We start from the raw sequence: 52,776 nt of genomic DNA on the forward strand, positions 1-52,776 counted from the left end.
TTATATCCTTCAAGAAATTCAAGAAATTTACTGCCTACCTTGTCCTCCATCATCATCTAGGATGTGTGCACCACATGAGCTAGGACAAAGAAGAAGAAAGGAGGCTGCAGTTTTGTGCGGGCGCACACGGGGAGTGTGCGGCCGTACATATGTCGTGTGCGGCCGCACATGGAGTGTGTGCGGGCGCACCTTTCTGGGTGTGTCCCGTGCGCACTTCTCTCTCTCCTCCGAGCGCCCGCACCTGCGTGGGTCTATTCTTGGGCGTCAAAACCGACCTTCTCCTTTGTATATATAGTTATTTCCTTCTATTTTTGTAGGAAGAAGTTTCATAATAGAATTAGATCATATTCTTAGCTTAGTTGAGAGCTTATCTCTCTAGATTTAGGGGTTAGTTTTAGGAGTAGATTTTAGAGAGAGAAAGTGAAGAATTTCAATGGTGATTGAGAGATTGAAGATCCAATGGTGACAATTGTATTGGAGATCTACTCTATTATCAATGAGCATTTCTAAACTCTATCTCATTTATTGTTTTGTTTAGTATTCATGTTTAGATTGTTTGATTTTGATATTTGATGGTTGATGTTTGATTAGAGTTATTGTTCTTCTTTGATTGTTGATTCTTTGATTGTAGATCGTTGATTACTTTAGTTGTTTGTTGAATTGATGATGTTGCTAGAGTAGTTGTTGGGTTAGGGATTTGGTGAAGCTTGTATTATGTAATGGATTGATGTAGATTGGGGATTTTGATGGAGTTGATGATGTGATTAAATTGGTTAATTGATTATGTGCATGTGTGTGTTTGATTTAGGCTTGATCACCCTAGTTATTCACACTAGATTGCATTGTAAGTTCACATTGATACGGACCATTGATTTGTGGCTTGCATTTACACGATTGAGGTGTCTTGTGATGTTTCCTAGCTAGAGTTTATCGTAGTTGACGCTAGTTAGACCTCTAGGAGAATAGCTTGATATGCTCTTTTGGTTGCATAATTGATTTTCCCTCGCATTGCTTGACTTAGTCAACTTCCTAAACCAATTTGCATTGTTCATTGCTATTATAAGTGAATCCTAATCCCTAACATTTTATTTGTTTGATTTCTTTGTCTTAGTAGTTGTTAGTGTCCTCTTTCACCCTTAGTCTTCGACCTAGCTTAGGCACATAATTGGAAGCACTTAGACATTACCGTTCCTTTGGGTTCGACCCTTGACTTACCTCTATACTTGTATTTAGGTTTGTTGAGTGTTTAGAAATTTTGTTTGGCTTAGGAGGATTAGTCCAACGACCTAATTTTCCCACGTCAAAATGGCGCCGTTGCCGGGGAACGGTGTCTATGTTTGAGTGTTTTTGATTGTTTCAGTCTAGGTCTTTGTTTATAGTTTTCTTTTATTTGATTTCTTTTGTTTGCTTTATATAAAATGGCATGTCTCTCATTTCCTCAATTTGACAATGAGCCTTTTTGTGAATATTTTAATAGACTAGAGGGATTTCTTGATTGTAATTGTAGTAGCCTTTGGGAGGCTTGTGAGATTTGTTATTTTGGTTTGAATGAGCAAACTAGGGATGAAGTTGAATGCATGCACAATGGTGAATTTAGAGCATTGTCAATTGATGATGCTTGGGATTTTTATGTTTGGTTTGCTAGGGATACCTGTAATAGGGATAATCATGTTCCTAATATTGATGTGCAATGTCTTGATTCTTCTAATGTTAGCATGATTTCCCATGATTTGTCACATAATCCCATTAGTGAACCTAGAACACATGATTTCAACTCTATTTCCCCTTTTGATCATGATGATGGAGTACATGCTCAAGTTGATGCTAATGGTGTATTTCAATATTCTTCATTATTTTATTTACCATGCCTTCTTGTGATGTGCTTCGTTCCCTTGATAATGAATCTCATGTTCTTGATTTTACCCCCACCCCCCAATGTGATGTACATGCTCATGATTTCAATGTTGATTCTTCCAATCTTGGTTGTACTTCTTCTTCTTTTGTTGAGCCTCAATCTCCTACATCCTTTGAATCTCTTATTGCTACCTTGGAAACTCGAATTAGGCATGTTGAGCTTAGTGATGATCTTGGGCCTAAAATGGAGTCTACTCTTAATTGTTTGAGAAGTCAATTGGAGATGATGAAAAAGAGTGAGGAGAGTTTTGAGGAAGGAAGAAGGAGAAATGAAGAGCTAGAAAGCCAATTGTCATCTTTGATGCTTGTGTGTGAAAATAACAAATCCAATGTGTGTGTTGAGGATGATGATGGTGATTTTGAGCAACCAAGAGTGTGTGAGGTTACTTTTGGTGAGCATATGAGTGATGGTGAAGGAGTTGAGAGAGAAGAGAGTGTTGAATTTGAAAATCCCAACCCTCCCACCCATTGTAATGAGTCTCAAGTGTATGAATGTGACTCTTCTAACCATGAGTATTTGGACTCGTTTGAGGTTATGTCAAATGTGTTTATTGAGTGCATAAGAAATAGCCATAGCCTTTTAAGCAAGTTGATTGAGAAAGCTTCATGGGAGAGAGATGATTTTGAAGTGAATTTGCCTCCATTCATGCATGGTTTTGAGACTCTAGGCTTTAAGGAAGTTGAGGGAGCTTTTGTTCATGAAGGTAGTGGAGGAGATTATGTGGTTCCTCTTGGGAGTTGGATGTTTGAGGGAGATGGTGATCATGAGTGTTCTTCTTTTGAGGATTCTATGATTGATTTTCATGCCCTCATTGGCGATGAGAGACCTTGTGTTGAGGGAGTCGCGAACCCTTTACCTATTTCTCATACCCCTTTCTCTCAAAAGTTTGACCACATCCCCTATTGCCCTATTTTTCTCCCTTCCTTTGTTGGTAAGCCTATTGGGGACCCTATTGTCTATGAGGATTTGCATGTGGCTCATTTGTCTCTAATTGAGGAAGAGGGTGATGTTGCCACCCAAAAATATCCTAGTGAGGAGGATTTGCCTTTTTCTTTTTCTTCTCCCCCTTCTTCTTCTTATTTCTTTGTTTCTCCTTTTGATCCTTCTTTTTCTTTCTTTTGGCACCTCCCTTCTCACTTGCGTGCAATGATCTTGTTGCACATTTTTCTTCCGTCATTTGCCTACATTCTATCTTATGAAATGTGTAGTAGTGCATTTGACAAGCTCTTGCGATCGTTGCAATATTATTTTACTAGAGCGGTCAAGCTTGGACCTTAAGCAAGCCTTTCTCGGGAAGTAACCCGTGTTTTAGATTAGATTTTCCTTTTCTTTTTAGAATAGATTTTTCTCTCATGGAAATTTTTGTGTGCCTTTTGCTAGGTACATGACTTGATATACTTCGGTGCTTCGATTTGGATCAAGAATCAAGGAAGGTTGACTCCTATCTTTGCGAGCATATGAAGACAAGGTTCAATTCTTGAGAAATTTGCTTTGAAAGGTTTAAATTGGGTCATTTGCGGGTATTTACACCCACCTAGTATCCGGTAATATCTTTCCTTGCTCTTTCTCTAGTGGATGATGACTTGTTGGACATATGTTGGTTTGTTGGATTAATCTCCTTGTTTTCCCCTCCCATGGATTATATGATTTATGTTTGAGTGTATTGTCTCATTCAAGCTTGGGGGAGGGTATTTTATTATGTTTGGTAGAATGTTGATTCTTATATGCTATGCACCTTTGTATATGCTTTTCCATGTTTCTTATATTTTGAAAAACTTCAAAAAGATTTTTGTTTCTATCAAGGCAAATTTGCAACGTGTTTTGTTTTGTTCTTGCTTTGGACATAATAACATTTGGACTTGTATAATTGAATGCTTTTCTTCCTAAATGGTAACGGTGTGCACAGTTTGAGAGTACGCTTGGTTGATTCTAGGATAAAGCATGCTAAGGTAGTTGGTTAGAACTAGTGGGAACATGAAGCCGGATTCTACTTGTTTGTGGCATGTTTGGTAGTTGCTTCCTATAGTCGATTTGACACCAATAGTGAGTTTTTGCTACAACCATGTGAGTTCTATGTTTTTCAAGCCTTCTACCTTACTTGTATGAGCGGCATGGATCCTTGACTTCTTGCAAACCTAATCTTGAAACTTGACTCATAGATCTTGAATCCGAGACCGAACCATTTAGGGAGGACAAAGGCACCTTTTTCGGGGTGGTATTTTTCTTTTTTAGGATAGTTTTATTCATTTTTGTTATTTTTGGGTTTACATTTGCCTTCTTGCAACCATTTGAGCCTTATACCTTCTTTTCAAGCCACATCTTTAGATCTTTGGCCTTTTGTTTCATTCTCTTTCTTTTCTTGGTTTTTGTGAAGCAATTGATCATTCTTGATGGAGTTTGTGGTGGAGAAGTTGAAATGTTTGGTTCTTATGAAAGCAAGATTGTGTTATATCTTCTTTGTGAATAATGGCAAATGAGTATGAGTAAAAGCCGTCCTACATTATAAAAGGCATGGACAAATAAGTGCAAAATCGAAAAAGCCGTCCAAAGTAGAATGAGGCGAGGACAAAGCATTATTGAAAAAAAAAGAAGAAAAAAAAAGTGAAAAATGAAAAATTCAAAAATATTTTGATGTGAGTTTTCTCCCTTTTTGAGCATTGAGGACAATGCTCCATTTAAGCTTGGGGGGAAGCGTTCTCACGCTTTTTGTGTATATGTTTGTGGTTTATAGCTTTGAATAAGCTTGGGGGTGTTGTTGTTTTTGTTTGGTGATTACTTGGTTTTGATGTAAAGAAATGCGCAATCTTTGCTTCACTATTAGGAAAACCACCAAATTTTAAATTTTTAGCCTACCCTCACCCTTTTGCCTTAACGTTACAACCTTGGGGAAAGACCTTTTGACCTAAATGGTTGAGTCATTCATCGGTGGAGAGGGATGTGAGTTTTAGGAATAGGGAGAGGGGATGCAAAAGTCAAGATGTCGAGTAGCCTAAAAATTCTCCTTTTCCGGTTCCTTCGTGGAATCATTGGGATGCTCATTAGAGGTCGATTTGAAGCTATTAGGAAGAACGCGGTAAGATCGTTTGGGATGAAAGTGTATTGTGAAAGCTAGTTCCTATGCTTAGCATATTTATGTTTCAATCAACCTTGGGTATCTTGGAACGTGCACTCCCTTACTTGTTTAGAAAGATTTGCATCCACTTGTACTTGTACATTTGCAAAAGTCCTTTCATGAACATTTGTTTGCTTTTCTTGTATTTTGTTTTCTTGTTCATGCTTTGCCTTGTTTGTATTATTATGAGAGTTATGGGTCAAACTCTTAGGATACCCTTACGAGACCTCACTCGTCCTCATAGGCGACTTTGGGGTCTAAAGGGCTTGTTGTAGCTAAAAACAACCGTGATTCCTACGACAGTGAGTCTTAGTGTATATTCTTATCTTGAGTCTTTCTTTTTCATTTTCAATAAATCTTTCATCCTTGATCTTTCTTGCTTTGTTTTGCTCGAGGACGAGCAAAAGTTTAGCTTGGGGGAATTTGATGAGTGACATTTATGGCACTCATTTGGTCCCTTTTTGGATGAATTTCATTTCATTTTATTACTCTTTTCTTTAGTTTTCCTTAGTTTTATTCTAGTTTTCTTCATTTTATGCGTTTTGTAATTAGTTTCTCTATTTTATGCATTTTCTAATTTACTTGCTATTTTTCCCTTTTACTTGCTTTTTATCCTTTGTTTGTAGGTTGTGATTGATTGTCCAAGGATTCCCGAGCTTCCTCTCCATGGTCTGTCATTGATTTTCATGCCTAAAGCTTGTGCAAGAAGTTTCAAGTCAAAGGGGGATCCAAGGAGCATGCTTCAAGGTCTTGTATATGCCTTACTCATGGCTTATATCCTTCAAGAAATTCAAGAAAGTTACTGCCTACCTTGTCCTCCATCACCATCATCTAGGATGTGTGCACCACATGAGCTAGGACGAAGAAGAAGAAAGGAGGCTGCAGTTTTGTGCGGGCGCACACGGGGAGTGTGCAGCCGCACATATGTCGTGTGCGGCCGCACATGGAGTGTGTGCGGGCGCACCTTTATGGGTGTGTCCCGTGCGCACTTCTCTCTCTCCTCCGAGCGCCCGCACCTGCGTGGGTCTATTCTTGGGCGTCAAAACCGACCTTCTCCTTTGTATATATAGTTATTTCCTTCTATTTTTGTAGGAAGAAGTTTCATAATAGAATTAGATCATATTCTTAGCTTAGTTGAGAGCTTCTCTCTCTAGATTTAGGGGTTAGTTTTAGGAGTAGATTTTAGAGAGTGAAAGTGAAGAATTTCAATGGTGATTGAGAGATTGAAGATCCAATGGTGACAATTGTATTGGAGATCTACTCTATTATCAATGAGTATTTCTAAACTCTATCTCATTTATTGTTTTGTTTAGTATTCATGTTTAGATTGTTTGATTTTGATATTTGATGGTTGATGTTTGATTAGAGTTATTGTTCTTCTTTGATTGTTGATTCTTTGATTGTAGATTGTTGATTACTTTAGTTGTTTGTTGAATTGATGATGTTGCTAGAGTAGTTGTTGGGTTAGGGATTTGGTGAAGCTTGTATTATGTAATGGATTGATGTAGATTGGGGATTTTGATGGAGTTGATGATGTGATTAAATTGGTTAATTGATTATGTGCATGTGTGTGTTTGATTTAGGCTTGATCACCCTAGTTATTCACACTAGATTGCATTGTAAGTTCACATTGATACGGACCATTGATTTGTGGCTTGCATTTACACGATTGAGGTGTCTTGTGATGTTTCCTAGCTAGAGTTTATCGTAGTTGACGCTAGTTAGACCTCTAGGAGAATAGCTTGATATGCTCTTTTGGTTGCATAATTGATTTTCCCTCGCATTGCTTGACTTAGTCAACTTCCTAAACCAATTTGCATTGTTCATTGCTATTATAAGTGAATCCTAATCCCTAGCATTTATTTGTTTGATTTCTTTGTCTTAGTAGTTGTTAGTGTCCTCTTTCACCCTTAGTCTTCGACCTAGCTTAGGCACATAATTGGAAGCACTTAGACATTACTGTTCCTTTGGGTTCGACCCTTGACTTACCTCTATACTTATATTTAGGTTTGTTGAGTGTTTATAAATTTTGTTTGGCATAGGAGGATTAGTCCAACGACCTAATTTTCCCACGTCATTTGTAAGGAAATACTTTAATTCAATCTTTAGCTTTTTATTTCAATTGTTTTGTTTATTGTTTAAGTTTATTGATTGTTTGATTGATTTAGTTTGATTGAAAAGATGATGATGAATTTGTTGATTAGTGTAGTTTTAATCTTGATTTTCTTGATGGATTGTGAGTAGTTTACTTGCTAGGGTGATGATGAAACTTGTATAAGTAATGGATCAATGCTAATTGGGGGGAATTGATTGATTTAATATTGTGATTAAATTGGTTGATTAATTATGTGCGTGTGTGTGTTTAATTTAGGAGTGGTCAACCTTATTACTCGCACTAGATTGCATTGTGAATTCACTTTGATACATACAATTGATTTGTGGCTCGCTTTTGTCGATTGAGTAGGTTTGTAAATTTCCTAGTTAGAGTCTCTCGTAGTTGGCGCTAGTTAGACCTTTAGGAGAATAGCTTATCATACTCTTTTGATTGCATCGTCGATTTTCCCTCGCAATACTTGACTTAATCAATCCCAATCCCGATTAGTTTGTGTTCATTGCAAGTATATGGGGATCCTAATCCCTAGTATTTGATATATTTGATTAATTGATTGTTAGTTGATCCTAGATTACTTACCTTACTTTCCCTTGATATTTTGAAGTAGCTTGACCTAAACCTTAGCAATCACTCCCATTCCTAGTGGTTCGACCCTACACTTGCCTTATATTTGTATTGGGTTTGAGAAGCTCCAAGGGTGACATTGAAGGAGTTGGGCACTCCGGGTGCATATAAGTATGAGAGCGGGATTGCTCCATCTATAATTCCGGAAAGAGACTTGAAATCAAGTCGGCAATGATAACCTTGATTGAGAGGCGACAATATAGTGGTGCAACAAATGAAAGTCCCCTCAATCATCTTAAGGAATTCGAGAAATCTTGCAACACGATTAAGGTGAGCGGGGTCACACAAGAGTTTATAAGGCTTAAGCTGTTTCCCTTTTCTCTAATCGGAAGAGCTCAAGAGTGGCTAGACAAGGAAGTGAAGCATAATTCCTTGAGAGCTTGGGACGAAGTTACAAAAGAATTTCTTTCCTGTTTCTTCCCTCAAAAGAAAATGGCGGAGATAAGAGCTTTAATTCAAAGCTTCAAGCAAATGTCTAGTGAGAGCTTCTATGAAGCATGGGAGAGGTACAAGGAATATCAAAGAGAGTGTCCTCACCATGGAATTCTGACTTACCAAATCATTCAAATCTTGTATGGTGGCTTGAGTCCTCAAGGGAGGTCAAGTCTTAATGCTAGAGTCGGAGGCCCAATCATGAACAAGACGGTGAAGAGATTGTGGATGTGATAGATGATGTAGTGAGGCACTACATAAATTTTCAAGAAGTTGAGAAAGAGTCGACAAGCAAAAGTGGCTTGATTGATCAACTCAATGCCATCAACAATTAGTCCACGATAATTTCCGACTTAGGGAAATAGGTAGTTTCTATCAAGGTTAAGCTTGAGAATGCTTCTTCACAAGCACAAACTCTTCCCTTTCAATTTAAGGGGAGATGTACATCTTCTTACTCTAACCCTCTTTTCGCTTCTTGTTGTATGATTAGAGAATGTTTGGTTTTGTGATTTATGTGGAAAGAATGATCATGATGCTTCTAATTGTTCTAATGTTTCTTGTGATGGATGTGATGAATATGATGGAAATGAGAATGAGCATGTGAATTATGTTGATAATAATGATTTTGGACCTAGATTTAATGTTCAAAAGAATGTTGGGAATAATAATTATCACAACCAAGGGAGTTACGATAATTATAACCAAAATAGTGGTTATAGGAACGAAGAAACCCAAGGGTTTCGTGGTAACCATAACAACTATGGTTATAATGATCAAAGTCATGGTCAAAGATATGGGGATCATAAACAAGGTTATGGTAACCATAATCAAAATTTCGGCCAAAATCATGGTAGGGGTAATTGGAGTAACCAAAGTAGGGGAAATTTTCTAAACACTGCTCAAAGAGGTTCCCCACCCGAATTTACTCCAAAGACCCAAGGGCAAGGTGATAATTTCTATGATCAACTATTTCAATCTATGAGTAGGTTAGAATATGTCATGGAAGATCAAGCCAAGAAGTTGAACGATCACATACTAGTGACAAAATGTTTTATGACATTATGACTCATGGAAAGATGTTGGAGACCCAAATTTCTCGATTGACCAATGTTTTGATGGAGTATGCTACCTTGGCTTGTTCACGGATCGGATATCCGATCCGAAATGTGATTTCGGATCGGATATCCGAATCTTCGGATATCAAAAATTGATATCCAAATCCGATCCAAAAATTTCGGATATCCGATATCCGAAATCGTTCGGATCGGATGTTTCGGATATCCATTATCCAATATTAATGAAAATTGATTAAGACAAGTTTATAAATCTCGTTAATATTATTGCTTTTTTGCTTTTTTATTGTTAAGCAGCACAATGTATGTACTTCAAATTTAACAAAGTAGTAGTCTTTTAAAAGACCATTTCATTTCATTTGTTAAAAAAAAGACTATTTAATTAATATAAATAATAAACTAATAAATTATATTCATCATTTAATTGTCACTACTACAAAAAATTATAACTGTAGTAGACTAGCAGCACAACTCAACTAAGAAGATTGAAAATAAAAAAAAAAATTAGGCCAGCAATTGAACGAAGAACAAGATCGGAGCGACGGAGCAGCCGCGAGAGTGAAAGAGATGAGGGAAGGCAGTAAGCCACGACCGTGAGATTGAATGAAGAAGAAGATCGGAGCAGCCGCGAGAATGAGAGAGATGAGGGAAGGCAGGAAGCAACCGTGAGAACACCGAGAAGGAGAAGGAAGCCATGACCATGAGATGACAGAGATCTGAGAGGCAGTCAGGAGGAGATAAAGGAGAGAGGAGAGATATTGGGCGGTGAAGCCATGAAGGCTGAAGGGAGGTCAGAGACTTTGAGAGGAGAGAGAAGTAGAGAGAATATAGAGGCGGTGAGGCTTAGGAGATGGTTTTAGGGTTTGGGTTTGTGGGAGAATTGAATGAGTTAAATACCAAAGAGTAAATGAAAGTTTGAACCGTAAGATAAAAATGAAATAATAATGCAAGTAATTTCACCGGATATCGGATCGGATACTTTTTTCGGATATCCAAAAAATTGAAATTCATTATCCGAATCCGTATCCGATATCCGATTTTTCGTATCTGAAATGAAAAATCGGACCGGATATCCTAAAATTCGGATCGGTTGCGGATCGGATTTTTGGATTTTCGGATTATCAGATAGTTTTGTATAGGCCTAATGCTACCCCTTCCTCTTTACCATCACAAGGAATTGATCCTAAGGAACTGGTCTATTCAATCACCATTAGGAGTGGTAAGGTCCTTGAAGAGAGTGTTTCTAGGAAGAATAAGGAGGGTGAAAAGGAGAATGATTCGAGCGAGCGAGGGGAATAAGCATGAAGAGTCTAGCAAGATGTGTGAGAGTTCTAATGAGGAGACTAAGAAGAAAGAGAGGAAGCAAGATGAGGTTTACAAACCCAAACTTCCTTACCCCAAAAGTTCAATAGGCACAAATTGGATGAACAATTTGGGAAATTCATCGAGATGCTTAAGCAAATTCATCTTTCTATTCCTTTCACCGAAGTTTGGAACAAATGCCGAACTATTCTAAGTTTCTTAAGGAAATTTTGAGTGGTAAGATAGATTGTAATATGGTTGAATCGGTGAGTTTGGGGGAATGTTGTAGTGCCTTTATCCATAATGACTTACCCCAAAAGTTGAAAGATCCCGGGAATTTCTCCATCCCTTGTAGTATTAATGGTAAATTGTTCCAAAATGCCCTTTGTGATCTTGGTGCTAGTGTTAGCATCATGCCTCATTCCGTCTTTAAGAAACTTAAGTTAGTTGAGCTCCTTCCAACCAACATGACCCTTCAATTGGCCGATAGATCTATTAAGTTCCCAAAGGGTAGAGTTGAGGATGTCCCCCTAAAGATAGAAGAGTTTACAATCCCGTTGACTTCATTATGTTAGAGATTGCGGAAGATGACCATGTTCCTATCAATTTAGGGAGACCTTTCTTAGCTACTTCGAAAGCTTTGATAGATGTTAAGGGAGGTTGTATTACCTTGAGAGTTGGTAACAATGAGGAAAGTTTTAAGCTAAAACCGATACATGAGTCTTTGTCTTTTGTGAAATATATCATGTGTGTTAATTCCCCTTGCTCCATCGATAATGTTTGCATGATTGATTCTTCAACTAACGATGTTCTTGAGAATTGTGATAATGTGCTTTTGAGTTTTGATTGCAAGAAGGTTAGTGAAGAGAAAACGAAGTTTCCCAAGCTCATGGACGAGGAGGAGATTGACATTCCTCATTGGTCTGAGCTCTACCCTCAAGAGGAGGAAGATGATCCTAAGAGTGTGGATGGTGTGAAATCGTCTACAAGAAAGAACAATGCAAATAAAAAAGTGAGAGCTTCTAGGAAAAAGAGAATGAGAATGAAGTCAAAGAAAGAGAGGCTTGCTTTTGAGGATTCATCGAGTGAAGTTTCATCTAGCAAGAATGAGAGGTTGCTAAAAATTGAAAATGAATTTGCTCCTTCCGCCACTTTGAACAAAGTGGTTTTCTTTGACTCTCCATGATTTGGAGGAAAGGGTCGAGCTAAGGACCTTAAGCAAGCGCTTGCCGGGAGGCAACCCGGTTTTCTAACCTTATTCTTTTGATTTCTATTTTTTCTAGTTTTCTTTTATTTTCCTTTCTTTCACTTGTTTTCTTTTGGATTGATAAGTTGTATTCATGGAATTTAGATTATTTCAAGTGAGCATGAGCAATGGAAAGGTGTTTTGCGGTTTTTGATGAGATTATGTTTGATTTTAGAATTTTGAGGTAAGAGGGTAAGGAATTTTAGTGAGGTAAGTTAGGGAAAGTTGTTATAAAATTTGAAGTAAGTTTGAACTTGGTGGGTTCATTGTGGTGCACTCATTATTTTGGGATGTTGAACCCATTGTCAACATATTTTGAAGCTGCCATATTTGGTGGGTTCAATAGCCCCGGGATGATATATTGAACGAAGAGCCCACAAGTGAACGCACCAAGGAAATCAAGAAAAGAAGGATGCCGAGTGGCCCAGGCGCGCCAAGCTCGGGAGCGGCCGCGCGCGACACTGGCGCGGGCGCGCTGCTAGGCCGTGCGGCCACGCACCCCTGAAGCCGTGCTCTTTTCTTCTCATTTCTCCTTCTTTTTCTTCATTTCCTCTTCCCTATCATCCTCAAGCGCACGTTTATTCCCTTTCTCACTCTACCGCGCCAAACCCTAACACTCTTCATCAAAATTTATCTTTAAATAATCCAAATTCTATCCAAAATCATCAAAATCTTTCTCCAAATTCATCATTTTCAACAAAATTCATACTACTTTCCTCCATTTCAATCTCCAATCTCCCTCCTCCTTTGAAGAACAAATTTAGGAATTTTTGTTCTTGTGAGAATTGGTGGCCAAATATTGTTAAATCTTGCTTCTTGTATTGTATAATCATATTCCTTTACTCTTAATTGCATTATTATATCAAATTGTTGCAAGAATTTGATTTTCATGGTTGTGAATAGTTGTAGTATGTATTTTGATGATTTTGTTGATTGATATTCATTTTTGGTTGATTGTTTGTGTTGTTTGTTGATTGTTATTGCCTTACATTGTGTTGTTTGATGTTTTTATAGCAAATTTGTGCATATTTGTTGTGAATTGTGGAAGTTGGTTTTTGGTAGTTTGGTTGTGATTGAAGTAGGTCGGTTGAACCAAGGTGTGATTGAGTTGTGATTGGTGGCTTCAAGTGTTTGTGAAGTTGAATTTGTGATATTGGTTGTGATAATTTGGTGAAAGCAAGTATGTCTCGAATTGTGAAAGCCGTCACTTTCAAAACCAAAAAGAGAAAAACAAACATCTTCATAGAAGAACCATCACCTTCAAACACCTATTTCCCACAAACACAAAGCCAAGAACCTCTTCCCCTTCCCAAAACTCATTTCGACAGCCACTACAAGAAAAAGGGGAATTACCAACTAATATTTGCTACTATCCTAATATTCAGTCACAAAAAGTACTTTTGCGACTGAAAAAGACGGGCAGTCGCAAAATTTGCAACTAATTTTGTAGTAGTTGCTATGCGGTTGCTGATTTGCGACTGATATTTGCGACAACCATAATATTCATTCGTAAAAAAAAAAATTGCGACTGAAAGAGACGAGTAGTCGCAAATTTTGCAACTGATTTTGCAGTACTTACTATGTGATCGCTAATTTGAGACGCTATAATAATTTTTGCAACTAAATTGTAGTTGTTAGGGTTAATTTAATTTGAAACTTTTTTTTTTAAAAAAATTTGTGAGTAATATTGAAACTAGTTGGTACTTGGTAGTCTCTACCCCTGTTTTTAAAATTTACTCGTATTAAAAACTTGACTTAGGCCCTATTATTTTGAGCTTCTGGGTAGAAAAGAGCATATTTCAGCAGAGCAGAGCAGAACAGATTGAAGCAGAGCAGAGCAGATTTTATTATTATTACTATTATTATTACTATTATTATTACTATAACTATAACTATTACTATTACTATTACTATTACTATTACTATTACTATTACTATTATTAATATCTGTTTCGGGGTTTTTTTGTGTCCCTCAGGAGAGTTACAACACTAAGACTGGATTCAGCAAAGAAGCCTGTACCTGCAAAACAACGGAGCACCGAATTGTCGGTGGTCCGCCTCTGAAGATTAAGTTAGTAAGGGTTCCGAGTAAAAATGTGCGGAAAGTAGGTTATCTGCTCGGATTCCAAGCTCAGGCCTTCTGTTTCTTGAGAGTGACAGATCAGACAATAATTGGTAATCAATCAGTGTTAGGTCATAAAGTTGTAAAAATAGCTCTCCATAAATGAGGTGAATGTTCCCTATTTATAGGGATCTTGGGAAGTGTGCCCTTCTTAGGGTTTGATGACCTAGGGAAGGGCACACTGTTTATTGCAGAGGCCCCTTGGGATTTGGCCGCCATTCCAAGGGGGCTAGTGACAGGCTAAAGTTGTATCACCTAATCAAAAGTAAATCCTAAAACCACTAAATAAATATATATAGGGAAGTAGGGTCGAATTCACAAAGAAATAATCCTAATTAAGTAATATAATCTAAATTATCAAGGTAATCAATATTGTTGTTGTAAAAAGGAATTAAACTACAAGTTTAGGGAGAAAATCAGTAATAAGAAGGCCTAGGGTCACAGGTTCACCAAAAATTAATATCCCGGGATAAAGCATAACAACTAATAATTAAAATTGCACAAATAACATGATTAAGAAGCTCTCGCAATTTATTAATCAACATAGATCTAACAGGCTCTCGCAATTTACTAGATCTAAGTTCCTATTAAAAAAAGCCTTAAATATCAAATTACAATCTGCTCGATTCATCAATTCAATATTGTTATACTTTTACAATTAAATCACATCTGCTCGATTCATAATTCAACTGTAAAGAATTGGAACAATTCAATAACAAATTATCATGCAATATCAATAATCAATAATAACAAATTATCCCTTCATATTAATTATGGATCCCCATAAACCCTAGAATTAAACTACTCAGGCATAATTAAATCTAAACTAAACAAAGTGATTAAGCAAGTCATGATAGAGTAAGGAAATAAAATTACTGAAATCAATAAAGAAGAAATCGTTATCTAAGTTAACGGAATTCATGAGTTGATCAAGAACAAGGGTAAAGTTGTAGAGAGTAATCTAGAGAGAGAAATAAACTAAGTAGAGAGAGAAAGTCTAAGAAAGAAACTAAGTAAAAATAATAGTACTAAAACGTACTTAAACAAAACTCTAAAACACTCCTAATTAGAAACTAAGTGCTTGTCAAATTGGCCGCTCTAGATACACGCGCTCGATCGGGCGAAGGGCCGCCCGATCGGGCGCGCCTTTTTCTTCGCACTCCCTTCTCAGCAGCTGCTCCCGATAGAGCTAATTGCTCACCCGATCGGGCGCGCTGTGGCCTTGCTAGCAGCACATCTTGTTGTGCATCTTGCCCGATCGAGCCAACACTTGCCCGATCAGGCCTGATTATTCCTCCTAGAGGCTTGGACTTCGATTGGGCTCCAATTCTTCGGCCCAATCCGAATTTCCTCTTCGGGTCTTGAATACTTGGTCCAAATGCCTTGGTATCACATATGTCGAACCCTTAATAACCGGATTGATGACTTTAACCGGCCTTGGGCTTCAAAGACGGTCGTGCTCCTCTAATGTCCGTAGTTGCTCCATGAAAACCCGGGAAACTGCTCCAAAAGTGCAATTTCCTACAAAATTCAACTAAAACTACGAAAACACTAGAAAACACCAATTAGTAATAAAAGTGGCTCTAAAGAGCCTAAAACACTACTACTTATGATCAAGGGACGGGGGTAAAATACTATATAAATTAGACACATCAAACTCCCCCAAGCCAAACCTTTGCTTGTCCCTAAGCAAAGAGCTCATCAATGAACATATAAAACATGCCTCACCCCAAGTAATCAAATCAAGCAAAAACGATTCAAGGCAAATCTAATAAACATGCTTCAATATCAATCAATCTCATTCATCCAATCACTCATCCTCCCCAACAATTGTCAAATAGAGCAAACCACAAGAGCATATAGAATTCAAGACTAGTGCTCACACACTCAACTCTCATTTATATGGCAAGTAAAAAATGTGCTCGATCGCTCTCCATACCAACCCCTTTATGTGAACAATGCCCTCCCAAACTCACTACACTAGTGTGTTTAAAAAGACATACACTTAACCTAATAGTCGACTCGGAATATGTCAAGTCATAACTTGCATTGATAAGCAACACTTTCACATCCACACAACTCTATGCACAAGGTCGGAAGGTCTTTAAAGCTTGTAATTAAGGCTAGGGTAAAGGGTAGGATATATTTGGGGATAAGTGAGAGAAAAACTATGCTTAAAGGGAGCCAAATCCTAATAAACCCATGATCAAAATAGATAATGATCAAACATCTCCAACATACTCAACTCCAACAAAAATCCGCCAAATACAACTCCAAACATGTCAAACAATCCCAACCCTTACAATTTCACTCATAAAAAAATTTGATAATATAGAACTAGAGTGAATTTTTTCCTTCTTTTCTTTTGATCAACCTTTACTTAGAACATTTGAACATATGACAATTTTTTTCTTTTTTGCTCTTTTTTTTCTTTTCTTTTTATTTTTGTTTTGAAGTTCACTCTTTTTTTTCATTTTTTTTCCGAACTTCTTTTTTTTTTTTTTTTTTTCCTATCATCATACTTTACTTTTCAAGATAATTAAACTTTCAAACTCATCAAAAATAAACTATGATCAAGAACAAAATAACTTCTCAAAACCCACCCAAATTGTGCAAATAGTAAGCACACTACAAACTCCCTCACCTCACTCACTAATAGCTCCCCCAAGCCAAGCTTGGGACTAGTAACCAATGGGGCAATTATGGCTTGTAATGCGCCTAATAAACAACAAAACGTCAAGGCAACAACATGGTAGGAAGAAGGGAACAAATGTATCTAAATCATCTGAAGGCTACCTAAAAGAATGAACGCCTTCGTCCTCCACATGTGCATAATAGTGAGCCATGAAACATTACTCATAGTTGCAAACCAGTACTCAAATTCATTAACATACTTGGAACTAACACACATTCCTAATCAAATCAACTAGTCAAGCACTATATTCACAAGCAGTTGGACAAAATTGACGCAAGTTTAGGCATCCAAGCAATCAAACTTCAAATCATGATCAACAAATCCACAATGCTCATCATCATATACCAAGAATCAAAATAATATTTTCAAGTATAAGGCACAGGGAAGCATGATTTACAATTCATTGGAATATATTTTTGTATTTTTTTAATTTTTCAATTTTTTGTATTTTTCATATAAGAAAGCAATAAAAGCTACACTATAAAGCAAATAAATCTATACTAGAAAGCAATAAATAGAGAAAAGAGAGAGAGTTACCATATGTACAAGATCATCTCCCCCAAGCCAAATCAAGCAATGTCCTCATTGACTTGGGAGAGTACCTCGGAGTAGCTACTCCTCATCATCATTCTCATCCATCCTCGAATAGCCACCTCCATGGCCAGAGCCGACACCTCCATGGCTCGAACCAGCACCTCCAAACCCAAACCACCTGCGAAATAGTTAGGGTCCACATTCCCCACAAGCCCACCAAAAGGAGCATCGGCCCCATATCCATGGACCGAAAAAAGTCCACATAACTACCAAAAGCACCGGGGGTCGAAGAATATCCTCCTTGAGAATATTGAAACCAATCAGGAACAAGAGCTTCGGGGGGAATAGCCCCTCGGCGTGCATAGTCATCATACATGGGGTATAAACCCCTTTCTAGGTTTCTCACCACATACCCAACCCTTCTACCTAGTAGTGTCAAGGTTTTGCACTAAACCCTCTACTCTTCCTTGTCCCCTCTCAATCCTATCTAGTTGGCTCCTAAAAGCCGAGAAGTCATAAGGGGCATTGGGATCGTTGCTATAGTCAACAAAAGAGGTGGGGATGTCATGTGTGTAGGGTTGGGGTGGTGGTTGTGGTTGGAATTGAGGTTGTGGGTGGGGTGGTGATTGGTGAGCCTCTTGAGCTTCCCCTTGGTTGCCTAACTCGAATATATAAGAAGGCTTGCTTACCCTTCTCAAACTTAGTCAAGGCGGGGTTAGGTAACGTAAAGGCATTGTCCTTCCTACCCGACTCTCGGTGAATAACCCACCACGTCTCGCCACCAATGACATTGATCCAATTAAGGCCACCTAAGTATGGAAGGTTCATAAGGGTAGGGCCTCCTACTTTCCTAAAGTCGGTAGGGACAAAGTTTAGGTGCTTGACCGCGATGTGGGTGACTAAACCACCAAAATAGATAGGTTGCCTAGACCTACCACCCTCGGCCGCATTGGCCGCCCGTTGGAAGTGTTGAGCTATCCTATGCGGGATGTTTAGTTTTTCACTCCTAGGGATCATATAGGAGCTTAACAACTCTAGCTCATCCCTCCTCACATTAGCCGGTTCGTGCCTCCCAAAAATGGTAAGGCCAACAAACCGTTGCCAAAATTTTGGCACGGGATGTTGTATCCAAGTACCCTTGGCATGTTGGAGGTTAAGGTTTCCATCCCCCGTGAAGGCTTGATAGACAACGACAATGTTATCTTGGGATTGTTCAATAGGCTTATCCGATTTCAACTTAAACAATTTACCAAATTCTTTCAAAGTCATTCTCACATCAGTATTAAGCAAACGGAACTGAACATGAGTGCTAATTGCATTTGATTTGATAACATTAAAACTAGAAATAAATTCCACAGTGTAGGGAATATCTCAAGCATTATATTTCCAAGCTTGAACCCCACTGTGATCATACACTTAAGCATGGTGGCGTCCAAAGGGAAATAAAAGAGAGAAAAAAAGTCGCCAACAAGTTGAGAAAAAGAGTCCTAAACATGAAACTAGAAAGAAATAAATAACATCCTAACATGATACTAGGAATTAAACAAATCTAAGCATGCTTTCTACATTGAAATAAATAGGGAGTAAGCTAATAACTTACTTTGAAGCCTCGTACCTCTTTCTAATAACAAAATACACGTGTTAGTAAACTTTAATAAAAAATATTAAAATCAAAGAATTAAATTAAATAATGACAAAACCCTCAGAAGGTATCAACCTTTCACGTCTAGGGCGAAGGCAACTTCGAACTTGGCTAAGTGTTTCCAGATCTTGCGAATGCGGTATGGTGTTTGTAAAAGGTTAGGCTAGCATAGAAAGAGAGAGTGAAAATCAAGTAATTCTTGATGAGAGTTGATGATTTAAAAAAGGGGAGATATGACCTCTATTTATAGGAAAAAAGAGGGTCGAAGAATAAAAAAACAATCAGATTTCGAATTGAATAAAACTCGTAGACAACAGTTTTTACGAATTTTGTTTTTATCATATCTTTTGATCCAGAAGTCCAAATAAGGCATATAATATGTCGTTGGAAAGATCTTGAAGTCTACTTTCTAACCCAATTAGAATCAGATTAAAATATTTTGTATATAAAAAGATATGGCCGAAATAGTAGGACGGTGTCAGTTTTGGATAGAGTTTCTATTCCTTTCATATCTTTTTCGTTATAGCTCGGAAATAATATTATAATATATCATTGGAAAGATAATTTCAAGATCTATCCAGCCATATAAAATTTGGATAAATATATTGAGGCACGAAAATAATATCTGACTGTCTTTGAACATATTTAAATTCGAATAGAATTAGGATTTTAAAAAGGAAAGTTTTAAAAAAGGAAAGTTTATATTTAATTCAAATTCCTTAATCTTATCATTTCAAAAAGGATAATTAAGATCTTTTAAAAACTTATAGAAGCTTCTAATTAATCCTAATTGGTTTATGAACGGGATTAAACCTTTGGACCCTCCACATGATCATTGGGCCGTAGGTAAAATCCGGTTTGGGCCCAGTTTAGTATTCTGGCCATAACTTCCTCATTATTCATCGGAATCAGGCTTATAATATATCATTGGAAATGTCTTTTAAAGCTCCATCCAACTACACTATTATTGGACCCTTATCATGGACTAAATTAATTTGTATTGGACATTTTCATAAATAGAGTAGATTTTTAAAAACAGAAAGAAGGTATTTTAATAAAAAAAACACCCCATCACTAGATTTTTCACGCTTTTACTTTGTTCGATTATGGTTCACGCGAAAGGTATTCATCACTGGGTTTGGTTTTGGGGAGACACAAATGGGTGTCTACACATAGTTAAATAGTCATATGTATCACGATGCATTTGAAAAAAACCGCTCATGCCAATACCCTTAAATAATTTTTCTACAGGTTTATCAATTCCTAATCTAGATAATGTAGGATGATGAACAAATCGGGTAAGAAGTACTTGCCTCGAGATGAGGTTGAGCATCTGTGCCTTTTTTTCGGTTAAGGTGATCATCACCTCGCTCCATCCCGGAATTCGGAGTTCCGGGTCAACCGTTAGTGGTTGTTGTTGCCTTGAACCTTCACCCCTTTGCGTCCTAGACCTTTTGGAAGCCATTTGTGTGACGCCCCGTATTTTTGAACCACTATTTTATGTGCATTTAAACCTAGTAAACCTAATTTCTAATTTAAATAACAATTTCTAAGTTGAAATGTTGTTTCGGTATTTTGATATAAGGGTCATCCCAAGCTTTTGAAACCTTAATTATAATATTTTGACAAAACGTTTGAAAGGTAGTATTTAAATTGACTTCTATATTTGAGTTTTAATCATTTCAAACTGTATTTGACTTGTCTAAATTGATATTAGATTTATCGGGTGATTCCTTAAGTTTAAGTGTCAATTTAGATATTTAACCTATTACAATTGATACAGGTCATCATGGGTGATTCCTTGACTAGAGTGTCAATTCTATATGTATAAATGATTTTAGAGTTTTTAAGACGTTTTACGTTCAATTGTATCAATATCGATAAATAAAGTAGTATTAGGTGATTCCGTCAACTCGTTTATCGAATTGATATTATTTTTAAACTATTCTTTAATTTATATTTATAAAACTCATTATAATGTCCTTTTTATTAATTAGGTCATTATAAATAAATAATATTATTAGTTCGCATATTGCCTTTTTATATTGCTTTTCCATAAAATACAAACTTTATTATATACATTTTTGTTTCGTGATTTAAATTATTGTTTTCATTATTATTATTGTAATTACTATTTATATTATTAGTGAGTTATCAATAAAATAATCCATATTATTGTTTTTAAACATACTATCTATTAAAAGGCGTTCCTTTTAAAAGAACGGTGCCACGTGGCACTCTTCAACATATATGACAACATGTCACAATGCCACGTCAGCGACATGTAAGCTTGCGACTTTATTTAACAAAATTAATAAAATATGATTTTATCTAGATTCGAACCCTCAACCTCAAACAAATAAATGTTACAAACTTACCATCTCAACCAACTTTTAATAGTGTTTTAAATTTCACATAATTAACATTATATAAGCAGAGGTTATTTAATTAATTTATTTTTCACAAGATTGGAAATCCAATACATATGAAGTAAAAAAAAAACCGTAACATCTGAGACAACGCCCAAATCTCACACTAGCTATACAATAGTTGAACATAATTATCAAATTAAATAAGTACAAACTAGCAATCCAGGACATCGTCCGGGACACACACTAGTTAATCATTCAATCAAGCCAAGGGGAAGCCTTGAACCTAGATTACATGGGGCTTGTTTATGAGCTTCTTATGGCCCATCTTTGCTTCATGTGCACGGATGCACAAGGGGGAGAATGTGGATTGATTCTCTAACCTAAGTAACATCCTCTAATTATGGCTGCCCAACTCCTCCTCTTCTTCTTCTCTTTTTACGTGCAAAACAAGGCTAGCTTTCATCAGTTTTCTTCATCAAAGAAACGTAACACATACTCTCTCCATCTTTTTCGTGAGTTTCTAAGGCAAATAAAGGGGGAAATTGTAATGGGTAAAAATTTATAGATGTAAGTCAACGTCGGTCAAGAAAAGTCAAGTGACGATGACCCTTCGTCATTGACGGAAGACGAAGTCAGCTAACAAGTTCCCTATTTTTCCGCAAAAAGATAAGCTAGAAGACTCAGTCCAGCCCAGCCTTCTTCAGTCGGTTAGGGATCAAAATAGAGAGGATATTTCGCCAACTGCATTCCGAGAATCAAGGGATCAAAACTCTATCTCCAAGCAACGACTATAATTCAACTTAGAGCATTTGTATATAAGGGGAAGGCACCTACGAACACTAACACACTGCAACCTAGTTACTTACGAACTAAAGATACATATTGTACGCACTTTACTACATTTTTTGCCATAGTGAAAGTTTGGTAGATCCTCATTCTACCCGCGGTTTTTACCTTCATTGGGTTTTCCGCGTCAACAATTCCTTGTGTCGTTTTATCGCTTTCATTTTTATTCTCCTTTGATTTTATTTAGTTGATCCGTAGCCTAGATTTTGATATTCAATCCCGCTCAACAAAAATTAGCATAAACAATTTGGCACCCACCGTGGGGCTACAACTAGATAAGATCCAGAAAAACCCTATTCCACTCCAAAAATGTCATCCAGCGAAATGACCCTAGAGCAACTTAGGGAGGCCTATGAGAAGGCCCAAGCGGACCTCGAAGCAGCCAGGGAATCCAACGAGCGTCTCAGCAAAGAAAAGGAAGCATCAGAAACCGACGCAGCCAAACTCCGTCAGCAGTTGGATTCAGTTAACAGCACCCGTCGCCACCAGCCAAGGCAGTTGGATATGGTCCCCAGGATGCCGCCGTTGGACATCCTTGAGTCTCCGCACGATACCGATACCGAGTCCAGCGACGGAGAGGTAGATAGAAACCCTCCGATCAGGAACGTCGGGCAAGGAAGCCTTCAGACTCCAGGGAATGATCAAGGCAACCCGCCGCCAAATCAATCAGAGATCCTGCTCCAGAGGTTGATCGCGTTGGAGAAGCAGAATTCCAGGGTGCTGTTGATGATGAAGAGGATGCCAGGTGTCCCGATCCCCGTCCAGAGAGAAGCCCCGGATGGATTCGCTGCAACGCCATTCTGTGACGAGCTGGCCATGGCCCGGATTCCCAGAAGAGTGTTGCTCCCAACGTTTACGTCGCTTTATGATGGAACGACGTGCCCAGAGCAGCATGTGGAGTATTACAAGCAGCGGTTGTGGCAGGCCTCGATCCCGTTTGATTGCTGGGAGGCATGCATGTGCAAATCATTCGGCGCGACGTTGACCGGCCCCGCCCTCAAATGGCTCGGCAAGCTCGAACCAGGTAGTATAATCAGTTTTGCTATGTTAGTTAACAAGTTTTATTCCCATTTTGAAAGCAGCAGGCAGTTTGACAAGCAAACCAGTGATCTGTACCAGATCGTCCAAGGGCCCAGAGAAAGCGTCAGAACCTATTGGTCCCGATTCAACAAAGAGAAGGTGTCGATCAAGAACGTCGACAACAGGACTACCATCGAAGCCTTCCTTCGTGGACTGCATACAGATTCAGATCTGTACAAAGACATGGTCAAGTATCCCTGCTCAACATTTGAAGAAGTCAGGACAAGAGCCGTGGCCCAGATGCGCTTCGACGAAGATATCGCCAACCGCAACTCCTATCCAAATGCCAGAGGCCAGTCCGACCGCAAAGCTCCAAGCAATCAGAGAGGATTATGGCGACACCAACCTTACGAGGCATCAGGTAGATCACGTTCTGTTAATGTTGTGAAGGTAGAACAGGTCCTCGACGCCCCGCAGTACCCCGAGATATCAGAGTATGGATTCGACATTAACATCGTAGCGGTGGTCAAAGAGTTGGAACCCCTAGGCAACAAAGTGCGCTGGCCGATGAAAAGCAACAAGCCCGAGTCGGAGAAAGATATGAGCAAGTGGTGTGAGTTCCACAGTGATCATGGCCACAAGACGGAGGATTGCTACGCCCTGCGTAGGGAGGTCGCCTTTGTAATACCCCATATTTTTAACGTATTTTATATTTTATTTATTTATTTATTTATGAAGTATATTTTGGGTCAAACCATTTTAATTATTTAATTACTAATAAAGCAAGTGTTTATATTTTGGGTCAACAAGTATTTAATCCAAATATAACCCATACCCAACTATCCTATTTTTATAATTTGGGCCAACTATTTTATTATCCAACTCCATAATTTTTATGAAGCCCAAAATCTACCCTAACCTACTCCACACTATAAATACTCCATTTATCCCCAAAAATTTCCCACACAAAAAGGTTAGTCTTATTTTCTTCCCTTTTTCTCTCCTCATTTCATTCTAGCTATTTTGATGATTTTATTTATGGGTTTTGGTTTTAATTATTCAAAGTATGTTTGATTAGTATCATAATTATGTTTTGATGATTAAATATTGTAAATTTTAGAGTATAAAGTATTTTAATTTCAGATTTTATAAAGTATTATAAGTTAGGGTTTTAAAATTATTAAAGACTTGATTTTTAGGGTTTTTATGAACAATTGATTTAGGGCTTTTATAGTAATGATATTTTGGAAATTTTGGTGATTATAACTACTAATTAGTTTAACTTAATTCCAGATTATTTTGAACGCATAAATTCGTGTTTTAATTTATAGATTGCCGTTCGTTAATATTAATCCCGTTTTAATCCCGATCAGGTTCTAAACTCATCCGGTTTTGACAAAAAAGTAGTGTTTTCCATGTGGAAACAACGTTTTAAGAACGACTCACTACCTATGGTAGTGGGCACCACCCTCTCGTGGCCAAATTCAGCATCTAAATATGATTTTCGGGCAGTTTTTGATTTTTAACGAAGTTTTTTTTAAATTTTATCCTTGAGTTTAAAGGTTAAGATATAATCTTATTTTTCGATGGATAATTTAAGTATGAAAATATATTTTGATGAGGTTTTGAAGTGGTTTTTGATTAGTTTAAAATGCTGGAATTTTATTTAAAGTAGTATAATTGTGATTTTAATAAAAGGGTGCGATAACCTATTAAAAAGGAGTTTAATTAGGGGTTTTTAAATAATTTTCAGATTATTCTAAATAGTTTAAAGTGAGTTTAAGTTGCTGGAAATTGTGTATACAAGAGTAATTAATTTAGTATTATTGTCCCTTTATGTAGGAGACTTGATTCAGGAATTGTTGTAGTGTTTTCGGCCACTTTATGGGCTTAATTGAGGTACGTTCGCGTACTTAGCATATTTGATGATGTAGAATCATGTTAGGTTTGGTTTCAATCAATTACAAGTAGTATCATGCTAAGGTTCTTGTGTTGAATTGTGAACTATTGGTGTTGGTGATTGAATTGTGAAGCATGAATTATTTGTGATGATCTATGGATTGGAAAAATTATATTTTGGCATGATTATATGGACTACATATTTATTTAAGGCATGATAGGGAGCATGTTTAATCAAACTAATTGTTTAATCATGTTTGGATTATTGAAAAGGAATTTTATTATGGTTCATATAATTTTTATTGATGCTTTAAGCATGAGGAAGGAGCTATATAAGTGTCTATGTACACAAGGAATAAACTGTATGTTGGTGTCTTTGTGCACTTAAGGTGTTTTGAACACCGAGGGATAGGATTGTTGGCGCTTTATGCGTTTAAGGTGTCTTTGACACTGAGGTAGAATTAAAAAGGATTCAACATTAAATATTATGTGGTCACTAAATATTCAAGAATTAAATTGGTATGTTTGAATGGTTGAATTATTATTGATGATTGAATTGTTAAGCTTTGAGAGTCATCACCAAGTTTAATAATATGTAAATAACGTAAAGTGAAAGAGATTACGCACCAAAACTCTTGGAACGTATATACCTTGAGTATGAACATATGGGGGGAGTTATGTGACTTTATATTTGATCATAACTTCTAATGGAGTACAGGACGCTGTACATTCCTTTTATTATTATTATTATTATTATTATTATTATTATTATTATTATTATTATTATTATTATTATTATTATTATTATTATTATTATGCGCTGGAATTCCGCCACCAATGGATGTGGCATAGGTGATGCTGGCACGGTTAGCTCCCGTGTCAGTGGTCCTCAATTTATTGAGGAAGGTTTGGTTTAGTTGGAAACCCGTTCGATGCGTAATCAACGCTAAATAAATTATTTAGTGTCCAGTTAAAGAGTCTTGTCGTTTGTTGTGTGTGCTTGTAAACAGGTGCAATGAGGTAAGTATGTGTGATGCTAGGAGTTGCATGTTAGTGTGTTTAAATACGCTTATGTACTCAGCTTTGCTGATTGTGTGTGTTGTTGTGTATGGCTATGTATTTATCTTGGCCCTACGATGATCCATTTTAATGGAGAGTAGTGGGGGCAAATGGAGATAATCTTTTCAGGTGTTGAAACATATTCATGACGGGGCATGAGTGAAGAGCGAATCATGCTAGTTTCTATTAGTTGAGATGTGGTTTATTGAACCATTCAAATATTATATTATATTATGTTGTGCTTATGAGACTAACGCAAAGGTTTTTCGTAATTTAATTGGTTTTGATAAGGGCCTTCAATGGTTCCAAGTTGTAGGTTGATTTTATTTGACTTCGTTTGACTTTGGTTTTAATCTTTACTTTCGTTTGGTTGACTTTTAAGTGACTCGTTTTGAATGGTTTTGAGTTAAGTCTTCCGCTGTGTGTCTTTGATAATTGCCTTAGTCGTTTTCACGGTGGCGGTAATGTCTTAGATATTCCTAAATCGTATTTTAAAAAGAGTAAAGTGTGTATTTAAAGGAAAGGAATTTCTAGGGTGTTACAGCCTTCCAGCTGAAGAGAGGTAACCTCAAGCATCTGCTGGGGAGGAAAAAGAGCGTCGACGCAGGACACCCCAAGCCAGAAAATGCGACGAATGGTCCTCCAAAACCACTCGAAACCAAGGTAATAGTTAATGTCATTACTGGTGGTTCAGATATTTGTGGATTAACGTATTCTGCAGCCAAAAGGATCGCAAAGTCTACCATAGATAATGTAGATGTTCCGGAAGAAATCAGAGATCCTCTGGAAAAAGAGTTGGAAGCAATGGCAATCACATTCGACGACGACGACATCAACAACATCAACAGGGAGCATGAAGACTCTTTGGTAATTTCGCTGATCGTCGGGAATTGTCTGCTTCGAAGGGTGCTGGTCGACAGTTGCAGCTCCGCAAATGTCCTGTTCCGGAGCACTATGGAAGTTATGGGGCTAAAAGATAGCGACATCACCAGAAGGTCAACAACTTTGGTCGGTTTCAGCGGTGAAAGCATGTCAACTCTCGGAGACATAACCTTGCCAACCTATGCAGGAGGTCTAAACCCTCAAACAAAATTCAACATCATCGACTACCCCTCAGCCTACAATGCCATAGTGGACAGACCATGGATCCATCGACTAAAAGCCATCCCCTCAACTTATCACCAGTCAATCAAATTCCCAACCTCGTGGGGAATCCAAGAAATAAAGGGAGAACCCCGCGAAGCCAAACACTGTTACAAAACAACCTTAAAACCTAACATGAGAACCGCATAGCAATTACAGCATGGGCCGACACCAGACAATCCCAACGACCTCGAAATTGACGAAATACCATTAGACCCTGAAAAACCAGATCAAACCGTCTGTGTCGGAGCCAACCTAGCACCTGAACTAAAAAAAAACCCTCCTAACCTTTCTCTGAGAGAATAAAGATTGGTTCGCATGGTCTCATGAAGATATGACTGGAATAGACCCAAGTATCATCTCGCATAAGCTGAACGTCGATCCGAATCACAAGCCTGTTAAGTAGAAGCGTCGAAAGTTTGCTCCAGAACGAAACAAAATCATCAATGATGAAGTGCAGCAGCTGATCGACACTGAAAAAATAAGAGAGGTCAAATATCTAGACTGGCTCGCCAATGTGGTCGTTGTCAGCAAAAAGAACGGCAAGTGGAGAGTATGCATCGACTCCACCGACCTCAACAAGGCCTGCCCAAAAGATCTATTCCCGCAACAGCACATCGACGCCCTGGTCGACGCCACAGCTGGTCACAAACTCCTAACATTCATGGACGCTTACTCCGGATACAATCAAATCCTAATGCATCCAGATGATCAAGAGAAGACGGCCTTCATGACCGACAAAGGTATATATTGTTATAAAGTTATGCTTTTTGGACTAAAAAATGCAGGTTCGACGTACTAGAGGCTAGTAAACAGGATGTTCAAAGACCAACTCGAGGACACGATGGAAGTGTATATCGAAGACATGCTGGTAAAATCTAAGAAGTTAGAAGATCATGTCGAGCACCTCCGTCAAACCTTTGAGGTATTGCGTAAGTATGGTATGAAATTAAACCCTACTAAATGTTCATTTGGAGTATCTGCTGGTACATTTTTGGGCTATGTAGTAACACAAAGGGGAATTGAAGCTAGTCCCGACCAAGTCAGGGCCTTAATAAATATTCAGTCCCCCCGAAATGTTAAAGAAACCCAAAAATTGACAAGACGAGGGGCAGCATTGAACCGTTTTATTTCACGATCGTCAGACAAATGTCATATTTTCTATAATGTTTTGAGGAAAAATAAGGGTTTTGAATGGACTGACGATCATGAAAAAGCGTTGCAGGAACTAAAGAAATATTTAATGACGCCACCTCTCCTGTCGAAACCCAAAACTAACGAAACTTTGCAGCTTTACATTGCCGTCAGCTTTGTAGCCGTTAGCGCAGTCCTTACAAGGGAAGACGACGAGGTTGGGCAGCTTCCAGTTTATTACGTAAGTAAGACACTGCTCCCAGCCGAGGTAAGATACACATCCCTAGAAAAATTGGCTCTTGCTTTAATTACCGCTGTTAAAAAACTTAGGTATTATTTCGAAACCCACCACGTAGTGGTGATGACTAACTACCTACTTAAGTCTGTTTTGAGAAAGCCAGATTTGACAGGTCGACTAGGCAAATGGAGCATCAACCCGAGTACAATGGACATCGAGTACCAACCCAGAAAAGCAATAAAGTCACAGGCCCTAGCAGATTTTGTGGCTGACTTCAGCCCCGACTTACAGGCCGTCGCCGATAAAGAAGTAGAAGAAATCAACAATGTCCAAAGAGAGAGCAAATGGATTCTATTCGTCGACGGTTCGTCCAACCAACGAGGAGCTGGCCTGGGATTGGTGCTAAAGTCGCCACAAGGGGACATGATAGTAAGGTCTATATCTTGTGATTTTAAAGCAACTAACAATGAGGCAGAATACGAAGCTTTGATTGCAGGAATGATTGTCGCCAAGGACCTAGGAGCAACAGCCTTAGACGTATACAATGATTTCCTTCTAATCGTCAGCCAGATGATTGGTGATTTCGCAGCAAAAGATTCCAAAATGACATCATACCTCGATATAGCCAAAGAAAAAGCCAAATACTTCGATCCATTCACCATCTCACAAATCCCAAGAGACCAAAATGCCCAAGCAGACGCACTGGCAAACCTAGCCTCCGCCCTCAAAAAGACTACCTTCACGAACATTCCCCTAGTCCACTTGCAAAAACCCTCCGTCACAACCAAAGAAATATTACCCGTCGACGCCGTCAGCAAGGACGACGATTGGACCAAACCCATCATAGACTACATAACCAAAGACATCCTCCCCAGTGACAAGGCAGAACCCCGAAAACTTAAATACAAAGCCTCTAGATACCACATGGTCGACGGAGTACTATTCCATAAATCCGCATCAGGGCTATCCCAAAGATGTATCCAAAAACATGAACAACAACCCATCCTCAGCCATTTGCACGATGGAATATGCAGTAGCCACGTCGGAGGAAGAAGACTAGCCAAATTTGCAAAAAGACAAGGATACTTCTGGCCGACGCTCCAAGAAGACGCAATGCAATACGTAACCAAGTGCGACAGCTGCCAACGGTTCGCCAACACCGTTCACAAGCCTTCAGAGCCTTTACACCAAACGCTGACGCCGTGGCCTTTCATGAGGTGGGGAATGGACATCGTCGGAAAGCTACCTGCAGCACCAGGGCAAAGGGTCTATATGTTAGCACTAACTGATTATTTTTCTAAATGGATTGAAGCAGTTTCTTTGAAACAGGTGACAGAAAAGGAGGTTATCACGTTCATATGGACTAACATTATTTGCAGGTTTGGAATCCCGTCAGTAATCGTCTGTGATAATGGGTCGCAATTTATTAGCGACAAAACTCGTTCTTTTTTGCAGAAATTTCGCATAGAGTTGAGAACATCCACACCTAGGTACCCGCAAGCCAAAGGACAAGCTGAGTCCAGCAACAAAGTTGTCATGGAAGCCATTAAGAAAAGACTAAAAGCAGCTAAAGGCAAGTGGGCCGATGAACTTCCAGCAGTCCTGTGGGACAATCGAACGACGCCAAGAGAGGTGACGGGGCAAACGCCCTTCTCCCTCGTCTATGGGTGCGAAGCCGTTCTCCCAGTAGAAGCTAAGTTCCCAACATCGAGGTTTGGCCTCATGAAGGAAGAAAGAAACCAGGAAGAAATGGAAGACAGCCTGGACGCAACCGAAGAATTAAGAGAGACAGCCCTAATCAGAATGGCAGCGCAACGGCAAATCGTCGCAAGAAGCTTCAACAAAAATGTCAAGGCCAAGACGTTCCAGTTAGGTGACTGGGTACTTAGAAAAGCATTCCAAAATACAAAGAACCCAGCAGATGGTAAGTTGGCTCCTCCATGGGAAGGACCATATGAGATCACACAGATCGTCGGTAACGGTGCTTATCGGCTGACGGACCAGCAAGGTAACTTCATTCCAAGAAGTTGGAATGCAACCCATCTCAGAAAGTATTACTTTTAATGGTCGTCGAAACCTTTCGTCGACAAAAAGGTAACGCTCTAACAAATTTCCAAATTCATTCCGTCCATTCTAGCTTTCCATGACTAAGTGTACTGACTTAAGCATCGGAGGGGCGTTGGCCGCGCCAACGGCCAACGGTATTCTAACCATGTTGGTTTTGTAGAACAACGAGGAAATAAAGCAAAAACAAAGCAACGGATGACGGCTGCGATAAAGAAAACTGTCGTTCAGACGACAATCGTAGTACAACGAAAGCCCGGGACAGATCTGACCATAGCGTCCAACGCCAAACACCCGATACCTGAACAAACGAACTATACTTCAGTGTTCAGCGTCGACGCTGGGACGCAAGGGGCATTGGCAAACACCGCAATGAAAGGCCTGAAATATACAACGCCCTCGACAAAGCACGTCCAACAGTTGTAAAATATTTTTTGATTTTCAGTATTTTGATATGTTCAGAATATTAGTATGATATTAATAAAAGTTGAATTTTTTCCAAAGTTTTTCAAATCCCTGACATGTCAATATTTTAAACGCTTTTTCCACATACTTATATTTTGAAAAAACTGTTAGCCAAATTGTCCTGTTCTACAAAACACAAGACGAGCAAAAAAGCGAAGTCACAGAAAATAAAGAAGTACTTAGCATACAAAAGCAAAGTGTATCAAGTATCTTGCACACAGAAATATCCAAAAGACCACTTGCCCTCAAGTAGAACAAAACACAACGATAAAGAAACATTGTTTTCAAACCAAAGAGACAGAAATCCATTCAAAGCATACAAAGTAGAAAATAAAACCATCACAAGCGATGGCCTTCAAGCATCAGCTCCATCGACGGGAAGATCACTGACGACCTCCTTGACAATATCATCAACCGAAGCGTTCTCGTCGACACCCTCGACTTGCAACTCCTCGGCACCCTCCAAAGGCTGACCCACGTCAGTAGCAGGTTGACCCTAGACGACGGGGAGCTGAACTTCGTCCATGACAACTGGTAAAGGAGCGACGGTGGAAGGGCCTGGGCCTGAATCAGCAGTCGACGCCACTGCTACGTCCTCCTGCAATTCCTTGAGATCCCCACCATTAGCCAGAAAACGGTCGATCACCTCCTGAGGATACCACTCTGAAGCTTTCCCATCCAGAAATTGCTTCATAAGCTTCGCCTTCAGCTTGATCTCCAGCTCAGCATAGTCGTCCAAGGCGTCCTCCAGCTCCTTCTGGATGGTCGTCAGATCTCCATTTACCTTCGTCAGAGCCTCCTCCTTAGCCGCAATAACCCCAACCTTATCCTCCAAATGCTTGGCCTGCTCCTTCAACTGCCCCCTCAATTGACTAGCTTCCTCCTCCGCCTTCTTTTGTAGGTTTGACACTTGACTTTCCAGAGTGTCCACCTTCTTGTTAGCATCGTCCAACTCCCTTTTCGTCCTCTGAAAAGCATTGACAGCAGTCCTTCGTTGATCCTCAGCATTCTTGGCAGCACTGTCCAACCTCTTCATCTCCTTAGCCAAGCCAATCAACCTATCCCTCAACACCAATGAATTTTGCAAGCACTATCCAAACACGTCCCAAGTCACAAACTAGAAAAAATTCAATTCGACAAATCATACAAGACACTTACGTAAAGATGAGCCGACGCAGCTTCGGAAGCGATGTCCAACGCAGAAGTCCCAGCCAGAAGCTCCCTAGACATAGGAAAGAGCAGCTGATTCAAGGCGTGGAAAAGAGAGTGCTGATCACCCTTCCGAATCTCCCAAAAGTTGGCAGGAAAGCGCGCCATGATGTCTGGCACTGGAGGCTCGTCATCAGTCTTCTGGTGTTTGTGGGGAGGAGACGGCGACAAAGTTATAGTCCCCTGGTCGTCGACAGTCCTCTAAGGGACTGGAGTCAACACCGCCTCCACCTTCTCAGGCACGGGCAATGATTGTTGGTCTGGGAGGGGAAGACCTCGCTTCCTCCTCATGCGTAGGTCTGCCTCCTGCTGGGACAAGCTTCGTCCTCGACGAGCGCCTGGGGCAGTTGACTCTGCCAAAATCATAAGACACGGCAAATGAACACACAAGCCAAGACATAAGTGACGCAAGCAAAAGAAAAAAAAAAGACAACGCAAAGCTTACGAGTTGACATCGTTTCTTCTGAATCTTCGACTTGCTGGGAAGTGTTCGTCGGTGTCCCCTGCTCCTGCACTGACGGCGTAGCTGTCGTCTTCTTCTTCCTCGCAAAAGTCCTGGCTGAAGGACTGAGGGAGAGGAACTTCTTCACGTTCGCCGATGATGTCTCCGACGATTCCAAAAATTCAAGATCCAACTTTGCAAAAGTAAAACCAAGATCAACCCATTTAGCCAATCCAAGTTTAATTAACGAACGATTAAAGAAGCAAACACTTACCCTTCGTCGGCCAACCTTCCGTCAACCATGAGCCTTCGACACCCAGAGATACCCTTTTTACAAAAAGAAACCACTTCTTCCAACCCCTATCATTCACATCCGTATTCAAAACTAGCCTACTCCCTTTCTTGGTCAAGCAAACAAACCCGTTTTCCCCCATTTTCATCTCATACCCTATAGCTAAGTCAGACAGCGTAAAAGGTTCCTCCTAGTCTTTGGTCTTCTCCGCGATCAGAGAAAGAATTCTCCAACCTGAAGGCATTAACTGTCCAGGGCTGACACCCAAAACTTCAAAAAACGACCTCACTAAGGGTGGAAAAGGAAATGTGATCCCCGTCTCTGCAAATGGGTACTTATAAAATACGACGAAATCTTCCGGGCAGTCCTTCACTGTCTGATCAGGGCCCGGAATGTGCGCAAAGGTAGTGTCGGGAAAACCCGCCATCTTGATAAAATCACTTCTCATCTCCGGCGCCATGGATGCCCTTGATTGGGTCATTGGTTTTTTCTGCGGAGGAACCGTCCCTCTTTTTTCAACAATACGAAGAGAAAACCTAGTTCTAGTTTTGGGAATTTTGCTCGACATTCCGCCCAAGAAATTAACAAACAAAGAAAATGAATTGAAGAAATTACCTGTCAAACGAAGACACTTGAAGCTTTGAATCGCCGCCGCACGCTACCACCGGAGAGAAATCTGTGCAAAAGAGAAAGAAAAGCAAAGAAAGAAGAAGAAATGGTGTAGAAATTTGGGGAAGGAGGAAGCGTGCTGCAGTAATTAAGGTAGAGAAGTGACGGTTAGAGTGAGAAAGTGGAGAGTGGAGTAACTGCTCTTAGGAGAACGTGCTTCCACGCGAAATGACGGAAACGCCCCTAAGTAAACCCACGTTTGTTTGAATTTTTTGATTTTTCTTGTTTTTTTTGTTTTTTATTATTGTTTGTTTATTTTTAATTTCCAAACGTGTATGTGGCAAACCACATTTAGCAATTAGGGGCAAATTGTTATGGGTGAAAATTTATAGATGTAAGTCAACGTCGGTCAAGAAAAGTCAAGTGACGATGACCCTTCGTCATTGACGGAAGACGAAGTCAACTAACAAGTTCCCTATTTTCCGCAAAAAGATAAGCTAGAAGACTCAGTCCAGCCCAGCCTTCTTCAATCGATTAGGGATCAAAACAGAGAGGATATTTCGCCAACTGTATTCCGAGAATCAAGGGACCAAAACTCTATCTCCAAGCAACGACTATAATTCAACTTAGAGCATTTGTATATAAGGGGAAGGCACCTACGAACACTAACACACTGCAACCTAGTTACTTACGAACTAAAGATACCTATTGTACGCACTTTACTACATTTTTTGCCATAGTGAAAGTTTGGTAGATCCTCATTCTACCCGCGGTTTTTACCTTCATTGGGTTTTCCGCGTCAACAATTCCTTGTGTCGTTTTATCGCTTTCATTTTTGTTCGCCTTTGATTTTATTTAGTTGATCCATACCCTAGATTTTGATATTCAATCCCACTCAACAAAAATTAGCATAAACAGAAATCAAAGCCTAATTTTCTGCTTAAACCTACCCCAATTCGTGCTCAAATTCCTCCTCTTTCGACGTGTCAAAACCGAAGAACTTTTAAGGCTTTCAAGAGGGCTGCTTGGGTGCGTGTTTGTGCGTGTTATTGATGATGTTTGTACTTAGTAGTGCTGTCCTTTTCTTCTTGTTTTGGTGCCTTATACATCAAGGTAACTAGCCTTTCTTCCCTTATACATCAAGTTAACTAGCCTTTCTTCCCTTAGATTAGAAATGCTAGGTTTTAGAGTTAGATTATAGGATTGAATTCATGTTGGGTTAGGGTTAGTTTCAATTTTCGTATATGGTGATTATGTCAGTTTTTTGGATGGATTTTGCCTTGTTTTATGTGTTTTAAAACATGAACTTCATTCCTATATTGGGTTACTATCAATCCCTAATTGTTTCATGATGTTTTTTTATGTGTCAATGACCTTGTATGTGATGATCATGGCTGCTGCCGATGCTCTTGTAGTAGACGTGTAGTACCTGCAGTTTAAGAGCATGTCTATCTTCTTTTCTAAGGTTGTCTTGCGTCGTCGAGAACCTCTGAACCCGCTTCAGCAACGCAACAACCTCCTTCTCTAATTCCCCCAAGCGAAGAAAAGGAGAAGGGAATGAAACCATATCCAATCGCCCAATAACAAGCCTCATACTTTACCCGTTTCCGCTGAGCCGCATCAACCACCACCCGTCCAAGAATAAAGTCGGATAGCCCTGTCTGTGTCAAAGGAGAAGACCTTGGGAAATCGACACATACATCACGACCACAATCCCATGAATAAAGTAACACATCGGCAGGTTTAAGGGCCCCGTCATCTCCTCCAAACAACCCTATGTCAACCTCCTTTCTTCCTAAAATTCCAGATCTGTAGCAAATGTCAACAAGTGTATCCCGAATAACATTATGCCGATGTTTAATACCTACAATACCAGCACATAACACCGCGTGGTCGCCGAAAATATCTCCAGTAAAAACCCGAGAACAAGCAGAGCACGGTGTCGAGACAGACAATGATGGAACGCCCATCCGGTAAAACAACACACATCGGTATGTCTTTGCGTTAATCGTCTGACCCAACCCAGAAATAGCCAAGCAGAGGTGTGATCTCCCTGCTGCGATTTCCACAATGCCGACTGACGAGGAGACAAAGAAAAGGCAGATTCTGCAGGATCAATAAACTTTGTGAAATATATATCTGCCAATTTTTTCATGAGTTTAGGGGCAGCGACTTCACAAGGATTGATAATAATAATAATAATAATAATAATAATAATAATAATAATAATAATAATAATATTAACACAGCATGGGCTTTCTAACTTTTATCCTGGACGGGTAGTGACTGATGCGGCCAATCGGAAGCGAGTCAAGTCCGAATCCAATTGTCAAGCAATTGGATATGACTTCCTTCCTTTCTCTTTCACTTCTCTTGGGGAGTTAAAAAAGGACGCTGTTGCATTGCTGAAGCAGATCAAGAAGTTCTCGAAGACTCAAGACATTGGGGCGCGTGCTGCAAATCATATCTTTACTAGGGTAGGCTTTGCTATAGCTAGAGGAGTGGGGACCCAGATTGTATTGTATGACTTTTGTTTTAGAGATATAATAATAATAATTAATAATGATAACGATGATAATAATAATAATAATAATAATAATAATAATAATCTATTTATAAATTAACTAAAAGAACAACCGCTGACATCATATTGTCCACGTGGCAGCTTTATAAGAAAAATTTTCCAGCCTAACGTCATTATATTTTCTTTGGTTTCAAATTTCAAATTTAATTTCTCCTCCTCTCAATTTATCTATACTCTTTAATTTATTTACTTTTCTTCTATCATCAACTATTGGTATCTAATACATCTTTCCCTTATGCTTCATCGAACAAAATACTTTGATGTATACATTTTTTCTATTTTCCTGTATATATTACAAGTTTAAAATCATTATTTATTTGTTTAATTAAATTCGTATATTAAAAATCTAACTTTTATGTATGTGCTTAAATTTTCATATTCGGTTTGTTCTTCTTCAAAATTAATTTTATAAAATTAGCATTTACAACTAATGGTTATATCTTAACAATTTTTCTGATACGTAATAATACATAAAATATATATACTCTATATTTCCGTGCATCGTACGGGACTAATCTACTAATAATAATAAAGCTCTACTCTGTCTAGAAGCTCAAAAGAACCGGGCCTAAGTTTCTCCTAATTTCCTCCTTGTATCATTTAAAACAAAAACTTGAGAGAATCCCCTCATTATTTATATGAAGCGAGAGAATTTCCAGCTCTAATCCTTCTTTAAGTATATCTAATCCCATATTTAATCATTTAATCTTGACTTAGAGTTAGTGAGATGCTGAGAGTAGCAGAAGAATGTTTTTAATTCAAAAACATTGTTGTTTTGCTCCATTAATACACTGAAATTTAAATATCATACAGTACTTATCTCAGAAGTTTGTTAATAAAAGATAAAAATATAATAACAATAATAAAAATTTCCTAATAAAAGTAATATGAATGCTGCGCTGTGAAAACAAACACCCCACTCTCCATAAAACTCCACTCTCTTCCTTCCCTTACTGTAATTATATGAGAGAGATTGAAGCTTTGCTTTTAGTTTTCAATAATTTAAAATTTCTATTGATTGATTTAAAATGTGAACTTTTTCGTTGTTTTATCAGCTTTTCACTTTTACTACTTTTTTCTCATTTTATACCTCCATTTAATTTGGGGTTTTTTGTAACATTTTTCCATTTTTCATGTTTTTCTCTGAAAAAATGGCGATTTGGATTTCTGGGTTTTCCATTTTCATCTCTTTTTTGCTGTTTCATGTCTGTTTTAGCGATGCCCAGATGACAGGTAAAACTTTTTAGTTGTTTGATTTATTCAATTTGTTTGCTTTATTATTCTTGTTTTTGTTAAAAGTTGTTCTGGTTTTTTTTTTTTTTTCATCTTAGTAATTTAAGACTGTTTTTGTAGTGCTTATGTTAATAACTTACATGAATTGTTAATGGGTTTTTACTTAAAAAGAAAATCTTGGCAATTACAACTGAAGCATGCACTACTTTGTACGTTTTAATTATAAGAAATTTAGTCGTTGTTGTATAAAAATTGTCAATTATTTCGGATTTATTTCTATATTAGTTGAATGATATGGTAGTTGGTTGATGCTAAATTGAATGATATTGTAGTTGAATGATATTATAAGCTCTTGGTGGTTCATTGTTTATGTTTTTTTTTTTTTTTTTTTTTTTTTTTTTTTTTTTTTTTTTTTTATGGAAAATTCTGTGCTTTATAGGATTTGCGGAAAGATTATTATAAGATGTAGAATTGTAGATAGCTCATTTGATTGTGCTGATTTTAACATAAATCCGGCTCTAAATTGCCCTTATTGTCACCAGTTAGCTGGGCGCGTATATAAGATTTTGAGTAGGCAAGATTATAGTAAGCACTAAGCAGCATTTGACTGTGGTGTCGTTTGTTCTGCTGCCAACTAGGATACTTGCTGAGAATTTTATCTATCAGAATTATCTCCTTATATTAGCACCACTAAAATAGTATCATATGACCAAACAATTTGATAGATAATTCAAAGTGGAGGATACTTAACATGATTATTGGAAGAATTGAACGACTAGTGATATAGGTCAACATGATTTGAACCCTTTCTCTCCTCAAAGTTAGAAATTCACGTATCATGTAGCTAACCCTTCTCTCATAATTACTATATATGAGATCCATTTCATTGTGCACTACACTTGAAAAAAAGGATGCTTGTGGGTTGTGGCCGTTGGCTTGTAGCTGCTGGGCAATCCCTTTTGTAAAACAATATGTTGCGGTCGATTTAATTGTTGAAATCCTTTTCGAACAATGTCGAATCGTAGTGATGGTACGATGTTAGTTATTTTAGCTGCATCTAGTTGGTGCTGGTTTGTTGTCTTAACATTCTGTAACATATGCAGGATTTGTGAGTCTTGATTGTGGAGGTACAGATAGTCACACTGACAAACTTGGTATTCAATGGGTTCCTGATGACCAAATTAGATTCGGACAGACATCTAATATATCTAATCCAGATGAAACACGGACACAGTATATGAAAGTAAGATACTTCCCTAATGATAACAGGAAGTACTGCTACACTCTGAATGTAACAAGCAGGACTAGGTTCCTAGTGAGAGCCACATTCTTATATGGAAACTTCGACAACAACAATGTTTATCCAAAGTTTGACGTTTCAATTGGGGCAACCCCTTGGTCCACCATTGTCATCTCAGATGCTACTACTGTGGAGGTGATTGAAATGATATTTCTTGCTGCTGAGCCAACAATAAGTGTGTGCTTATCCAATGCTACAACAGGGCTGCCCTTTATCTCTACACTTGAGCTTCGGCAATTCAATGGTTCAATGTACATAACAGATTATGAAAATCAGTACTACATGAGTGTATCTGCCAGAATTAATTTTGGGGCGGATAGTGCAGATCCTGTGAGGTAATAACATCTCCAATTAATTATAACATACCCACAGATTGTGATCTTCATCAGTTTTACCTATGTGCCAATAATAGATAAATGTGATTTGTATTCTAATTGAAAGTTGAAATAGATTTATATTTGTTCAGAAATTTAGAAGTGCTGCAGTTCTTAGAGCTTAATTTTATCTTCTGTGTAATCCGTGGAACAACATAATGTGAATTTTGGTTTTTTTCAGGTATCCTGATGATCCATATGATAGAATATGGGAATCTGACTCTCTGAAGAAACCGAATTATCTAGTTGATGTTGCTGCAGGCACTGAGAAAATTTCAACAAAGATGCCAATCGATGTTAGTGGAGATGACCGACCACCTCAGAAAGTGATGCAAACAGCTGTAGTAGGCAGAAACGGAACATTGTCATACCGCTTAAACTTAGATGGCTTTCCTGGTGGTGGGTGGGCCTTCTCATATTTTGCAGAAATTGAAGACATAGGTCCGACTGATGTAAGGAAATTTAGGCTCATGCTTCCTGATGCACCTCAGGTTTCTAAAGCAGCTGTAAATATCCTTGAAAATGCTCAAGGAAAGGACCGTCTCTATGAGCCTGGATTCCAAAATTTGACCCTCCCTTTTGTGATGTCCTTTAAGTTTGTCAAGACATCTGATTCTACATTGGGGCCTCTCGTGAATGCTATGGAGATCAATAAGTATGTCAAGAAAAGTGGCGGTACTTTGGATGGTAAGTGATATTTTATGCTTATTTGTCTTTCTTTGTCAAAGAGGCATGGGGTCATTTTGGATTTTGGTTTTCCATTTGTGGTATTGATTGTTTGTTGATAATAATTTGCTATAAAACCTATTGCTCTAAAGCTAATATAACCAGATAATACATGCTGTACATCTGATATGGCTTTGGATGGGTCTTCAGGTTCTACTATAGCAAAACTTGTTTCACCTTACTTATCTGCTGATTGGGCTCAAGAAGGCGGTGATCCATGCCTGCCTGTTCCTTGGTCATGGTTGGAGTGCAACTCAGACCCTCAGCCACTTATAACTGCAATGTAGGTGTATCTTTGTTTCTTCTTTTCTCCTTTATGTTCCTTTCTTTGTGGCTTGAGCTGATGGAGCATCCATATTTTGGAGATATATATCACGTGCTATTCCCATGGTTACAGTGATTTCGTTTGAGACCAGACTCTAGTCAAGCAGCCTCGTGGCCTGGATTATTGTCTGATGAAATTTTATCTTTGATTCCTTGCAGTCATTTATCGAAGAAAAATTTGACTGGAAATATCCCTTCAGAAATTACAAACTTGGGTGGTTTGATTGAGCTGTAAGATATATAATTCACACCATTTTTAAATCTATGAAGCATAAGTTGTGCTTGTTTTGGAGTAGTTGTTGAATCTAATATATTCTCCTGTTACTATGACTGCAGATGGCTTGATGGGAATTCACTAACTGGACCAATTCCTGATTTTAGTGGCTGTCCGAACTTGAAAACAATGTATACCTAATTCCCTGTAATCATGTGAAGTAATGTTTCCATTTAAACTTTTACTGATGTTCTTTGTGTATTGTAGTCATCTGGAGAACAACCAGTTGACTGGTTCAGTTCCATCGTCCTTGGGTGATCTGCATAATTTAAGAGAAGTGTATGCTCCATGCTTGGATTTCTATCTGATTGAATGCTTGTCTTTAGGAAGTCACTAATGCATGAACCTAATGGGTGCAGGTACTTGCAAAATAATAAGCTGCGTGGAACATTGCCGTCTGGCCTTCCTAATAACCTTGTTTTGAAGTAAGTAATGTCTCTTCTTTATATGACTATATAAAAATTCATGGTTTAGCCTGAATGAAACGTAATAAGATAAACGATTTCGGTGGAATTAAGATCTGACCTTAACAATAAGAGAGTGAAGTTTACAATTAGATCTCATATTTACGCCCCGGGATTGAAAAGGAAAGATCTAAGTTTGTGTATCTAGTGCTTGTTAACTATATTGCAATTATGAAGACTTGTCAATGTTAATCGTTTAAATAGATTAATCTGTAAAAAAGATGCCAATTATGTTTTGCTTTTTCAATGTCTACTTTCCATGACAAGTTCTTGATGAAAATAATCAGTAGGTACACTTCTAAACGGGCTTCCATATTTTAGTCACGAATAATTGTCACAATGCATTTTACTTTTGATAGGAAAATTGATGTGTTTATAGTACAACTTATAAAGAAGGTATAAGTACAATTGCAGTTTTATCTCCTGTAAGCAGCACTAGAATTGCCTTTTATGCTTGCCGTTGCTTTTGAATTTACTCTTTGCTCCTTGTCATCTAGGTCAATTTGTGATTACTGATTAGCTTTAACTTTCAGTCTCATTTTATGCTCAAATACAACTCCACCATCATGCTGTCTTGTGCAAAGTCTAGGAGCTATCAACCAAGAATTGCTTTATTCTGTAAGGATTTGGCAATTTTTTCCTAAAGAGGTATTATGAGCGCCAGTAAGAGGGACATCTTAGATATTCAGTGATTTCAGTCCCTTTCCTTTTAGGGCACAGTGCTCATTATAAATTCACTTAGCATTGGTATTAGAAGCTCAATCCTTCATGGTTATCTATGGTATAAGAGGGACTGGTTTGAGGAAAACAAACTTTCTCAGAAATTAACACTTACCTGAGCATAGTCGCACAGTTATTCTTTCACTTTTGAGTTTTGAGAGACGCAAACTTCCTGTGTATTTTAATTGAAACAAACACCTTAAAGTTCAAAGTACTGGAGGGTTGAGAGACTGAGGGTATGGATTTCTTTATAGTCTCTGGCAACAGTTTTTGATGAGTAAATTCTTCACTGGAAACTTGAGTTCTGCAGAAATTGTCTCTGTGAAGGATTGTGTACATGATATATCTGAACACTCTGGCCCTTCCCCCCAACTGCCCCCTTCCCCAAACCCTCACTCTTAATATCCAGTACTCCATTGTGAGATTTGTTTTCTATTTCTCAGGTTGATTAGCAAATTTGTTGTATGACTGACCCGATGCACCCTGCTTTCTATATATTGACACATTTAATTATAATAATTTTCTTAGTATCACTGGAAATGCTGGTCTTCATAAAGCAAGCAGAAGTTCTAGGACTGGTGTAGTTGTTGGAACTACAATTGGCGCTGTTGTTCTTCTCATAGCAACTATTCTATCATATCTATTCCTGCGCAAAGGAAAGAAGTCTAAAAAAAGATATAGTGACCAAGGTCTGATGCTGAATATACTCTGTAATCTCTCCCCTATTTTTAATTTTGTGCTATACTGTAGTTTTTTATGACTTTTGTTTGTATGATTATTGAGTTTCAGCTCGCCTTGGGAATATTCTTCCATCTCAGAAGTTATCTTCTTCCTTGGAGAGCACTGCAACAGAAGCTGCTCATTGCTTCACTTTTTCAGAATTGCAAGAAGCTACAAAGGATTTTGAGAGAAAAATTGGCTCTGGAGGTTATGGGGTGGTGTACTATGGTAAATTAAAAGATGGACGAGAAATCGCAGTCAAAGTTCTAACTAGTAACTCCTTCCAGGGAAGACGAGAATTCTCAAACGAGGTACTTTTTTCTCAACTAAACGGTCCTATTGAGGGAAACTCTTGGCAATTCAAATAATATTTTTGATGATGATAAACATTGAGAGAAAATCAATGTGAGAAATTGAGATTAGGGGCACGCATCCAATCATCCATGTAATCATTAAATTTTTCCTGTATTCTGGCCAAGGGCTTTTACTAAAATTTTCATTGATTTGTTGAGGCCCTAGTACAAAACCTGGTGAAGGAAGCCAGGACACTTGCAACTTGGCTATCCTTTTGTATATCTTAAATCTATGATTGAGTTCAAGCTCAAGACTCTAATGAAATTATGTGTGAATTACATCTCTTGTGTCAGGATTAGTTGAAAACAACTATTACGTGCAATAATGCAATCCCCCCCCCCCCCCCCCCCCCCCCCCCCCCTCTCTTTTTTAGCACAGTTAGAAGAAGGCTTTACAAGCATTCTAGCGCCTTGCATTTCAGGACCTCCCAGTTAGGTCTGTCTGCATCCAGCTTTGTCAAAGACCCTGTCCATTGACCCAATAATCTGTAATGACTCCCAAGCTTTAACCCTAGAGGGAAGTTTTTGGTAAGCAGCAATGATGCTCATTAGCAACTGCTCATAGGCTAATGTGAGGCCTTTTTTGGCATTATTAGGAGCTTGTTTCACCTTTGATATATAACAACTTTGACAATATATCTAATTTGGAATTACTATTGTACTTCTTACATTGTAGTACTTGAATTCATATTACATATGTTAGGACCTGGATGTTCTTGTATACTTCCTCCTTTTTTTTCTCTTGTTTTCCTAGTGATGAAGCACTTTGATTTTTACAGTATTGTTGAGATGAATCTAATAGGTCCCATATTGCTGTGTTATTACTCAAGTATAAATCACAAAAAAAATAGGGAAATTAAAGTATGTGAATAGTGTATGAATCAAAGTGCTTCACTGTAAAAAAACAAAGAAACTATAGTAGCAGAGTGCAAAAACTTTATGTTTCATTATTGTTATATCATTTAAGGGTTTTTTTTTGGTGGGCGGGGGACTGGGGGAGTGGATAGAGTATAGTTAAGAGTTGTTTGACAATTTTAATTTGCTAGCTTAGCTATATTTTCTTCTATATGAATTGGTTACAAACATCGTTTCTTTTGTTTATGTGAGACAAGTTTATCTTAGAACCCATTTAGGTGTCTCTTTTAATAAGGGTGGTATCAACCAAAAAAAATTATTTTCTAGACAAAAGGTTCTTGAGAATTAGTAATCTGGCAATTATCAAGTAAATAAGATGCTGAGGCTAAATTCAAATAATTTATATGTAGTTACATCATTATGACGCCAATGCCTCTTATGAGGCTCTCAAATAAAGAAAGTTTAAAGAGGTTGGGGATTGGGAATTGGGAGTTAAAGACAGTGCTACCCCAGCAAACAAATTTGTTTGAGCCTGTTTCAAGTATATTTGTCACATCCTTATCAGTTGTTCTACTGGCCCTTAACTTTTGGCCTAGAATATTTCAAATTTTCCATGAACTTGAAACTTTCAGAGTACCTTATGCTGAGTTCTGATTTCATATAATGATCCATTACTAAAAGCCTAGTTCAAGATGATGAATGTGCAATGTTCTGAAAGGGCAAATTAAAGTTGGTATGAAGTATGAACATGCGCTTAATGATGATTTCCTGGTAGAATTATTCAGGGCTTCAGGCTCATCCACTTATTAAGATAGTAGAAGACACTTGCAATGTAAATTCAACAATCATAGATAGCCACACACACACACACACACAAAAAAAAAAAAAAAAAAAAAAAAAAAAAAAAAAAAAAAAAAAAAAAAAAAACTCAGTTGAGGAAAATATATGTTAGGAAATATTAGAGATGATTTTATCTAGTTTAAGAGCAAGCTTTGTCAGTTGTCCCTTCTAGCCTTCCTTTCATAATAGCTTGTGAATTTGATTCTTGATTTATATATCATGGCTGATAGATATGGTTTGTTCATTTCCATGTGACCCAGGTGACTCTCCTCTCAAGGATTCACCACAGAAATCTGGTTCAGTTTCTAGGATATTGCCAAGAAGATGGAAAAAGCATCCTTGTTTACGAGTTCATGCACAATGGAACTCTCAAAGAGCATCTTTATGGTAGTTATCCCCCCATAACTAAATTGAGTTAATACAACACAATATTTGCATTTTCCTCAGTTGCTTTGGATTTTAGGTCCTTTAACCCGAGAAAGGAGCATAAATTGGATCCAGCGCCTTGAGATTGCTGAAGATGCGGCAAGAGGTTTTATACTAGACATAAATATTCTGTTATGACTGTGAAACACAATTATTGTAGCGGAGCAGTGAAAGTGATAATCTACCTTTTGTATTTCAGGAATTGAATATCTTCACACGGGCTGTGTGCCAGCTATCATACATAGAGATTTAAAAACCAGCAACATTTTATTGGACAAGAATACAAGGGCCAAAGTTTCGGATTTTGGTCTCTCAAAACTTGCTGTGGATGGAGCTTCGCACGTATCAAGCATTGTCAGGGGCACTGTTGGTTATCTAGATCCAGAGTAAGATTACTATTGTCTTTTCGTTATCTTTTCTATAATGAAATATCTATCAATCAATCAAAGCCTTAATCCAATAAGTGGGGTTGGCTACATGAACCAAAAATGATTATTCCTTATAGTCATCCACGAAAATCTTCCTCCTCCAACCCTTACGATCAAAAACCTCATTCTCATGCAAATCCATTTGTTTTATATCCTTCCTAACTCCTTCGTGAATGGTTAGAACTTGGAACATTCACAGCGTGCCATCTTCTTCAAACTATTTTTTTATTTCAAAAAAAAATAAAAATAAATAATTTAACTCCTTTCTACATTATCCATTTTGATTAGTTGTTCATGAGTTTCTTAGATACAAGATAAGACTTTTAAAATTCAGATACACCTCTTTTTCATGGATCTGGGATTCAGCCATCATGATTTGCATTAAAGTGAATAAGATGCAGAATTTTCTTTCTTTTTGAGATTAAGTGGAGTCAGAACTGGTAAAATACCCCTGGAGTTCTTCTGAACTAGAAGAGAAGATTAATAACATAAGAGGAAGAAATATCCGGACCAAAGTGTTGGTTACATGAGATAGTATAGCTTGCCCTTTGGCAAGATATATTATCTCGTCTAGTTTCGTAAAGATTTATCAATATTAAAACAAAATCAAATACCATTCTTTGAGACCCTTTTCAGCTAGAGGAGGAAAGCTCTTTTTGCTTGGTGTTAATATTCTTGATTGCTTATGGTGGCTCAAGGAAATGTGCACTATTACTTCAAGGGTGAAATTGTGAACCAAATACAAGCCCATACAATTTCAAGTGCAAAAGTCTAATGAATAATAAAACATGTGACGTCCAATTGCAGACATAAAGCCACAACAAGTCTTATAAGAAAAAATCGGTGTTCACTTTATGTTCCATAAATACTTTTATGGATGTGCAGTATACAATAAGTTTTCTTGGGTTATTCCCTTCTACTTGGAGAAAGAGTTAAAATAAGACTATGGGGTACTATCTCACTTGAATTTCCATAGGGGTTATTTAAGCTTCAGCCTTGTATGATTTGTTTCATTTACTAGCACCCAGTTAGTGATAAATGGGTTTTATTTCAAGTAGAAGCTGTGTGAATTTTCGTGTGAATGAGGAGCAGAACACATGCACAAACACAATAGGGAAAAGCATTGGAAGAGAAATAATAAGTAATTTCTGTAAGCAGTTCTGGCTTTACGTTCAGATCAAGGGTAAAAACAGTTCCTATCGTTGGCAAATTTTGCCACCTCATTTATGCCATCTGTACTTACATGCCTAACAATTAAATAGTTGTTTTGCACTCCCTCTTCTTCTTCACCTTGAACCCCTTAATCCCGTTAGTGGGGTCGGCTACATGAACTAACATGAGGACTTCTCAGGAGGTCACCCATCCTAGTACTACTCTCAATCATTATGACTCATGTCAAGGGATGTGACAAACTTTTATACTGGCTGTCACTGGCCTACCGTAACCCTCCTCCTCTATCCAGGCTTGGGACTGGCAGCGAAAAACCCACTGGCGCAGTTTTGTTTTGCACTCCCAAATTGAATATTTTTTATCCATTCCTAATGTCCACTGACTACCATTGTGAAGTTGTGAGTGATGTTTATGGAGAGCTGTTGTTTCAAGGTTATTATTAAATGTTTGTGCATGCCTCTTTTCAACAACAACTGGCGTACCCACCAATTTAATTTTTAAGCTTAAATTTTTTTTCTCATTGAGGTTTCCACGTACATGCATGCTTAATATATATGATTGTGTGGGTTACTATAAATGCATTGTTTCTGTCCATATATTTCTAAATTAAGATTAATAGAACTTGCTCATTTGACAACATATACTGGGAAGTATGATTATATTTCTCTTCTCTGTGTGTATTTTCCCCTACATATAGTTACGTGTGCAACTAATTGAATTGAAGGTTTCCTTCTTGTGTACTCTGTTGGTTTCACTTTATTTAGTTTTGGTATGAACTGGCTCTATTGTAGGAACCCAAATGTATAAAATTTACGGTTTCTGTCAATTACCATACGCTTTTCATTAGTCTGTATTTTACGGAGTATTTCCATAATCTGTCAATCTGTCCACCCTTTTTTCCGCAAGAAAATTACTATATCACACAATGACTTCCCTGATGATCTGCAGGTATTATATCTCACAACAGTTGACTGACAAAAGTGATGTCTATAGTTTTGGTGTAATTTTGCTCGAGCTAATATCAGGGCAGGAAGCAATATCTAACGAAAGTTTTGGTGTTAACTGTCGGAACATAGTTCAATGGGTAAGTCTGGTGTATAACCATGCTCTCTTTATTGCCATTGCTCAAAAAGTCTGCATCATTGGCATCCAAATCTAAGTAGTAATTCATTGGTATTAGAAAGTGACATTAAATTAATTTTTTGATAGTCATAAGTGATATACAATATAGAATAAAAATATAGTTAGTTGCAGACTGAAAAGCAATATTTTAAGCATCGGGTGGTGCATAATAAGTTAGATTGATATGATTATTCTTTCAAAAACGAACTCTTGCGTTGCTAGACCTTGCTGATCATACCTATTCATGTGTCAAAATTTGTTGAAGGTAAACACTGGAATTGTAGTTTTATTGATACGGATATTATTTTATAATTCCTACGAATACTGTGAAAACAAAGGTTAATGCTACCTCCGTTTCGTATTATCTGCAACAAACTTGGTTGCACAATCCCCTAGACAAAATCTGCTAATTCTTGTTTAAGAAAACCAAGACATGTAATTAAAGCCAGGAGAGAGAACATGAAGGCATTTAATAAAAATGGAGCTCCACCCAAGAAACCACCACCAACAACACCCACCCTTTTCCCAACACCCCCCTAATACCACCAACATCCACCGCATGCAACCACCGCCAACATCCACCCTCTACCGGCACCATTTCCACCCTCTACCGGCGCCACCTAGCCTAACGATGCCTCCCCTCGACACCACCTCCATCCTCGCTGACCCCCGCCTCAACCGTGTGATCCACCATGAAACCACATTCAATCATCCAAAATCATATCAACCCTCCCCGAAAACCTCACCCACACTCTCAAAACTACTTTACTTACCCACCCCGAAACCGTATCCCATCAAACCGGAAAATTCCACCACCATGAAAACCACCCACTATCCAGCAAAAAAAACAACCAACAACCCAAAAATATGTACAAAAAATTGAAAACGGTAGATTATTACCTTCTAATCACCATCAAGGGCTTTATTTGGTCAAATTTGACCAAGAACACTCTAGATCTAAATTTGACCATAAAACCCTCAACCTTTGATGGTGGTTATGTGTTTGGATCGTTAGATTGTCAGTCAATTGTGAAAGAAGAGAGAGAGAGAGAGAGATGAGTTTGGTGGTGGTGGTCGGGGGAGTTTGGTGGTGACGGTCGGAAGTCGGAGGTGAACGCTGGTTGTGGTGGTAGATGGTAAAGTTTGGTGGTGACGGTCGGAGGTCGGAGGTGAACGTTGGTTGAGGTGGTTGATGGTAAAGTTTGTGGGAGGAGTAAGAAGATGAGCAAAGGGTTACTGTGGAAGTCTTGATTCTGAAAATTGTTGAGTTGATTTGGTAATTGAATGGTGGTGGTTGGGACTTGAGAGGTTTATTTAATTTGATTTACTTTAAGGTTGATTAATTTGTGTTAGTAAACTAACAAGTCTGATTTTAGTCTTTAATTTTGATATGGAAATTTTAAGTAAGGGTAATATAGGAATTTCATACAAAATATTTTACTGTAAAAGGAAAGTTTTAGTTGTTGCATCCGTTTTTGGAAAATGTAGCAGATAATACAAAACGGAAGTAGTATTGATAAAGTTAGACCACAACAATAAAATGTCTTATATTTTTGGAAGTGAACAATTAGTACTCTAGTTTAAGTATGCTAACAGATAATCGAGAGATGCTCAAAATGGCAAGTCTCGTACACTCATACAGACATACTATGACTGTCTTCTATGACTTAGTACAGAACCGAGTAATCAAAGCTGGCCTGATCCCTTGCACTGTCACCCGTTGCAATAGTGGATGGGCTGATCCAACCAAGTCATCATATCAATCACATTTCCACTTTCAGATTGCCTGAAATTAAACATATATTGTGCTAAGGAATGATGATGTGGCTGAAAAGCATAGTGCATATTGCATGAGCTACCTTCTAGTATTCAAAGTGAATTTACTGTTTATGCAGCTGAGCTGTAATTCTGACTGCCTTATACTTTCAGGCTAAAATGCACATTGAAAGTGGTGACATCCAAGGAATAATTGATCCCTCGTTGAGAGATGAATATGACATCCAATCTATGTGGAAGATAGCTGAGAAAGCCCTTTTGTGTGTCCAAGCTCATGGCCATATGAGACCATCAATGTCAGAAGTGCTCAAAGAGGTACAAGATGCTATCATGATCGAGAAGGAAACGCAGGCTGCAAGAGAAGGCAACTCTGATAACATCTCCAGACAATCCTTGCACTCCTCCATCCACTTAGGTTCCATGGACTTGGGGCCAACAGATAGTTACTTGTCAATAGATGAGTCCATTGCTAGGCCAACTGCGCGGTAGCTATTTAACATATATCCATCTAGTGACACTTTTTTTGGTATATTTATTCTACGCTTCAAATTTTGTTGGTTCTTCTGTGAAGCTGCTCAGATGAGAGGGTGTTCTAGAATGTAGAGCTTGTCCCTCGTGCAAAACACGGTTGCAGTCAGGTTGTAAATTGGGTACGTGACACATGCACATATATTTCTTCAAGTTAGTGGTTTATGCTTAATCTGTGTGTTTATATACTCCCTGTCAGAGTTAGTTGACACCATAACATTGTAATTTGACAGACCAATGCGATGATACATATTACTCTCTCCATCCTTATTTAGTTGACACATTTTCCTTACAAAACCTTCCCAATATAGTTAACACTCTCTGTCCCTTTTAGTACCAGTTAAAGTGTGTCAACTAATTAGGAACGGGAGAGTAATTTGGTTGCATGGCATCGTTGAGATTTTGATTTTTTTTTAAAAAAAAGCTTTTTGGAAAAAAATCCAGAACATGTTCAGGGTTTTACTCATAAGAAACAAAAACGGAAAAAAAATTATATTGGTTCAACATATTTCGTTTCAGAAAAAGAACAGTATTGCGCTTAGTCTAGTGCTTAGCCTGTTAACCAAATGTGCCATTCTGCTGCCTTGTCCTGTGACACAACTGCTCAAACAACAGTTCCATTACTGAAGGCAGTCTGGGCAGCACCACTACCAAGCCTCCACTATCAATTGAGCTTGACTTAGTTGGAGGGAAACTATGGTAGACTGATAGTGGCTTCATCATCTATAAAATGGAGTAACCATGACAGGTTGACAACAATCAACTATAATGATAACTTTTTGCAATGGTTAAAGACTTGGGTGAAGGCGGTGCCACAATCTAAGGCATGCGGTGGCATTGGTTAGAAAGCGGGGAGGGGTTTTTTGCTGATTGATACGGAGTATGTAACAACTACATGCAAAGATCTTTCTATTATACTTCAAGCCATAAGATGCAATCTTATTAGAAATTTGAGACTATAATATGTGTGGGAAACTTGAAGAAAAAAGTTAAAGATAATAACTTGTTACTCTTTGTCAAAAAAAAAAAAAAAAAAAAAAAAAAAAAAAATTGTTATTCTTAGGTCCTGTTCTTTTGAGCTTCTGGGCAGAGCAGGGGTCAGCAGAGCAGATTTCAGAATACAGAGCCGAGCCGAGCAAAGCAGAGCAGATTTCAACATTATTATTAATACTATTATTATTATTTTTTTTTTTTTTTGACAAGAGCTTAACCAACAACAAACAACCAATCTAAATGACAAAATTAAAGGAGGATAGACTACAGTTCGCCGTCCTGGCAAGAGCGTGCGCTCTCTCCACCACTGTCCAGTCTACCTTCAAGATGCTACACCTATCAAAATTGCTGCTAATCTCCCGAATGCGAGCAACCGTCCAACGAACTGAAACAACATTATCATGTGCCTCCCTAAGACACCTAACAATTTCGGTAGAATCCGTATAAATAGTAACCGCCTGTATCGACCTTGCGACTGCCCACTATAACCCTCCCAAACAGGCATTAATTTCTGTCTGCAGAGATGACTGTGCTAGGCCAGAAGAAGCCCCCTCTAGGTTCCCCTGTTCCCCGTACTGCCGCACCTCTGGACACCATCCTGCACCTGATCTATTAGTGTTGCCGTTCCACGAACCATCTACCAAGATAACAGTTGTCCCCTGCAGGTTACCAGCTGCCGAACCCTGCAACACCGCGCGATAATATCCCGTCGGGTAGTCGTTTCCAGACTCAGGCGGATGCAAGGCGCGAAGGTTCCCATCTTTCTTTGCCGTGAAGAGACCCTGTTGGCGGAGACCTTCTGAGATAATTGCTGGTGTCGAGACAGGAACAGTATCGTGTGGACTGAAGACCCTCCTATTACGCGCTATCCACAACCCCCAAAGAGTTGCGATAAAAAAGGTCGTCCTGTGACCCTCATAACCATCCTGGCTTAGAAACAGCCGGATATAGTACAGAATCCAATCGCCAAACGATTGGTCTGCGTTAGCTTGTGAGAAGATATGTAATATTCCTCCCCTCCATGCGTCTTGCGCAGGCATGCAAAACCGGAACAAGTGCTGTAAATCTTCAACCTGTGTCCCACAGAGGTCACAACCGGTGTTTACCGGTAGGCCCCGTTCTCCCAAATTTGACTTAGTAGCAATTCCATTCCTTAGTAGTTTCCACATAAACAATTTCCACTTGGGCATAATATTCAGTGACCAGAGAGTTTTATAGAAACCCAAGACAAGGTCAGTGGGAAAAGTAGATACTGAATGTTTAAGGAAAGCATACCCCGTTTTGACCGTGTAACGACCTGATTTATGGAATTTCCAGAACAAGTAATCCTCCGAGTTACTACCATTACTCGGTAACTCCATGCTTGCCATTAATGAAGCATCCCTGTGGACAAATGCCGAACTAATGCGAGCGAGGTTCCACTCACTTCCGGATGGAGAAATGAAGTAACTCGCTTTCCAATCTTTTGCCTGGCGTAAAGTGACCGACGATTTGAATTCTGGCACTCTTCCAACCAACCATCTATCCTTCCCTGCCACTATAGACCTACCATTTCCCACCTTCCAGCCACAACCCTGTATCAGTGTGTTTCCTGCTCGTATCAAACCCCTCAGACCCCAAGAGAAATTCTTATTCCGATACTGAGCCCGTTTACCTTTAACTAGTGGACTCTGAAAACGGGCAGTGCAAACTTGCGAGAGTAAGAGCTGAGGGTTGTGAAATAAACGCCACGCCTGTTTCATAAGCAATGCCGTATTAAAGGATCCTAAGCTCCGGATGCCCAGGCCCCCCATACCCTTAGGCAAGCACACTTTGTCTCTACTCACCCAGTGCATTCCTCTATTATCTCTGTTAGACCAAATGAAACCCGCAACAAGAGAATCCACCTTATTAGAGACCGAGATCGGCATCTCAAAGCAGCTGAGGACATGGGAGGCAATGGCAATGAGAATAAAGTTGGCCAA

General features: G+C 38.4%; 2 protein-coding genes and 1 non-coding gene across 3 annotated transcripts; 2 read left to right on the plus strand and 1 right to left on the minus strand.

Moving 5' to 3' along the window:
- Positions 1-8,202: 8,202 nt before the first annotated feature.
- On the minus strand, positions 8,203-8,309 carry LOC145618812 (small nucleolar RNA R71). Its single transcript, XR_014108051.1, has one exon. It is a non-coding gene; the product is annotated as a small nucleolar RNA R71 (small nucleolar RNA).
- Positions 8,310-22,337: 14,028 nt separating this feature from the next.
- LOC145616926 (uncharacterized) lies at positions 22,338-27,299 on the plus strand. The gene is made up of 2 exons (XM_081671642.1): positions 22,338-23,661; positions 26,551-27,299. The coding sequence occupies exons 1-2, from the start codon at positions 22,338-22,340 to the stop codon at positions 27,297-27,299; spliced, it is 2,073 nt and encodes a 690-aa protein (XP_081527768.1).
- A 9,787-nt stretch (positions 27,300-37,086) lies between these two features.
- Positions 37,087-50,008, plus strand: LOC145616595 (putative LRR receptor-like serine/threonine-protein kinase At1g67720). The gene is made up of 15 exons (XM_081671347.1): positions 37,087-37,419; positions 38,523-39,054; positions 39,275-39,780; positions 39,970-40,102; positions 40,303-40,374; positions 40,480-40,548; positions 40,625-40,696; positions 40,777-40,842; positions 42,130-42,290; positions 42,391-42,632; positions 44,630-44,756; positions 44,833-44,901; positions 44,995-45,181; positions 47,342-47,477; positions 49,445-50,008. The coding sequence occupies exons 1-15, from the start codon at positions 37,320-37,322 to the stop codon at positions 49,778-49,780; spliced, it is 2,808 nt and encodes a 935-aa protein (XP_081527473.1). The 5' UTR covers positions 37,087-37,319; the 3' UTR covers positions 49,781-50,008.
- The last annotated feature ends 2,768 nt before the right edge of the window (positions 50,009-52,776 follow it).

Source organism: Chenopodium album, chromosome 26 (genome assembly GCF_948465745.1).
Source record: "Chenopodium album chromosome 26, dcCheAlbu1.1, whole genome shotgun sequence".
Lineage (NCBI taxonomy): Eukaryota > Viridiplantae > Streptophyta > Magnoliopsida > Caryophyllales > Amaranthaceae > Chenopodium > Chenopodium album.

Coding starts and splice junctions, on each gene's coding strand:
- LOC145616595 (XM_081671347.1), top strand. CDS start 37,320: ATGTTTTTCTCTGAAAAAATGGCGATTTGGATTTCTGGGTTTTCCATT. Junction 42,633..44,629: donor GACGAGAATTCTCAAACGAG/GTACTTTTTTCT, acceptor CATGTGACCCAG/GTGACTCTCCTCTCAAGGAT. Junction 47,478..49,444: donor GTCGGAACATAGTTCAATGG/GTAAGTCTGGTG, acceptor TTATACTTTCAG/GCTAAAATGCACATTGAAAG.
- LOC145616926 (XM_081671642.1), top strand. CDS start 22,338: ATGTCATCCAGCGAAATGACCCTAGAGCAACTTAGGGAGGCCTATGAG. Junction 23,662..26,550: donor GAAAGATATGAGCAAGTGGT/GTGAGTTCCACA, acceptor AGGGTGTTACAG/CCTTCCAGCTGAAGAGAGGT.